Source organism: Astyanax mexicanus, chromosome 7 (genome assembly GCF_023375975.1).
Source record: "Astyanax mexicanus isolate ESR-SI-001 chromosome 7, AstMex3_surface, whole genome shotgun sequence".
NCBI classification, from domain to species: Eukaryota; Metazoa; Chordata; class Actinopteri; order Characiformes; family Acestrorhamphidae; genus Astyanax; species Astyanax mexicanus.
This window is the reverse complement of record NC_064414.1, coordinates 39,914,118-39,983,364: the sequence shown is the minus strand read 5'-3', so window position 1 is coordinate 39,983,364 and position 69,247 is coordinate 39,914,118. Positions and strand designations below refer to the sequence as shown.

Genomic DNA, 69,247 nt, shown 5'->3' with positions numbered 1-69,247 from the left:
CAGAGTGTTGAGTGCCTGAGTGGGTTCTTATAAGATATTGGCGCTTGTACTAATGCCCTTGCCTCAAACACTGTTTCAGTTTTCAGTAGAGCCACGGCCCCTAAGGCTAGCAGTTCTATCTTCTTCATCCTCCAGAGGAACCCAGCCAGGCCCCATGCTCTCAAATGGAAATTAAACCTACTTTATCTTGCTCTTGGCCTCGTTGCCATTTCAATTTAGCTTTTGTTAAAAAACATTTTACCATTCTGATATCCTGATATATTAGAAAATGTAGTCCTGAAAATGTTTAAAAAACAGCTATGGTTGGTTACTAGAGACTTTGTAAAGCATAATAATAGTCTCTGAAAATATCATAGTATCACGATATTTCATAATTACCCTAAAGCATTACCAGAATAATAATAAGCAGAATTATAAATTGGATGGATCACAGACTAGCACACATGAAGAGTCTTGCTGTTTTATATGAGATGTTTTATAGGTTATTCTGAAACCATGTTATGAAGTCTAGAATAACAGGTTAGCCACAATGATAACTGCTGGGCTTAGTCAGCTTTAGCATTGTTAGCTGCTATGCTAACAGCCAACTCAGCAGGCTTGGAAAATATTATTTGCGAGGGTAACTGTTTTTAGGAGCTGGATTGCTAACTGATAGTTGTTGACAATGTCAATAAACCTTGCAGGGGGTATCCTAGGTTCTCCCACACTGCTGTTAAATTTATTTGGGGATTAAAGGTAACATCTGTTTTAGACAGTCTCTGCTTGTGTAACAAGTGCAATAAGCAATCAAACACAGTATGACGGGGGGGCGATAGAGAGCGGCGCCATTTGTGGACGCGTTTTTGCTGGGCTCCCCACTGGAACTGTCATTTTACATTTAATGTAGCTACTTAAGCTTTCAAGCTTTTTAAAATACTCGCACATAAAGTGAAGTGCTTGTGCCAAGTCGGATATTTTGAGTGAAACAAGCGTGGGACACACGGAAAAGCCTGGAAAATGCCGGATACGCGTGCTAACTCCAAAGCTAACCCGGAGGCTAATGCTACAGCTGACCGGAGGATTGAACAGGACGCCATCCTCAAAGCCATAGCCGAGCTGAGGACTGAACTACTTTCTTCAGCAGAAGCGCAAACTGCCGAATTCCGGAACCAGGTGGAACAGCTAAAGGCAGAGATTAAATTGGCCAACGATAATGCAAACGCAAAAAACGCCGCGCTGGAGAAACGAGTGGTTACCCTAGAGTCCTCGGCAACCGACCATTCTGACCGGGTGGTGGCTCTGGAACGCGATATGGCTAACGTGCAGAGGGAGCTCGCAGTGCTGAAAACACGGAATGAGGACCTGGAGGCACGGTCGCGTCGCTGCAATCTCCGGATTATCGGGATAAAGGAGAGACGGGAAGAAGGCAAGCGCACGACTGAGTTTGTTTCACTATGCTTGAAGGAAACACTCGGTCTGGAGCGGCTCCCTTTGCTTGACCGTGCACACCGGACTCTGCGCGAGAGGCCAGCCGACGACCGCCCACCGAGAGCCTTCGTCATCAGATGCCACTATTTCCATGAGAGAGAAGAAATTCTAAGGAAAGCTGGCCAGATGAAACAGTTGACTACCAGAGAAGGTGATAGAATCCGCATTCAACCGGACTATACCCAATCAGTCGCTAAACTGAGGGCAGGCTTCGGTGAGGTGAGGAACATGCTACGAGGCTGTGAGGGAGTACGGTATGGGCTGTGGTACCCTGCGGAGCTGAGGATAACGCTGGGGAATGGCGAGTGTTCACGTTTCAAGGATCCGAAACTGGCTAAGGACTTCATTCAGAATAACCTGAAACTCAAACCTTGACTAGGCGTGCGCGTCATTAGGGTCTAACTTACATCTGAATCACAGCGATATGTTGGATTAGTTTTACACCCGTGACAGCGTTTAAACTGGAGTCAACGTTTCAGGTACCTGACTTCTGTACAATTTTAGTTTTTTTTCAGCTTTCATTCAATAAGGGTGGATTTACCAAAGATGACTGTTCTACTCCTCCATTATTAAGATGGGCGAATCCAGGAGTGGCACTAAATATAATCCATGTTATCACGCAAAGAATGTCCGAGTCACCGACTGGAAAGAGCAGTTTCTGGACTGTACAATCATATAGACCTAGTCAAGTGTGATATACAAGTTGAGTTTAGCTGCGTTATCTTCACCCTGTTATTTACATAGTTCCAGTGTGGGTCAGTTTCACAGGGTAAGCTTTGAAGGTTACGAGTATGTGTTGGGGGGTATACGCAGCCTCTTATTTGGGGAGAGGCCAGCGGGGTGGGTTTTTGAATTATGTGTGTGTGTATATCTGTGTTTTTTTTGGGGTTTTTTGGTGTGTTCTTTTCGCAACCCGACAGAGATCTGTCAACGTCCAATATATACTACAGTTATGATATTAACGAATTGGAACGTTAAAGGACTTAATCACCCAGTTAAAAGGAACAAGGTGTTCTCACAATTATCAAAACTGCAAACTGACATAGCATTTCTGACCGAAACTCACTTGCTCAATAAAGACCACAGTAGACTCAAGAGAGGGGGCTTTCTCCAAATTTTTCATTCTGGACTAAACGCTAAATTTCGGGGCACAGCCATCCTTATTCGTAGAGAGATACAGTTTGTGCAATCTAAGGCCATCTCTGATAAAGATGGTCGTTATATTATTGTTCAAGGACGTCTTCTTAATTTGCCAGTGGTACTTGCGTGTGTTTATGGTCCTAATTGGGATAATTCCAGTTTTTTTACACCCACCCCTCATCCGGGCTACAACTCCCCTACGTGTTCGTTTGATAGAGAGAGTCGCAGACAGGTGGAGTGAAGTTGAAAGCAAACCCAGTATTTATTACAAAGTACTGAAATTCAGGAGAACCATACACACAAGGCGGTTAACAGCCGTCCCAGTATAAGTTCTGACCCCCTCTGATCTGACTCCATGTTTATACCCCAAATGACGTGAAACCTCCTGATGAGGCGTTGCTAAAATCATCTCATGTTAGTATGCATAATTTCACGTGTTAGTAATCCGTTTCACGTGTCTGACCAGACCACTAGTGTTTGGCCTTGACTGTGTTCTTCCAGAATTGAGCATTGTGGCATTATCTGTGTGTGTGCGCGTCACCCCCCGCTTTGAAGCAGCTGCAGGTTTCAGGGAAGCACCCACACACAGAGAAGGCCGCTTTGTCTAAGAGCCTTCTCTGTAGCAATTTAATTCATACAGAGTGTACCAGCCGATGATTGATGGTCGTTAGTTAGGGTCATGCAGCGACCGAGATGCCTTAAGCGTGAGCTACACCAGTCACACAATAGATTTCATATGTTATATGCTACAACCCCTGGCAAAAAGTATGGAATCACCAGTCTTGGATGAGCACTCCTTCAGACATTTCATTCTATAAAACAAACTCTGATCAAAAACATGATACAATAATAAGGTCATTCAAAAGTGCAACTTGTTGGCTTTCAGGAACACTCAAAGAAATGAAGAAAAAACATTGTGGAAGTCAGTGAATGTTACTTTTATTGACCAACCACAGGGAAAAAAATATGGAATCACTCAATTCTGAGGAAAAAAGTATGGAATCATGAAAAACAGATAAACAAAAGATGATTCAAAATACATCACTAGTATTTAGTTGCACCACCTTTGGCTTTTATAACGGCTTTCAGTCTCTGAGGCATGGACTTGATGAGTGACAAACAGTATTCTGCATCAATTTGGTGCCAACTCTCTTTGATAGCAGTTGCCAGATCAGCTTTGCAGGTCGGAGCCTTCTTGTGGACCATTTTTTTCAATTTCCACCACAGGTTTTCAATTGGGTTGAGATCTGGACTATTTGCAGGCCATGACATCGACTGAATGTGTCTTTCTCCAAGGAATGCCTTCACTGTTTTTGCCCTATGGCATGATGCATTGTCATCTTGGAAAATTATTTCATTATCTCCAAACATCTGTTCAATTGAAGGGATGAGAAAACTGTCCAAAATGTCAATGTAAACTTGTGCATTGATAGAAGAATTAACCACAGTCATCTCCCCAGTGCCTTTGCCTGACATGCAGCCCCATATCATCAAGGACTATGGAAATTTGGTTGTTTTCTTCAGGCAGGCCTCTTCATAAATCTCACTGGAACGGCACCAAACAAAAGTTCCAGCATCATCACCTTGTCCAATGCAGATTCTTGACTCATCACTGAAGATAACTTTCATCCAGTCATCCACAGTCCATGATTGCCTCTCCTTAGCCCACTGCAGTCAATGATGGTTTTCTTTTAGCTTTCCTGTATTGAAATCCCATTTCCTTTAGGCGATTTCTTACGGTTCGTCACATACATTGGCTCCAGCTTCTTCCCATTTATGCTTCATCTGTTTAGTTGTACTTTTTCGGTTTTCAAGACAAATGGCCTTAAGTTGCTTGTCTTGACTCTTTGATGTCTTTCTCGGTCTACCAGTACGCTTGGCTTTAACAACCATTCCATGCTGTTTGTATTTGGTCCATATCTTGGATACAGCTGACTGTGAACAGCCCACATCTTTAGCAACCATGCGTGAAGAGTTACCTTCTTCAAGAAGTTTCACAATCCTCTCTTTTGTTTCAAGAGACATTTCTCTTGTTGGAGCCATGGTTCTTGCCACTCTAATTCGTCCAGCAGCCAATTTATGTCTGAGAAAAACATGTACATGGTTGTTACGGAAGGGAATAAAATCACAAAGGACCCCCCATTAAAGACGGGCACGCTGTTAGCACCAGGCGTGACGCATGTTTATAAACTAAATATTATCTGTGTTTTTCTGTCTACAGTTGTAGAGAGTTTCGCCTCTATAGCTGAAAAGGATATTTCTGCATTTGATCTGAGCAGCCTCTTGACTGATGACAGTGTACTTGTGCCTGTACTCACCCTGCTTGGGCAAATACAACCCGTGGTCGATCAGCTAGAGGACATTCTCTCTCATACAAAGCATGAGGTTAGTGCTCTTAACCCACCCACTGATTTAACAGGAAATTATCAGAAAAAAGCTCAAATGTTCCAATAATGTTGTGATGCAAACCAATGTTAGGACACATGTTTTCAAAACATTCAAAACATTAGAGGTTAACCTTCCTGGAACCTTTTCAAAATGTACGTAATGTACTCTTTGGGGCTAATCATTACACATTTTGCTGGGTCTGTATCAGCTAATTTAATTGAAATCCAGTTCAGAGTCTTTGAATTAACCACAGTATCCAGAGAGCTATCTGGTGTCCTCAAGGAGCCATTAATGGTCATGATTGCCGTTTAGGAATAAATCTACACTGATGGGCGTGGTGGTCTGGGAGTGAGGTGTGTTCAGATTTCTGGCGTGTTGCTATTTTGGCAGCGGAAAACACAGATGCACCACTGACTGAACAAAAGTCAATCTTCAGAGTCCATTCCTATCTCAGCTACCCAGATGCTCCATGCGTGCTTTTTATAACCAGAAAAAAAAACAAAATAACATTGCTGTTCCCTTAAATTTACTTCCGGCACTCCTTTACGGCGTGAACACGCAGGACATTTTTCTCTGCTGAGATGCGCAAAAGCGTTGCACTGTTAAGATATCAACGCACCAAAGTCAGAGCACACCTGGCTTTTTTTTTTTTACATAATGCACAAAACACACCCATGATTAAGATAAGTAGTGCATGCCTTTTGCATGTTTTAAGCTGTGCAAGGTGTATTTTTTATTTATTTATTTATTTTTGCCATTACGATTCCAAAGACAGACTGACAATTCACATCTTGCCTAAAGATTGCTAAAACAGGGCCTGTAGCCTTGATGTTAACTAGCTTTATAGTAGAGTTTTTTGTTGGCTCTATTTTGTAGGTGACAAAAGTTTAAAGACCTTCCAGCTCTTAACAGCAATTGTGTCAAAATGGAGGACAAAAAATACATTTGAAATGAAATTTTCTTCAATAAAGAGGACGGGCTTACTGACCTTCTAGTCCATTTATAGCAGATGTCCTTCATGGAATCTGCTAGGTAAAGTGTAGGGAGTCCTAATGGTCCTTGTCCAAAGGTCTGGGCTGTTTAAAATCAGCCTCTCCAAGGTCTTCATGATGCATGAATTGAGTGCAAAGGGGTCTATGGTACTTTAGGGGGGTGGGGTGTTTTGCTAGGACTATGCAGCGATGTTTTTTTTTTTTTTAAAGGCGAAGCACTTTCATAGTGTCAGGGGGAGAGATAGGACATTTTTTAGCAGCCCACAGTCCCAGCTAACAGAGAATGTTATAAAAAAAAATAGTGATATAGTAAAAAGTTCCAGGAGGGTCAGCCTGTAACTTTAGAGCAATAGTATCCCAGGATTGTTCTGAATATGTGTAAAGTAATAAGGGTTTACATCACATTCCTAGCTATAGTACAACTAACATTATGAAAACATTTAAAGTAACATTCCCAAAACTAATAATAAATACACTGACAGAAGTGCCGTTGCAGCGATGTTATGAGATGTATACCAAAAATGTATACCTTGAAAACATTTGAACTCTTGATTAAACTTACTTATAGCATTGTAGCGTTTAGAAAGCAGTCTACTAACCCAAATTTTGTGTGAAAACTTGCATGTGTACAGTAATTCAATATGAGTTTATTGACTCTTTTCATATCAATGATATTTTTACTGTCTGGACCAGCACAATTTACAGTCTTTCCTAAACATCATGAGGGTTTATATGCTATTTGTCCAAAAGTTTGTGGACACCTCTCCTCTGCATTCATTGCTGACACAGATGTGCAAATGCACACGCACAGTTTTTTTATTCTGTCAGATAAACATAAATTTATTGGCACAATAAATAATGCCAGTCGTTGGTTAGAATTTGCTTACTCCATCAAAAATTGGACAATCTCTTTTTAATACCCTCGATTTCAGAAGTATTGCTTTTTCTTAAATCATAAAAAAGAGACTATTTAACAGAGATTGCACATTAGATTTTTCTAATTAGCATACTTTTAAAAATATCAACAGGAAAAGAAGGATGGCAAACAGGATCTCAAATCTAAGTCAAAGAGACCCCGCTCAAAAAAGCGTCATAGAAAAGTTCAGACTTCAGAAACCAGGTAAGGTTTTCAGTTTTGAGTAATTGCAAAACTTGCAAACTTTGTTTGGTGGTGAAACATGAAACTTGTTAATGATAAATCATACATATACCTCCTGTGTCAAGCCACCTATCCCATCTAAATCTGTTCAGGATTACTTAATTCTATCACTGTTCAATTTTTTTATACCTGGTCTGTTATAGGCCCAGTGCAAGTTCAAGCATGCCCAGTGTGGATCAAGTGGCTAGGCCTATCTTAAAGGGTAAGATTTTTTACATAGGTTCTTTCTTTCTTTCTATGTTTTGTTTGGTATGGCAGTGTTTCTGGGCCCTATGTTTAGCTAAACTTACTAATGCTGTACCCTTCTATGTAACAGTCTGATTGTGGAAGATATATGTGGGTACAACCATGTGTTTAAATATTTGTCTCCCCCTCCACTCTAGAATGGTTTGTCCTTCCTCAGTTAACCACTAGAGGAGGCCTATAAAATAAATTAGTCTTGCATTCAGGGGTGAATAGTTCTTCATGGTTATCTACTGGATCCTACAGTTATCCTTAAAGCCCCAGTAAATGCTCCTGCACTGAAGGTATTATGTTCTCTGACCATATTATTTGTGTAAAGTGTAGAGTTAAAGTAGATCTATTTAAAAGAGGCCCATGACCTTGTGACGGACTCTACTACCCCATCATCCCTACAGTAAAACATGGTGGTCGTTTGATGGTCTGGGACAGTTTTGTGACCTCAAGCTGAAACAAACCTGGGTTTGGCAGCAGAACAATTCCACCTTTGAATGGCTGAAGAAAATCAAAGTAAAGATATGGTGTCCTAGTCAAAGTCCTTATCTGAATACTATTCAGATGCTGTGGCATGACCCTAAAATGCAGTTAATGCTGGAAAACCCTCTTATGTGGCAGAATTACAACAGTTCTGCAAGGATGAGTGGAGCCAAAATTATTTCACAGGAATTTTGTGGAAGACTCACTGCAGTTTAGGGTAAACACTGTTTCACACAGAGCCATGAAGGTTTGGACTCTCCCCCAGTTATAAAAACCTTCATTTAAAACTGCAATTTGTGTTTACTTGTTTTTGACTAATATTTAAATTTGTTTGATCTGAAACATTTAAGAGTGATAAAAACAAAAATCACAATGGGGGCAAACACTTTTTCACTCCACTGTATGTATTTTAATAATGCAGATAATGATTTGACGTTTCGTTTTTTTAAGTGGAAACCATCTCTGTTCTCTTTCTGGTATCTTATGATTTTGTATTATGTGTATTTATGTGCTATACTAAGCATATAGCTAGAAGTCTTTCTTTTCTCAGATGTGCTTAGCTTTGTTCTTCTAAAAAGCTTGTAAATTTTGCTACTATTGTTTGCTGGTAAATGTTTAATAATAAACAAGAAAGATATTGCTATGGACATATTGTGTTCCTCTCTGTGTCTCTCTTGGAGCAATGTGAGAGAACCTTGGCTCAACAAACTTCCACTGAGACTTCTGTTCTATTCTTTCTTTTGTACTCTCGTTTGTAGGTCCTTGCCTGGGAGTAAGGAGGGATATAGTGAGGAGGAACTCAAGCCACCGTCTAGAAAAGAGCTCCAGAAGGCACTGCCCATAGGAAAGAAAAATTAAAAAGGAGATTTCCTTAATGTCTCTGTTGTTTCTCCTAGACAGATATGAGATTAGAAGGAAACCAAAGAGAGATTTTACTTTAAATCTCCTGCTGCTCAGATGTTTCTCCTGAGACAAAGACTTCCATAATCTCACATGCATCTCCTCCTGAGTTTTACTACAGATCTCAATACAGTCTTACATTGTGCTCAGATTTGATTAAAAAATAACAGTAATAGTTTACTAAATACAGAAAAGCTTAAATAAAAGTAGACCATGAAAAAAATCTTTCCAAGAAGAAGCTTCCGAAATGACCTAAACAACGCAGAACATTGCCTAGTGTTAACTAATGAGGTCCTGCCACCAGCGGCCCTTTCTGCCAGTGTGCTATTCCAGCAGGACAATATTCGTCTACTTACTAATCTCATAAGCTTGCATTTAATACACAGATATGGCCAAGTGCCCTGCCAGACCCTTTCCTGATTAAAAATTTGGTGGATGATTTTGGAATATTTCTGTATGTGGAGTTTAATATGTTCAAGAGTTGCTCATATCTTTCTAAATCTTTACTCATTTATTTCTTTTTCTGGTAACCTTTATCTCCTTTTCAAATAGCATTTACTTCTGGGTGCAACCATTTTTTAAACAATTTCTTTGGCAGCGAGTGTATACTAATTCATATACTATGACAGATCAGGTCCTGATGTAGTATGCAGGCAAGGTTTTCCCCATATAATTATGTATGTGTGTGTGTGTTTTCACTATTTGCATTAGTTTATAGGAGAAGGGAGCTTGTTGTGTGTGAGCAGTGTGATGCATGTATCTCTGCTTCAGTGGGTTTATTTAGGAAGCACCACCGAGACCACATATCAGTTGTTTGTACATATACATTTTTAATCTCTTACCCACTTGACTTACATCGATGGCCTTGAGAGGTTATTCACAGTGGCATGTATCAGCTCATAATCACCATCCCATACTTGCGAAGAAGCCATTTATCAGCGGAATCGGTCATCCTAGAATAGGAGGGGGAAGAATTACACAGTACACAGTGCTGGGGCCCTCCACGACTGGTGTTTAGCCTACTTACAATGAGCCACTTCATACATCTTGGGCTGATCAGGCTGCTATCTGATCGGATTGCTATCTGCTCATCACCTCTACTTCAGGAAGTAATTTAGATGCAGGTTGGGCAAGTGTTATTTCTCTTTCATCATGGTCCTCACAAATCGAAGTGTGTCATTAGTATAAATGAATTACAGACTTCTAAAGAAAACAACAAGCAGACAACAGACCCTGCTTCCTTTTCTGTGTAAAGAACTAGAACTGTGTTAAACAAGTTTCTGAAGTATGAGCCTCTACTGAAATTCTGGAAGACAATAGCCTGTATTTACATAAAAAGCATTGAATAAATCTGTGAAATATTTTTGATTAGTTTTTTTTACCAGAATAGCAAAAATAAAATAAGAATATTAGTTAGATTTCGTAAATTCAAGAATTAAGTTCAATATACATATATCAAAACAACAACAATATAAAGTTCCCTTTTTCTTTTGTTTCACAGGTGGGAGTTGGAGTTTGAAGTGTTCGTATGTGCAAAGAGTCCAGTCTATGGCATGGTGAGAATTTCTCCTACCGCTCTGAAGATGAATAAAGGTTCAGCAATAAGGGAAAAAAGGGGTTTCACAGATCAGAGTTGTCCACAGCACTTGCAAACAGCTTTCAGGGTCGCAGTCCAGGGAAGCTCGCCATCAAACGTATGAACGAGGGAATCCAATTCGAACTCTATTCAAAAAACCTGACCTATATCAGATATCAGCTCTAAACACAATAATTCACACTTAACTACACATATTCACAATATAACTGAACATATTTACCACATTTTAGGATTTATGTACAGAGAAATAATTTTAAATGCACCGCTTGTCACACAAGGGGTTAAATTTCTGCAGCGCGGGTCTGTACTGTGAATTTGTGGCGCGCACTTCCCTCGGCCACACACGGCCCAGCCTGTGGCTACACAGGCTGAAAAATACCAGAAAAGTGTAACTCTCAACCTCTACAGATCCCACTCTTTGCTTAGTTTCAGTTATAAGAGTAAAAGATAATTTTAAACAGTTATATTGACTCGTTTAAGCGCTGGCATCGCTAGAATTCCATAGAAAATACATTGTTAGCTTAGCATAGTCGTTAGCTTAGCATAGTCGGCTAGCGCCGTAAGTATTAAAGTAACTCATCGATGCAAAAAAAAACTCTATGTATCAGCCTAATACGCTCCTCATTCACAACAAACTGCGTCTTGGCTCCACCAGCTCCGCGTTTTAGAGTAGATGAGAGTTATTACTGATAATAATAAGGTTTATATCAGCTAAGTTTGGCTTCTATCTGGCTTTCTGTCAACTTTCTTCCAGCATTCACCTGCTCCTGACGGCTGCTTGACCCTAAAGGAAGCGGTGGGTCAGGGTCAGCGGTATTTCCCACGCATGTCCGCGTAATACGATCACCCTATTGGCTGCAATAGGTGACATGCTACTAAAACAACAAAATATTCCCAAAAATACGAAAAATAATTATTTATGGATTAAATAAAGTTTATTTTCCTCTAATATTTGTGTCTGTATTTATTTACATTATTTTCCCAGCTTCTTATTTAATTTCAACTTGTAGTTTCAGTACAGCTCATAAATTGACTTATTTTATTTATTGTGTTTTTATTAAGAATTAGCTATTCTTAATTGAAACAGTCCTTCGTTTACATCCAACCTCTTTTCTTTAAACATTAATGACAGCATTTGTTTTGTTTTGTGCACATTTTATCTGCAGTACACAACTAGATCCTCTGAATTATAAAAAAAAAATGTATTGATACATGTAAGCTAATGCTGAAACAGCTGTTATTATGAACTAATATATCTACCACAGGATATAAGAAACATTTTTAGTTCATTTTCACTAGTAACAATTAAGGCTAGAACCAGAGTGCAAAATATGGACGTAACAAAATGATAAAATGGCACTGACTACAAAACAGCTTCCACAATCTATTTAGGGTCACATACGGCTTAAAACCAGTTAGACTAACTGTCAGTCTCAGAATTTGCAGGACAAAATCCTTTTAAACTTGTTTTAAAGCCAATTACAGCTTTTAGATGGGTAACCAACTATCTGATGGGTAAACCTTTTTTATCGTGATGAGCATCACTGTAATGCACACTTTACTGGCATTTGGAGGTCATGGTCATGAGAACATGTCTCTACCAGGAATAAACATTAAGTTCTCTTTTTACTTAGTGAAGCCTCATTTCTGACTTGAAAGTGTTCCCATTTTTTTTAAGCTTTATGCTGAAATTATAGTGTCTGTGATAGTAATTTTTAAATAACTAAGTGTTATTTCCAATTCATTCAGAAATAATGAGGACGTATTTCTGTTGTAGCTGTTGTTCAGGTTGTAATTTGCTTTGCATGTAGACTGACATCCTCACTGCAGACAATGATAACAGCCTTGATAAAAATGTCACTTCTGAAGGTATAATGACTCTCGTCAAAAGCTTTTTTTTTTTTCGCAGAAAGAGAATAGTCTAGCATTACAGCGGACAGGAGATAAAGACCATTCTCATCACCTGTTAATGGTGTGAGAAATTGTTTCAAGCTCTCAGTCCACAAAATAGTTTTTAACAGCTAATGGATTTGTTTGTCATTTTCTTTGTTCGTCATTGTTTTTAACCCTCTGTACTTCTTGTTTTTGTTTTAAATGCATCTCGAACTAAAACATATTTTTTAAAAAGCTTCTTCACGCCCCTCTTTTCACCCTCTTTGTCCCTCCGTCCTGCCATAGAAATCTTTTGCTTTCATCTCCTTGTGCAATTTGCAGTTATTAGATTTGAGCTGCTTTCCAAACCCTAGGCTGCAACTGAATATCTAAACTGGTATGACAGAGGAACTTGTTACATAGTAAAATATCCTTTGTATATTGAAATGCAGAGAAATGTACAGTGGGATTTAAAGGACGCAACCTGATACAATTCTGACAGCTCAGATTTTTTCTAAAAAATGTTATTTTCATCTTAACTATGACAGACAACACATATTATTGCCATCAAACTGCATGAGTTAGATTATTGTAAAATACTATCAGGAAGCACAATGAATGTGGCATTTTGCCTTACACACTACTTCTGTATGTGTAGCTTAATACATATAACCAAGTGTTGCCTGTGTCTGTCTACATTTTAATCATTTCTTGGTTTTGGTAACATTTATCTTCTTTTCCAATACCATTGCAATCTGACACACTTCTGGTTGCAACTAATTTTTGATGAGTATATCAGAATTTCTTGGGGTGCACTTGGGGTACATATTTATTAATTATGAGATTCTATCGAAAAAATCCATCCCTTCACTGTAGTGGTGGGTACTCAGCACTCATCAAGCGTGTATTGTGAGCTTCTCTCACAGAAGTGACCAAAATATACTGTGGCACCTTCTGTGGTAGCCAAGTTATAGCCAAGATAACAAAGTGAATTATAAAATGAATGTGAATACTCAAACATGCCTCTCTAATGGCTTTATTATTGGATTTTTTAGAAAGACAGAATGGAAATCAGTTGGTCTGCTTTGACGTTCAGTCCTTGGCTCTGTGTAACCTGAGCTGCTATGATTTATGACTGCATGCCAAGTGTAAGATCATAGTGATCAGTTCTACTGCTGATGTTTGTGTACTGTTAAGCCACAACTCTGGCTTTTACAATGTGTGTTATGGTTATTGCAATCTATCATAGTGCATTATTCACAAGCTTCCATCTCTGAGCTGCTCATTGTTTGTGTAATTAGGATTAATGTCCAGGCAAGGGACAAATGGCTTGCCGCTCTTACAGTCCTGACAGTGTTGGAGTTTCCTAAAAATCACCTGGAAGGTTTGAGATTATTCATTCTGGTCGTAATAATGACAGAACTGTATTATATTTGTTGGGAGAATATATATAGTATGCCTGTACAGTTTTTTTAAGATCTGGACGGCACAGAGTACAGAGAAGGAGGATTGTAAATATGCTGAGTGGTCTTTTCACAAGTGATTAATACTTTCTGACCATATTTTACATTAAGATATTGTTGTTGTAAGTATGCATAAACCTGTATTTTAATTTCAATATAGTTAGAGATTAGGTTTGGGGTTACATCTTTTTGGCAGTGTTCCTGAAAGTAGGCCCATAAGCATACATCTAAGGTGTTTTTTTCTAATAAAGTCTTTGTATTTTGCATATAGACCATACAAAATCTCACTAATTAAAATAATGTGCTACCCCATTTCAAAAAATGTTTGCAAAATATGAATAAATATAAATAAAAACAGAATGCATTTATTTGCAATATGACATCCTACACCCATGTTTTAACAATAAAACACAGAACACTTATTAGATGTTAAAAGAGTAACATTTTACAATAACATGAACTTATTTACAAATTGATTACAGCATCACAACAAAAAGCTCACAACAAAAGGCTGGAAAAGTAAGTGCTTCTAATAAACAGCTGCAATAGGAGCAATTTGCAGCTGACTCACATGACAGGGAATAAAAATAGCAATTTAGAGATTAAGAGTCTTCAGAAGCAAAAACAGTTTTTCACCAATCCAAAAAAAAGAGTTTCACCAATCTGCTAAAAACGTTTCTTAACGTACAAATTGTGATGACTTTGGATCTACAGTACAGTATATAATATCATCAAAAGATATAGAAATCCCTGTGCTAAACACAAGGCCAATGATCAATATTGGATGCTGGTGATCTTGAGGCCCTCAGGTGGCACTGTATTAAAACAGGCATGTTCCTGTGCTGGAAATCACTGCATAGGCTTAGGAATGTATTCAGAAAGTATTGTCTGTTATTCCAGTTCACTATGAAATCCACAAGTACAAGTTAAATCTGTATTACACAAAAAATGGCTGTATAGTTGTCAACACAATCCAGAAACACAGCTTTTTTTTTCTGTAAAAATGCTTATTTAAAATGAACTGAGGCAAAATGTAAAGGTTTTGAGATATAAAATTTTGATGAGCTTTGGCCAAAGCCATGGCCCAGAGATTACAGTTACATTAAATGTCTAAATGTCATACTAAATGTCAAAATTCTAAAAGTGATTCTAATACAGCCAGTCAGAACTGTGGAAACAGGACAGTGATCGAATACATACCTGAACATTCATCATGGACTATTTTACGAAGCAATGCAAGCTGACGTTTTTCTTAACTTTTTTATTTCTGTTTTGTTTTCTCTTCCTACTGTTTGGGACTGTGGACCTGCCTAGTAGCTCTTTCAAATTCAACAGATTTCATCGAAATACTGTCAAATAGTATTTGCTCACTCAATGCATGCTCACTCAATGCATGATCAATCACGGAGTTGGTTTACTGGCAGGAGCTTGATGTAACTTTGTTGAGAGTAAAAAAGATGTTTGATTTAGGATTCACTGTGCAGAGGGGAGCAGGTAACAGCATGCACACAATTCTTCTCAGCTTTCAGATGCTCCAAGGACAGTTTAAGGCAGTGTTTCTCAAGTCTGGTACTGAAGGTACCCTGCCCTGCATATTTTAGTGGATTGCCTGTTTTAGTACAATCACTACTGCTCCGAAGGAACTTGTTAATGAGCTGATTAATTGAATCAGGTGTTCTAGACACAGGGTTGAAAAACACTTGTTTAAGGTAACATAAACTGGCAAGACTTGGGTCTAGGTTACTTTGTCATTTTAATATGGTAAATGTCCAGTGGAATTTTAGCTCTTAAGTCTGCCAGTTGGTAGCGTGAGATTGACTTTGAATATATTGGAATTAAGACTTTAATCACTACTTATTAGTGTGTATGTGTGTGTTTACTGCACAGATGGGCCTTGTCTTGACCTGGGCATGAACTGAAAAGTGTTTAACTGTTTATCTTGGCAGAAAAAAACTGTTTAAATGGCTTAAACACATTCATGTTCCTTGCAGGTTATCATTTTACTAGTCTTGACCAGCGTGTTCAGGTTCATTTATTTCTTCCGAACTTTAAAACTTCACTACATCCTGTTGTTACCCCCTACTTGGCCTGTGTTTTCCTAGAGTAACGCTTCTGATGCAGGATGCAAATGCAAGTTGGTTTTATTTTCCATTAAAAGCTGAGAACAAAAACTGAGACAATGAAACAAAAACTAACTAAAAAACAAAGGCTATTAAACAAAGGACTATCTAGGTCTAACAAATGAAGAAGCAAAAATGTAATATTAATAAACATTAATGCAGGGTACTACAACAGGACTAGACAAAAAGTACAACAAAAGACACATTGTGTATTTATACACAGGCACAGACGAGGAACATCTGAGGAGGTAATGAGGGGGCAGGGTTAAAAATTAGTCTGAATCATCTAAAAAACATCTTACACAGCACAGACAAACAGACCATGGTTTAATTGATTCAAACCTGGACCAACGCTTTTGGACAGATCGAATTTTGGTCCTTTGGTTCCATAAAACTGACGAAAAGGTGAAACTGAAGCACATTTAATGGAATGAAGTAAACAATATCTTGCTCTCACTTCCTCTCTTCTGCTATGGTTTGTTAGTCCCCCTCAGCTGACCCCTCTTGCGGAGTGTGGAGTGGTGGTGATGAACTGCTGCTGTCAGCGTTGTGACTAAATGTCTCTCTGTCATCACGCAAGATTTATGTGTCAGTCAATACAAAGCCTTACTCTGAATATATAAAAAAAACAGGACAGCATGAAAAAAATGCTGTCTCTCTTATTATTTTTTGCCACATTCCTATTCATAAAGTCCACTCGGCAGTGATGCACCCTGTTACTGATAACCTGCTCAGCGTCCACCCACCAGGAAAATCTGTCTGTCTGGCCAGATGCCTGTCTGTGGCATCGCTCATGTTGCACCAGTGTGCTGTCCACGTTTCTGCTGAGAGATTACTGCAGGTTGGAGAGATGACCCGATTATACACTGTAATAATTTTTACTGTGTTTTATTGCTATTCTGAAAGGATAAGCTCATGAAAATTATTAACACAATCACTGATGATGAGGAGCATGTTATTGTCTTGACATTTCTTGACATTCTTGTTTTACTGAAGAGGATCCTACATTTTAGGAATGGTTTGACCAGGCTCAGGCTCAATTATAAGATTTTACATATATTTGTAAGCATCCTGCATAATATGTATACTATATTTATATTTGACGGATTTAAAAGTATGCTGTAATTCAGCATGGTTGATTGTAGCTATCTTATTAAAATCATTAAAAAACTTGAAAACAAGAGAAAAAACTGCATGTGACAGAAAATGAAAAACTCTAAAAACATAAAAAAAAAAAACATCACTAGCTTTCACAGCATAGAGTTTCCCCAGCATTTTATGTAACAATGCAATTTATTCCTAATTTCTAGTACCAAAATTATAGTTACCTTTTACTGTTGCTCACTTTAACAAATTAGTGAAAAGACCTCTGATCTGAGGTATCAGAGGTCTCTGATCTCCTATGAACAGAGTCACAGTTAGTTAGTCAGTGATTCCAGTTTACTTCCAAACTTGAAATTTCATCCGTCCATTAACAACACCTTCATACAGACAAAGAGAATATAATAGTACAGCGTGTGGAGGCTGTAGGTGAAGTAAGGGGCTATGTCTCCAAAACTGTGCCTGTAGGCTCTCATTCTATAGCGCTGCATGTTGCTGATGTGACCAGAGAGTAGAGTTTGAGGAGACAGCAGGGTGTGATTTGGGACGGGGCCTGAAGGCTCTCACCCTATAGCGCTGCATGTTGCTGATGTGACCAGAGAGTAGAGTTTGAGGAGACAGCAGGGTGTGATTTGGGACGGAGCCGTAAACGCTACCGTGCACGGAGAGAAGAGCAGGGAGTGAGCAGCAGTGCTAGAGAAACTATGGGCGTTAAAACAAGCTAATGAAAACATTACAGAAGATTGGTGGCTTTACTATAAACATTATGTTCGGGGATGTGAGAAAGGGTAGATCCTGGCATGTTTTGACTTGTGCTTTTTTTGCTGCTGTTTGATACAAGCTTTCGATGACAAATTACTCTCTTTGACAAGTAACGTGCAACATCTCAACAAATCCAACTTGAATTTTGAAACATTTCAGTTGGTACACATTTTCCTAGGGAATAAATATGAACGAATATATATTTATGTTTGTTACGACCCTAACCGTTTGCGCTAGTGCGCCACCATTTTGCCCAAGCAGCACTGGTGACGTCACGAAGTTGGTTGAAGAGTCCAGGTACATAGCTAGCGGTCAGGGTTAAGGAAAAGAGCTCGTTGTTTGTCAAAGGCTGTTTGTCAAAGGCTTATGCGTTTGAGCCGGTGAGGAGACGAGACAGATTAACGATACAAACTCTGATTTATACAGAGGAGCAGCCAGTGGTTCCTGTACAGGTGGAGAGGGTCGGTAACACTACCTGGTGCAGATGCGGTGACTACAACGCCGTGGCGGCTGCAACCGGGTGGATTTGCTGTCAGGAGGCTAACGTGGACCATTTGTTCAGAGATCTTCCCTCCAGAACCCCGAGCAGAACTTTTCAGATGCTTTTGAGAGCGAGACGTTTTGGAGGTCTCTGCTCTCTCTACGTGATGTCCGTGCAGAAACCCTGGAGCAGCCCGTCAACAGCAGGTACTGTCACCCATTTAAATCGCTTGTTTATATACATTTAGCTATTTAGCAAGTCCAGAGTTCATTAAGACTGAATGAAATACCCAGGCGCTGTTTGGTTGATAAACCGTTCAGTTTGTAAGTTAGAAGGATTGCTGGGTAGCTTGCTTCATCTAACTTAGTTAGCGTTGGCTAGCTAACTTAACATGGCTTGTGTTAGCTATTTAGCTAACTAACTTAGCTAGCTAAAGTTAATTAAAGTAGCTTACGCTAGCTTTGTTAGGATAGCTAGCTAAAGACCTAATACTAGCTATGTTAAGATAGCTAGCTACGTAGCTAACGCTAGCTATGTTATCTTTTAACTGTTGGTACCTCTCGGTGCTCTGCTGGGTTTGGCTCTTTCCTTGCATCTCACAGCTGCTGCTTTCATAGTACCCCCAGTCAGACGGTCTGTAACTTACATGCTAGCTGGTCAAATGAAATAATAAAAACTGAGAAAAAAAGCCTCGGACTTAAGCTTATTTGTCCGGCGAACGACTAATTCTCCTGAATCAAAAACCCTCTCCTCCACATAGTCCTCGTCTAGAAAGTGCTCGCCACTAACCGGAGGATTCTCGCGTTTTAGCGCCGCTAGCCACCGCCGAAGAACAGCTGTCCGCTTAGAAGGCGATGTATGAAAGTGAAAGTTTTTTTTTTCTCATTCTTTACCCTATAAAATTTTACTACTATAAAAGTATTACTACACCCAGGGGCAATATAAAAGACCCCCTTCCCCCCCCTTTTGCAACGATTTTTGGTTTGGCTTGGCTTTTATTATCCATTGAGGATAATAACTACTGTAGGCTAATAGTTTGTTAGTTAGGCGTTGGAGAACCAACATCGTGACGTCACTTTCAGCGCTGGGACAAGATGGCGCTACATTTACTTTAAAAATGGCATTTAGATTGCTTATTATTTACATTTAGTTTATCTGACAGCTGTTTGCTAGAGTGAAAATACATCTTGTGAATTATACTAAATATTCGAAGTGGGTGGTAATGATCTGGCTTGAATTGCCCATTCTAACAGACAAATAACTGTCACCTTAATAAAAGTGTCTCTATAAGGACAGTTAATTGAAAGACAAATAGTTTAATTTATTTTTATGAGGCAAATTGTCCCGTCTTTGCTTCGCAGTTTATACTGGGTCACTAAACACACCAGTACTTTCTTTTAGTAGGGATTGGGGAGAGATTGGGGAGCACCACATCAGATGATGAATCTGAAAATTTACTGGGTAGGTCATTTGAGCCAATCTAATTCATCATCATCATCCAATGCAACCCCGTTGTCCCTAGGCATTTTGCCCCACTTTATTTATGGCAGTTTGGTGGAAGAGCCCCGGCAAGGTGTAAATGGGACATGGCAGGAGGGACTGGCGCAGTAATAGCAGCATAATGAACACAGAGGCAGTTTTAATGGGAGTTGGCCATGCTGCCGCTGCCCACTGTCCTTCAAATAATTCAGCTCAGCCACAGAGAGAGAGAGAGAGAGAAGGGATATCAACAGAGCATTTAAAATGTTCAAAGCAATTAGTAAGTACTGGAAAATAAACTTCAGATCAGATGCAGGTATTTGATGGTGAAAGCACAGCAGCAGATGCAGTATGTTGTACTCTGAATCCTGAATGAATCTTCAAGGATTGAGAGTCTTAGAGTGATATTGATTGCTTTTAGAAAGAAATGGACAATTTACTGAAATACAGACATGCTTGTATTGATGTTTTATGCAACCATAACCTCAAGACATGTGACAAGCCTTGAAAACAACTAAACCTATTTCAATTTCTGAGCCTGTGCAGTTTAATCACAGTCATGAGAATCGCTAAATTGACCTTTTTTTAAAAACCTGACCACATGTACAGTGGAAAGCAATACACTTTTTGGGGATTAATGAATACTAGATCACAATTAGTTCTGACTTCACAATGTGATTGGCTGAGAGCTGTTCTAGGAAAGCCAATATTGCATAATAATAGCACTGAAGCTCTTAAAGTATTACTTTACATCAACAATAAACAGAATACTACATAAAATAACAATGCTGTTCTCGTAAATGACCTGCTTGTGCACTTTTACAGACTAAACGAACAGGTCCGTTCAGAAGTGTTGTGCCGTTAAAATACCAATATGTCAAAGTCATTGTGCACCTGGCTCTTTATCTTGTAATTACAAGTGACACACTGTTTGGTTTATTTTACATTACACCCAAAAACTCTTTCATGATCAATTAAGATAATTAGTACATGCATTTTGTGTGTTTCAAGCCACGCAAGGCATATTTTTTGGGTCCTTACGAAACCAAAAATGCACTAACATTCCTTAAATCAAGCTGTGCAGTGCACGGTTGACGGCTCGCCTATAGACTACTAAAAGCGAGCCCCAGGGCTTGCAAGACAAAAAACACCAGTTTCAGAACAAATCTTTCAGATACAGAGGGGGCGAATACAAAAGTTAAGCTTTACGTAAAAGTATGTTTTTAATATTCTTTAGCTTTGACAGTGTGTGAACCATGTTTTAGCTGTGGCTTTTAACACTGACAATTCTGAATAGTCTGGTGATGTTTTAGCTGTGGAGTGTCTGATAGAATGGAATTATTATTATTATATATCTTATCATGAAAGTTAATGTAACCAAATGCACTTCTTAGATTCAATATTGTTCACTAACATGTGGACATACACCAGTCTAGCATAATATTTTGACCATTTCCTTGTTTCTACAGTCTTTATTTTTTTTTTCCACATGTGTATGTAAGATCATTTTGTGGGTGAGTGGACACCGTGTTTAAAAACCCTAGCAGTACTGCTGTGCCAGGAATGACCTAACACCCAAATAATACCTGCTCTGTGGTGGTCATGAGGGATTCTGACCATTAAATAACAGGGTGTCCTAGATGTTAAACCTACTAAGTTAGTTCTAGATCAGTTTAAACGTACTGCATGACAGTGCTTGTGTAGATTGCACAGTCACAGACACAAGACATGTTCCAAGGCTTCAGCTTTTCTTTATAAAACAACACAGAGATTGTAAGAGTTCGATTCAAAAATAGTTGAATCACATGCATAGTATATACATCTGACTTTTCTAAAGAGAATACAGAAGTGGTGTGGCTGATTCATGCTTTAGAGTGCTCAGTTTGTTGCCTTGACTAAAGCGCAGCTCTGCATTTGTATATACTGTAGGTTGTTCATATACGTTTGCACAGATATTACCACAAAAGAAAGTTTTGCTCCACAAGAGTTTTTTTCTCTTAAGTTCATGTGCATGTACTTCCTGTGCTCTCTCTTTCTCTCTCTCTCTCACTCTCTCTCTATTTTAACTGACTCGGCAAGTCCAGCTCAGACAGGACTGTGAAAGTTCCAGCCAGTCAGCAAGTCCCATCCAAACACAGATAAATAAACATGCACCTGTGAGAGGGAGAGAGAAGAAAAAGGGATAGACAGTTCTCTCAATTGTTCAAAGGGGAAGTGAGATAAAAGGGTTTTTGGTTTTTGCCCTCTGAAAAGTTGACCCTTCAACAACCACAGGTGGAATAGCTGAGTATTCGCTCGACTGTCAGCAGTGAATCTTCTTTTAACCATAGCTTTGGAGGGCACAGTAGGATCATCTTCATGTGATGCGAACTGAGTCCATGTTTTTTTTTTTTCAGTTTCCTGCAATTGTTTTTGTGCTTGTATAGGCCGGAGAGTGCTGAACACTGGAAAGGTAAACAGGTATACACATTCAAGAGTCGTACCTTAATTTAGCGTATCAAAAGCTTTGCTTATTAGTCACACTACAGACACTGGACTGGTTACATTCATTGCAACAGGACGTATGTATGTGTCTCATAAGCTAAAACAGGATTTTTTTATTCATCATGAACAAATCCAGTTTGTCATTGCACTGTGTAAAACATGTAAAGTCAGAACAACCTAATGTATAAAGTAGTTTATTACAAAACATCTGTGAGTTAACTTAATCTTTATGGGTCAAACATTCTTCTAATTCACATTTTGAATTAGTTCTGCATCTCAGTTTAGTTATACATATTAAGTTGAACCAATTTAAATTTAATTTGAACTGTATAGAACAGCAATAATGTTCCTTGGGTAACTGACCTGCTACAAGCCGAAAAATATTCTACCTTTGGTACATTTTTATTCATACACAATGTCTTTATTTCAATAATAATATAAATAATAATAATAAGAAGAAGCTAAATAACCAAAAAAGATGCAGGGCTTTCATACCTCAAATCACACAAAGAAAACAAGTTCATGTTTATAAAATTCAGAAATCAGTCTTGCACACTGCTTTTGGATGACTTTATGCCACTCCTGGTGCAAAACTTCAAGCAATACAGTTTGGTTTGATGGCTTGTGATCATCCATCTTCCTCCTGATTTATATTCCAGAAGTTTTCAAAAAAAAACTCGTATTTGTTCCAGAGCTGTATCTGTAGCACTTATGATATATTGTTGACCAAACTGAGATGCAGTACTGAACAAAAATTATTTAGGAGAACTTTTGACTAAACTAAGATGAGTTTATTAAAAAACACTCTTTATCATTTTAAGCTGGTCCGCTTTAAATATTTCATAGTGTGGTAATAGCAAAACTATACATTCTGAGTTATCAGCATTTGAAAGCATACATGCATTTCACTGCAACATTTACCTCTTTCAATAAAAGACTTCACATACAGAAAGCAGGTTTTATCATGTCAGTCAGCAGGGGACAGTTTTGCTTGGCCATTGCTTTGCATTTTGTGTTCTCTATCAGTTCTACGTGGCATTAGACTGAATTTTTTAATTCAGTTGAGTTACTTATGGCTATTGTTCTCTGATAATATGTATTGAAACACATTTATAAGGTACACAGTGTTATAAGTTATACACATATATTTGACCCTGTATGGTACACCACATTTAACAGCAACTCAAAGTAAAATGTCCCCACTTTGTCACCTTTTGACTCCGCGTTTCATTAAAGAAGATGTCTACTCAAATTTAAGCTGTAATCCATAACTCATATCACCACATCATTAAGTGTTTAATGATGTGATGTTTTATGAACTAGATAATTGATTTCTCTGGGTTATAGTAAGAACATATAAACCTAAACCTAGTCCCTCAATAGCTTTTGATTGAGTCCTGTTTCTTGAATTGCATGTAGGATTCTTAGTATTTCACATGCCATTCACTGATACAGGCTGGAAAAAATGATTTTGTTTTATTAATTTATGAGAATTCATACATTTTTAACATGATTTAGGAATGAGTGGACATCTCCTTTCATCTGTCTTAAATAATTTATAGTAGCAATTCATCACATTTTATCTGCCAGTCACCACGAGTTACAGCTGAGATTATGGAGACCAGTTAACATGCAGTTGACAAACCTGTGTACAGTGCAAAAACAACAATATGGGAAAATAATGATAACAAAAATACACTCATCACCAAAAGACTAGGTGCACTCAGAAGGAATCTAAATATAGAAATTCATCTTTTTATGGTACATTATGTAAATGAGGTCCTGCAACCAGTGTCCTTACATTTTATGAACAATATGCCTGGTGCACTATTCCAACAGGACAGTGCTCATCCTCATACCCATCCTTTCATCTAAGTAGCATTGCATTTAGACACTTCCCTCTGGGTGCAACTATTTTGGCATCTATTTAATTGATGATGAGTTTAATAATAATAATAACAGTAATTATTACAGTAGGTGTAATTTTATTTAAATATCTGGAGTGTGCTGGTCTTGCCTTCTGTAGTGCAAAAATAGAAATACAAAAAAATTAACAAGAAATAAATAAAACGAATTTCTTCCTGTCCTTTATTGATTGTGCACTTGATAATAAAAATGGAAAGTTTATGAGTGCATCGCTTTAATGAAATATCAACTTATTGCTTCATAAAGGATACTGAGATAATGGAGGACATGCTGAAAGCTACTGTTGTTAATACTGAATTAATATCAGAGTATGAAGAGTTTCAGAATGGGGTGGTATGCTCCTGTTACTGCAGTAAGGTACGGGAGTTCTGACTGTAAATGAGAACGGTGTGGAGTGTGGGGAGCGAGGGTCTTGCGCTGCTACATGGGGCAGACTTTGTTCTCGGGGATGGGCAGCTGGGCGTAAGCACTGCTATCACTCTGCTGCTCATCAGACTTTTGTAGAGCGCTCCTTGCGATGGGAATCCGGGCAGCTATAGCAGACATCTCTCCCGTGTTGCTCTCCCCGGTCATGCCTGCACGCTCTGTGGTCTGGTTCACCTCCACCGTGGTGCTTTCACTGCAGCTAAGCAGCACCATCAGGCACTTCCTGAACTGTATGTGAGAAAAGTAGGAGCACAAAAAAAAAGTATTAGCTTTTTTGGGCTTCATGATAAGAAAGTACTCTTACGACACAAAACTTTCAAAGTGTCAAAAAAAATCTGATTAATCACAACAAAATTCTGTGATTAACTGCGATTAATCGCATTTGTTTTTCTTCAGATGCTAATTTTTATAGTGAATAAAAGAATGAATGTAAAAAATGTAAAATGCAATTTTATGTATATTAGTGGTGTCAATTAAAATAATAGTATATACTTGTATGTTTATGGAAGACAAAATCTACGTAGAGTGCTGGAATAAAGAATGCATGATAAATTGGAATGTAAATGCCTCAGCTTGGTTATGAGGATTTCTGAATTCGAACTTAATTTAATGAGTATAAAAATCTCAGGGATGAGGAGCAGGGCAGGAAAGCGCACGCGTGCGTGTGTGAGTGAGGCAGAGAGAGACAGAGAAAGAAAAAAAAGAAAGAGAGAGAGAGACAAAGCTCTCTAACTGATTTGGAGCTGGAAGTCTGAACCGGAGTGTTGCTGCTAGACACAACACCGGCAGCTGATGGCAGAGCTACATGAACGGGATTCGAACCTGCGACCTCCCGTTCATAGTGGCAGCGGATTAGACCTGGACCACTCAGCGCCAACAAATAATATATTTAATTCTACATAATATTAGGAAATGTTGCTTTTGTAAAAAGGCATAAAGCAAAAATCAAATAATTTGGTTATTAATAAGGATATTAATTGGACCAAAGAGAAATAATGCTGTTAATGTATTTTCATTCAAAGCTGACCCCTATAAAAATAATATATTGTGCCCCGTAAGCGTGCCTTATAATAACAGCTATAAAATAATCTATTTTATAGTTACTGATTTTTTTTTTTTGGATCAACTTAAAGAATACTTGTTAGGAATATGAATTTCCAAACATTCTGTGCATAAAAACAATATCCTTTCACATTTAAAATAAACCTATAACAGGAGTAAATTTTGTGACAACTGCTGTAAAAGTTGCAGTGGTGCGCCCTGGATATAGAGCATAGTCCCTGAAGCAATATGTATCAAATCTGTGGAAACTAGAACTTTAGCCCCTAGTGTACGAAAAACATACTTTATTATTTATTTAGCCTATATTTAAGCATGCGCACACACACACACACACACACACACACACACACACACACACACACACATATATATATATATATATATATATATATATATATATATATATATATATATATATATATATATATATATATATATATATATATATATATATACAGGACAAAACTGTAGCACAGTAAAATATAAACCTAAATCCTACTATTCTTCTGTCCTTTCTGAATCTGAATTTACAAATCTGTTGTTTGTTTATTTTCTTCTGTAGAATTTAGACACATCAGTGAGTTTATCAGCACAGAGAGCAGGGACGAGGCGGGAGCAGTGTTAATTGTTATGTACTTAACTGCTGAGAAAAGATCCATACAGGAATACGTCAATCACAATGAGATAATTAAAGCAGCGTGATCATTAACTGTTTCCACATTACCAAACCTGTTGCACAGCTGACCTCACTCTGGTCTTCAGTTAACGTTAGCATTGCGTGCAGACCTAGTTACAGGTTTCTGTTACAGCTTTTAAATCAAACCACAAATCAAAGCCACTTTTAGTGCTTTAGCTTCAATGTTAAGCTGGAAAGAGTGTTTAGAGATAATGAATGGTACTGCTTTTAACAGGGATTCGTACTAAGCAGTGCTGCTGGTGTTTTTAAACACTGTTCTCAGTCTATCTGTGACACTGAGGTGTTTAAAAACTCCAGCAGCACTGTTGGGTCTGATCCACTCATTACCATCCAAATAATACCTGCTCTCCTGTCGTCTTGTGGGGTTTTGACTATTTAAAAACAGGATGAAAAGAGGATGAAGGAAGTTTGTAGAGAAACAGATGTACTACAGACATGTTAGAAGTACACTAAACCTTATCAAGTGTGGAGTAAACACTGTAAGGACTATAATGCAAGGTTTTTTATATTTATAACTCAATTCTTGACCTTCTAGACTAAAAAAAACTCTTCCAGGCTCATTAAGACCCGGCTTGTTACAAAGTCTGTTCATAAAAATGAATGAACACTTGTTAGGATACGCTAAGCTAAACTGTGATGAGCCAGGACAAAGCAGCAGCTCTAGCAGGTGATAATTATTCTGGCTTGGCTCTAACTTCAGCTCTGTGTCACAGTTCAGCACTACTGGGGTCTAACAGCAAAGGAGAACATACATCATCCATTATGATTGTATGCTAGATGAGGGGAACAGAAGGTAAATATGAATAAAAGATAATAAACAAAGTCAAAGTTAAAAGAGGACATGCAAAACATACAAGGATCATCAGTACAGGTAGGAGCTCAAGGCAAGCCGAGTGCTTCCCTCCAGTGGTGCCTACATTACTGCCAGTCTGTCTGTGTCCTGTCAGCTCCAGCACTGGTATCCTACCCGCAGTGTGGCTGAACTCAAGACTAATATTGCATACAAAGCATGAGAAGATATTGGTTATGCACAGAGATCAAACCAATAGCAGCTTCATGTAGAACCCCTGCTGGGACTGAATTTATAGTTCATTAGTACACCTACTGTGTAGTCTGCCCTAACTTACCATCAGTGCTGTTGGCCCACCTTGAAGCTAGACACCATAGCTCACTGTTTTCCTGCACAATTTCTGTTAGTCACCCTTTGGCCTTTCAGCAGTCGTCAGTTCTAGCCACAGGACCACTGCAGATATTTGGCTGATATTTTGGTTGGCAGATATTCTCAACCTAGCAGTGACATTGAGGCACATAAAAACTCTGGAAGTGCTGCTGTGTGCTCATACTAGCACAGCACACGCTAACATGCCATTATTCACAGAGTTAATCAGATCTGTAACTGGAATCCAGTTCCCAGGTATTGATTTTGTAATCACTGGAAGTTAAGGGAACAGTTGGTGTAATTATGTAACTGATTGGCCACATAAGACCTGATTTTAGCGATCTATAGACGAGCCATCAATAGTGCACCGTGCAGCTTAATTTAGGCTGTGTCAGTGTGTCTTTACACACATACTTTATGAGCAGATGCAGAAAGTAAAATATAAATATAGAATTTCCTTTACACAGAACAGTAGATACTCCAATCACAATGTCTGTCATGTCCAGTGTGTTATATCTTAAGATGTACAGTGCACTATAATGGGCTCTGAACTTTCAAGGACCCAGATTTAGAACTTATAGTCGGAGTTAACAGCCTCATAAAAGTCATAGCCTGAGTTAACAGCCATAGGATAGTGACCTTAATAGTCACTAAGTCATTTCTGTCAAACCAAAGAAATGGTTCAGTGATTCAAAACCTTTTATGCTCGAGGTTTGTTCTTCGAAAGCAGGGACTGGTTTGTACCAGTGGGAAAGAGCAGATCAAATATACATTCAAGACTTAGTGCATTACTACATTCATTAATCACAAGTACTAATAAAATTAAACATATATCTTCTGTACTGTATAACCCTCTTTAAGACAGTATAGTCTCAGAGAAGTGGGAATTTCCTCTGGCCCTGGCTAAAACTGCTTTTTACAAGGACCTTTCTGGATATTTTTATCCCTTGATGTGATCTCAGCGTTTATAAATACTTTAACCCATTTATCAGCGGGGACCCTTAACTGGGGCAATCTTAACCACACGAAGCCTTCCTGTTGCTGCCCAAGGTCTATTTGCAGTCATATGAATTGGAACCAGTGTTAAGATTTAAGTAATGTCTAAGTCTTAGGCAGGTTTGAGTTTTGATTTTGGGTTTTTACTTTATTAAACAAAACAAACAAATATGAAAACTTATTTTCTTCTTTTTCAATTTCTTTATGAAGTAGTGATAAACCTATTGCCATCATCTTCTTGAATTATAACCCTGAATCGGAAAAGGGGGACGGGGGTGTTCCTCATTTAATTTCTTAATATACATCCATTCCTGCATTACATAAAAAAAAAAGCTGGGATGGGGCAATTTAATGTCAGTAATGATTTCAGGATAGTAGGTGATTCTGATCATGATTTGGTATGCAGGGAAGGGAAAGATGGACAGAGGATCTCCAGTTTGTACTAAATACAGACAATTAATGTAATGTTTAAAAACAATGTTCAAAGATTGGAAAGGATTTACATATTTCCCCCTAAAGTCCATAAAATCATTAAAGAGCCACTTAAACCCTAAAACATACTTTTTCCATTAATAGCTGAAATGTGTTTCTTTAAAGTAATGAAACATACCAGTCCTGCTTATTATAAAACTTATATAAACATTTCCTAACACTTTAATTGTGGTCATTTCTGCCTTCCGCCTCATGTATTTACAAATACGACTTAAACTTAACTATGTTAACCATGTCTAGAAGTCGTGATGAATTTTTCAACAAGACAATGCAAAACCACATGCTGCCAGAATTACAAAATCCAGCCTGCGGAAGAAGAGCGTACAGATACTGGACTAACCTTTCTAAGGTCCTTAATTGTCCCCAACATAGAACGCTTCACGAATTAAAAAAAAAAAAAAGGAAAATGATGACCCATTTGCACACATTAATACTTGTTTGTAAAAAGAATGGAACAAAACAGCACCTAAAACACTTAATCAAATGTTATCCTCTGGGCCAAAATGTATTTTATTGATTTGGGATTGTATATGGTGTAAACATCACCGCAAGCAAATAACATCATCATCTCAAGATAGTTTTTCCTTATTGATTTTATTAGATGCTTATAAGTCAGTTTAGTATTGATTGGTTATGTTGGATAATGTAACAGTGCTATATAAATCTGTCTTAGTGCTTTAAATCACTGAGGAGCCTCTGTGTACTAGATATTTGTGTGATAGATCAAGAGAGAACAAATTGTGGCACACTGGAACTGCAGGGAGAGAAAAACATCTGTAGTGTTCATGTAGTGTTTTATTAACACTGGTCACCTCCATATATGTAATAATAGTATTTTATGTATAACGTGATTTGTGACCCAGTTATAATAACAGTAAACCTTTAGTACTGAAAATGTAATATATTTTCACAGTTAAAATAGCGTTGAAGTTCAGGAACAAATCTACTCTGATGGGTGTGGTGGTCTGGAAGTGAGGTGTGTTCAGGTAAACTTCTGGCGTGTTGCCATTTTGACGGCGGAAAACACAGGAAGTGCGCCACAGACTGAAATGAACCTAGACAACAGTCAACCAATAGAGTCCATTCCTAAACACATAGACCCAACTCATAACTCAACAGTAAACAGAATAAAGAATGAAATAAATTAATATCTTAAAAAAGCTGCTGCCGCAATTTCACAGCATGAACGTTCAGTATCCTCTGCTGAGACGTGCAAAAGCGCTGCACTGTTAAGATACGAACGTGCCAAAGTCAGAGTGCACCTGCTTCTTAAAAGCAATGGCAGGTGACACACTTACACCCATGTTACACCCAAAACACATCCATGATTAATTAAGAGAATTATTTTATGCCTTTTGTGCGTTTTGAGCCACGGAAAGCCTTATTTTTTTCACCCTAATGATACCATAGATAAACAGACATGCCCTAAATCCAGCTGCGCGATACCCAATTGACCAGTGCGCTAGAGATCAATAATTGCAATCTGAGGTATATTGTGATTGTTGCACCTTTCATGATGATGACAAACAAGCAGAAAAAATTATTTTGAAATTGTGGAATGTAAACTATTCTAAATCAATGCCACACTTTGGTAGAAGTGTTTAATTTTTTACTTTCTTTTTATTTTCTGGCACAATTTTCTCATTTCTGACTTCTGTTGATAGGGTAAATCTAATGCAGCTGGAGTTTAGTAAGTTTTAATGCAGTAATGCAGTTAGCTTAGCTATTATTATTTTTTATTATGTTATGTAATGTTCTTGTTATTCAAACTGTATAACAGGCAGTCTCTTTTGGCTCTTTCACAGCACACAGTCTTTTTACAGTGAAAGGTCTGTTATTAAACTCATATTGTCAAACTGCTGTAGACTACAAAGTGTACCTTTTTTGACATCTACCTCCAGATTGTGTAAATATGTGACTACATATTTGTTTTCACTTCTCCTGTAGTATTTATTGCACATGGTTCTTATAATAAAACATCAAAAGCAGTAAAGCCAGAATGAGAAAAAGAAAGCAAAATAAAAAGCATTTAGCCCTGCAGCAGCGATTAGGTCAGCTGTGGTCTTAAGTCCCAAATCCACATTGAATTATTCAAAGTCAGTCAACATGCAACTTGAGTGTGACTGGAGTTAATCACTAATGCAGCTTCCTCTTGGATTCATATAGAACAACAAATTGGCAGTAATTACTCAAGACTGCTAAAATAAATTCACACGAAGGATTTTGCTGTGTATGCAAATCATTATGGGGCAGTTTCTCAGACAGGCATAGCTTAGTAGTAGGCAATATTGACCTTTTAATAGAAAATATTTACTCAATATGCTAAGTTGCCCAAGACTAGGCTTAATCCCTGTCTTGGAAACTGTTTCAATGGGTTCCTAGAAAGGGATGAGGCCTTGTCCTGTCCTGCACAGCACTTTGAATAGAGATTCTTCATTGTAATAGATACAGTATTTGATTGGTTTCCTGGACAGGGATTAAGACTAGTATTAGGTTACATGTACAGCTTGTTTTACCAAATTGACAACCTCTGGAATATAATCAAGTTGAAGATGCATGATCACAAGCCTTCAAGTGATAATGAACTGCCTGAATTTTTGTACCAGGAGTGGCAAGTTTTGCAAAAGCAGTGTGTAAGACTGGTGGAGGAGAACATTACAAGATGCATTAAAACTGTGATTAAAAACCAAGGGTTATTCCACAAAATTTTGATTTATAAATTCTAAACTTTATGAATATGTCATTTGTCAATTTCTGCAAATAAATGCTCTAAATGACAATATTATCATTTGCAATTTGGGAGGAATATTGTTCGTAGTTTATAGATTAAAACAACAATGTTAATTTTACTCAAACATAAATCTATAAAAAGCAAAATCAGAAAAACTGATTCAGAAACTGAAGTGGTCTCTTATTTTTTTCCAGAGCTGTATATCTTAGTATATCTTATAGTTCAGAACTGTCCGGGAAACAAATTCATCCATTCTAGGACAAGGTTTAATCCCTGTCTAGAACACCAACCCTAGAAGTTTAGTGTGAGAGCACTCTGAAAGTTTAACATTTGTCTTACCTGTTTATTCATAAAGACGTAGATGATGGGATTGTAGACCGCGGCAGTTTTGGCAAAGAACGCAGGAGCAGCAGCCAGTCTGGGGTCTAGATAGATGTTTGGATGTGCAGTAACAATAACGGAGAAAACTGCGTATGGAGTCCAGGCCACCATGAAGGCCACAATCATCACCACCACCATACGAGACACCTGCCGCTCTGGCTTCCTTGCATTCCCCAACCTGCCATGGGTGTTGGACACCTACACAGAGATACTGCTATGTGTGTTCTGACTGCATCATTTATAAAAATCAGACTTTTATTCACAGCATTACAGAAGACAAACTGTTTTTGAACCTCCTAAGACTCGAACCCTTGCATGGCGTGCATTTTTTTTTTTTTTTGTCTCTTTGCTATTTGCTAATTGCCACTTGATTAGTGTAAAAATAAACAATTATATTTTTACATGATGTAGTTTCGGGGAAAAATTATGTCCACATATGAGGACTTTAGTTTTATATTTGGATAGAACATAATGAAGTTGCAGTAAATAATGATGTGACATTTATTCTGTGCCTGAACACAGCAGCAAAGCAGAGTTCAAAACAAAAGTAGAAGCAACAATTTTTCCCCTTTCAACGATATGGCTCATTTAAAGTGCTGCTTCAAAACAAAGACATAAAGTAAAAAACATAAACATTTACTGTTTATTTAAATTTCTAAACAAAATCAAAACTGTAATGTGTTCAATTCATCTGCCACCACTAGGGGACAGTATAATGGCCTCATGTCAGGACACCAGGTCCTTGTAGAGCAAAATTTATTGTTGTGGTCTAGACAACTCAAAATGTGATGTCCACACATGTGGACGCCAGGTCCTAGGAGGATAAAAGCCTGAATAAAGATACTGTATAAACTTCAGACATTATGATTTGTAAACAGTATTATCAGAAAAGTGTGAGTGTGTAAATGAATGTGTCTGTGTGTCTGTCTGTGTCTGTCTGCCCTGCGATGGATTGGTGGCCTGTCCAGGGTGTATCCTGCCTTCCGCCCGATGCCGGCTGGGATAGGCTCCAGCACCCCCTGCGACCCTTAATGGATGAAGCGGTTGATAATGACTTGACTTGACTTGATTATCAGAATAATGATAGAATATCACTGTAGAATAACTGTAGAATATCACTGTGGCATTAATGCTCCTCAGCCTGGGCTGAGATTTAGTGCAGTACATCACTGTCATATTATACGTTTTCATATTTTGTAGATACGTAGTATCATGTGTTGAGCTTACAGATTGTAGTCTGTCTACCTGACAGTGCAGGTTTCTTTAGCAGACAGCACATGTTAAAAAAACTCCCAACGCACCAGACCAACCTTCCTCAGCTTCCGCAGGAGCTTTCCGTAGCAGACAATGATGACACTCAGAGGCAGAATAAAACAGGTGGTGAAAAAAGTGATGATGAAGGTGTGGTCATGAGGGTCTCCGGAATACCTGTTAAAAGACCAAAAAAGTCTCAGTTAGAGGCAGGTAAAGTCTGGCCAACATTTTTTACATTTTTAAATGGATTTTTAAATCTTAACCAATGATAAAACAAGTCATAGATCCCACACATAATAACATTGTTCACCTGATGATCTGTCCTGTTTCATCGTTATTTCATGATGCCACCCTTTAAAACTTTAAAACCAGATTTTACAAGCAAAGTGACTCCCAACCGACAAACCCTAAACCTCAAACCCTTGCACAAAAAGAGCGAAGAGGAGGTAGAGAATGTAGACACCTCATATACAGCTCTATAAAAAATGAAGAGACCACTTCAGTTTCTGAATCAGTTTTTCTGATTTTGCTATTTATAAGTATATGTTTGAGTAAAATGAATATTGTTGTTTTATTCTATAAACTACGGACAAAATTCCTCCCAAATACCAAATAAAAATATTGTCATTTAGAGCATTTATTTGCAGAAAATGAGAAATGGCTGAAATAACAAAAAAGATGCAAAGCTTTCAGACCTCAAATAATGCAAATAAAGCAAGTTCATATTCATAAAGTATTAAGAGTTCAGAAATCAATATTTGGTGGAATAACCCTGGTTTTTAATCACAGTTTTCATGCATCTTGGCATGATCTCCTCCACCAGTCTTACACACTGCTTTTGGATAACTTTATGCCTTTACTCCTGGTGTAAAAATTCAAGCAGTTCAGCTTGGTTTTAGGCTTGGCTTGTGATCACCCTGAAATCGGAAAAGTGTTTTTACAATTGTCAGGAGAAAAACAGAGGTCTTATTTGAGTCAAATCCAGAAGCAGGTTTGCATCCCTAATAACTATTTAACGAATACCTCCTTAGCTTCTTAAACTCATGATTTTTTTTTTTATTTAACCGTTACATATATTATTTAGTAATTATATGGAAAGCTATTTAATCTGACTGATTTATGGCTGAGTTATAGAAGTTATAGAAGTACAGAATGCAAATCTGAGGGATGTACAGAGGCCTTCAGTGTGTGTAAATAACGTATTCAAAGTTTAAGGGCCTCCACATACTATATGAAGACCCCACCAATTAACTCGTTCCTACAGGAATGCCAGATGTAATCATACAATTAATAAATGTTTTAACACCTTCTGGACATTTTCCATCAGTTTGTTTTTTGAAAGAAGGGCCGGCAGCTGGTAACGATTCCTAATTTCTCTGCTCATAGTACACCTTGTTTCCATGGAATCATTCAGCACATTTTCAAGAGCCAATTAAAACATGACAGACAACTAATCACATCCTGACATCGAGAAAATAGGCTTTAGCTAGCATTTCACTTTAACACAGCTGACAGAGAAATTAATTTCTCTCACTTTATTTAAAAAGGGCTTGGTATCAGGTTTACTGCAGGGTAAATTTACTCAGACTGTCTTGTTAGCAATCCACCTTGTTCTCCCATGCACACTTTCACGAGTTTTTCTTTTTGTATTTTCTGCCTTTGTGTTGGAATTTCTGGTCATTTTGTAACAAATGGTTTATGACTGTATCTTATTTAAGGAGAATATAATATGATTTTTCACACCTTATGGAGGAGAAACTTTAAAGTCTATTAAGTAAGACATTAGAGTAAGAGCTAATATGAGAACCTCTCAAGCACCTCACACATCCACTTTCCAGGAGCTTTATTACAGAACCATTCCTCAGTGTAAGGATGTTCTGGTGTTGTATTCCCAAACTTCTTCACTTTTTTCAATTATTGTGAAACCTCTTTAAAGTGGCATATTATACTATAACTATATCACAGCTTTTATGTTTATTATTACAGTGGTTGGAATCTGTATTAACACATTCTAAGGTAAAGGAAACAAGGATGGCCTTCCCGCCCATTGCAAGTTTGTGTGTGTACTCAAATGTGTGTGCTATAAAAAGAATGATTAAAACCTGGGAACTGGAACTGTGTGAATAAATAGACTACTGTCCAGCAATTGTGAAATATAATTGCTCATATATACAGCTCTGGGGAAAAAAAAAGAGACCACTCGAAAATTATGATTTTACCAAATAAAATTACCAATTTTACCAAATTGAAAACCTCAGGAATATAATCAAAAAGGAGGTTGATGATTACAAGCCATCAAGCTGAACTGCTTGAGGTTTTGCACCAGGAGTGTAACGCATAAAGTTATCCAAAAGCAGTGTGTAAGACTGGTGGAGGAGAACATGCCAAGATGCATGAAAACTGTGATTAAAAACCAGGGTTATTCCACCAAATATTGATTTCTGAACTTTTAAAACTTTATGAATATGAACTTGTTTTCTTTGCATTATTTGAGGTCTGGAAGCTCTGCATCTTTTTTGTTATTTCAGCCATTTATACGTTTCTAGTATAAAACAACAACACTGTTCCTCAAGCAGTGTAACTTCACATGCTTTGTCAGTCTTACTCAGTACCAGGTGTTAATCCATAAACCAAAGGTTGTACTGCTTCAGGGTCTGTATCAGGGAGCTGAACATGATTTGATCAGAACTTACCACATCTCCTGTTACTGATAAACTCAGCATTATTCTGTGTTATTTAGGTAACTGCTTTAAACAGTGGGAGGTTTGGAATGCTCACACCTGTATACAATGTGAGGTGTTATCTTGTGCATGAGTTTGAACACTGGAAAATGTGCACATGGCAAAAGGTTTGGATAGGATATTACATTTGTGAAGTTGGGCAAACATTTCTCTGTACATAGTGTCACACGTGCTGGGAATATATCATAGAAGGAATCGCCAGCCACAGTGGACAGTGTAGTGGTTTGAAATGATCATGACTGGTGGCATCTGGCTAGAATAGTCCATATGGACAAACAAGTGACTCTAGCAGAAAAGACATTTGATGCAGGAGACCTCACACATATCCCACAGCTCAGGGCAATGTTCTTTAGCTTGCATGGGAAAGTGGACACAATATTTGTTCCTGCACTATGATGTGGCATGTGAGTATACAGTACTGTGCAAACGTTTTAGTCACCAAAGCAAATTACATTAATCAATTTATCTCAGCAATATGAGTGTTTTACCTGAAAAAAGCACCACATATAGTAAGTATGTTATATCCTGTGATCAAAGATGAAGAACAAAGTGATTTACCAATTTACCAAACCAGTTGTTGATATGATAAGAACTAGAAATAACTCTAATAAACTCAGATGAGGAGAGAATTGAAGATGTTTTAAGGAAACCAGTGCTGTAAAAACTCTGCTTTTTGAAGAAGTACTGTTTGTATTTATTGTAATGCTAAACTTTTACTGAGCAAATAAACACTTACTTCACAGATTTGATGCTTTTTCTTTATTAAAATTCCCACAGGTGCCTAAAGCTTTTGCACAATACTGTAAATCTTCAGAAACCTGGTAAGCTGTTTATTGAGATTGATTTAAAGGCGAAGTTGTAGCATAAGTCTGCACTTTTACGTTCTCACTAACAAAAGACATGCCTACTTATAACATTTTATTGTCGAAACCCCCCCCCCCCTCCCCCCGACTCGAGAAAAACAGTCCAGAACCAGACCTGTCTGGATACAATCTAGTCAACACATGTCTATTTATTCCACTGAGTAAAAATATGATTTTTCCATAGCAGCGATTGCAAAATCCCTTTTAATGATTTACCGAAGTATCCCTGTGCTTTCATTCATACTTTATGTATTCGGATATTGTTGACTTCATCCAGTTTCTGTAACTTTCACTTTTCATATTGAAAAGAGAGCTTCACCCCTGGACTTGGCATGGGCATGTTTTATTCCTAGCCTCCAGCAAGACTTTTGTAGAATTGTGATTGGGAGTTTTTTACCGAGCAAAAGAGAAGCTTTTCTCAACAAATAGAGGATGTTTCTCATTTTAAATAGGATGTCAGCCTTGGACTCAACCCAAATTTGAGGAGATCAGAGAGAGAGAGGGGAGAGAGAGAGGGAGAGGTGAGGCAATAGAGGGCTAAGGCTTCAGAGGAAAACAGGCTGTGTGCTGTGACCCAAAGCGGCATGAGTTGGAGGGAAATTCCACACGGACAGCTTGTTCAGTATGACCGTGGCATCTAGGACAGAGGCCTTCAAACAGATGTCAAAAATCCAGCTCCCTAAATCCTGACTACTGGATGTTATCCAGAGAGGGCTCGTCTGTTACCATCATATTGTGGAGGGAGTTATCTGTGAACCATTTGTCAGCATGGGCTCTCACATTAAAAAAGATATGTTGAGCTTGTTGGGGCCAGTAGCACCCAGCAAATCACCAAGTCCCGTCCATGTCCTGAAAATGCCTGACATTTAGATATAAATTCATTATTTTGTTGAATATAAAGTGGAATGACACACCTTTATCCCGTATCTCTAATATCTTATAACCCATACCATTAAATTAGCAGAAGAAGGAAATAACCTTAGTCCTACTTTTACTTTTCTGCGGCGAGGGAGGGCTTTTTCTTGAAGCAGAATTTGATTGCATAAATCAACAAAGTCTAATCCCAAAAGTTTTGGGTGAAGCACCACCAGTGCTGATCAGTGCTGAAGAGCTTCATACCCCTCTAGCTTACTCCTGGTATTAGTAAGCCTGGTGTAAATAGATTCATGTTTATCTGCTCTTTAGTGTCCTTTCTACAAGTACTAGACAAACTGTGTATGTGCATTTGCACATCTGTGTCAGCAGCTGAATACGTTCATTCGTTATGGGGGTGTCTAAAACAGAATGTATGACTCTACCTTTTTTATGTCGTTTTTTTCGTAAACTGAAGCAAATGTGTGATTTGCTTTATTGATGAAAAAAGACCTTTGTATAAAAAGGGCAGCTTTTTTCTTTTTTTTGTCATATTCATTCTTTTGAAGTCTGTGTTCAAGTGACTCTCATGTGAATCAGATCTTCTTGTTAAATGCTTTCGTCCAAACATCAAAAACATCATTCAGCTTGAGTACATCCCGTCATTACAACGAAAAAGGGACAAATGATCAAATACTCAAAATGTTCCTTTTGCTTAAATCATAGTAGAAAATGATACAAAAGTAATACATAAAAATAACTTAACTGACCACACTGTATCTAGTACTACCAATTAGAGCTATCATCATTCCTTCCTAAAAGTCATAAAAAAAACTATATTATAAAACAAAATTAATAGGATGTGACTAATCCACCGGTCTGCGCTGCTAAAATTATTGCAAATCCTTTTGACCTTCTTTCCTTTATACATGCAATATACACACTTTTTCTTAGTGATATTCCAGAATTAAAAGTTTTGGTTAATCTGAAAGTGTGTTCGAATTTGAATACTAAGCACCAAACCCTGTTTTTCGCTGATTTTGATTGATTTGCCACATTTTCAGCAGTGAATTAATTCAATAGCCTAAATACATTTAAATAAAAAAAATAAAAATGTAATGTTAGAGGTTATAAAAGTGTAAGGTTAGCGATTAAAGAGAGAAGAAGTGAAGTAAGTAATTACAGAAAACAAAAGAAGAGTTTGTGTATCTGTAAAAACAGATAGATGCTATTCTTTATCTATCTGTTTTTGCTAATTAATATGAATATAGGCAGGAGCTAGATCAATAGAGAAGACAGATATTCAAGATTACTCTCAGGCTGTGCAGACTGTGCTTGTGCTGTTTCTTTGTCTTGTTTGATACAAAGAAATGCAGCAGAACAGTTTCTTACCAGTTGGGTTCACAGGTGGTGCCGATCTTGCTGACTGTGTAGCTGCTCCAGCCCAGTACAGGTGGAATGGTCCAGATGAAAGAGAAGGTCCAGACAAACAGCAAGCCCAGTGCCGCGTGTTTTCCTCGTAGACGGATATTTCCCAGGGGCCGGCAAATCACAAAGAAGCGCTCGAACGCGAGGATGGCCAGAGACCACAGAGCCACAATACCTGTGTGAAAGAAAGTTCACAAGGTCTGACAACTAAGCATCATTTGTAATGAGGAAGATTTTTTCTATTCTCTTCCTTCTACACATGGTCCCTTACAATATGTCTTCCTTCAGCTTTGATGGACTTTGATTCCCTTTGGCTTGCTCACCTGGGGCTTGCGTCACTTTTACTAACACATATTGTGATTTGCTTCAGCTATATTTTTCTCCAAGCTCTAATTCACGAGTAATCATTATGCTATACAGCAGCACAGGGAGGCAAACTTAGAAGTAGTTTGGGCAGGAGATTAGTGCAGCTTCAAGGTGGGGGACGAAGTTGAGTAAATATATTTGAAGAAAGGAGGAGACTGGGTGGAGGTGTGATGATGTAGTTCAACATAAAGATGAGGTGGTAGTGGATGGTACATATAAGAAGGAGAAAGAAAAGTTAGGGCAACCCCACTAAGTAAAAAATGCTGACCTAAATAATATGCTTGATAAAATTTTAGATTGTATGATTACATTAGCTGAAAAATAAATGGTTGATGTCCAAAAAAGTACGCATAAATCCATTTTTGTTGATTTTTAGTTTACTTCATCATGTGAACAGAGCATTTGTTTTTTTTGTATTATATAAGAATTGCATAATAAATTGACCTATATATTATCAGGAATAGAACCTTTATACACTGAATTCCTCTAAAAAAGTTAAGACGTTTTTTCTTTCCACTGTTTTAGGGACAAAGACATTTTCAAAATATTCCTTTTCCAATATATTTGACTGTTTTCCTAATTGTTAGCCAGCTAAAAGTAGGCATGCATCTAGCTTTTAAAATCTGTAAACCTGAGTTTAACAATCTTTACTTTTTCCAAGAAATAAGACAAAATTAAAGAAAGTAACTTTTCTTTGTTGATCTAATCCCTTTTTTTAATGAAAGAGTTTTGCTTAAGCGCTGATAAGTGAATGAAATGACTATTTGAGCTAATTTTAAGTGGGGAAAGTGAGAAGTGCGATGCGCTTTTGATTATTTATGCATTACGGGGGATTTATTTTTAAATGTGCTGAATTCATTTTTAAGAAGCCTGTTTAACTTAAGTTTATCACTTATTCAAATTTGCATAGACTTGGCAGTAGGTTCACTTCTCCAGAATGACACTCCATATGCTAATAAGGACTAGAGTTTACTAAAAGCTTGTTTACAGTATGCTTGTTAATTAAACATAGTTACATTTAAGGCTGCTTATTAAATAGCCATAATTGAATATTCTTAATAGCTATACAAGGATAAACATGCTAGTGCATAAATGTTTGTTTAAACAATTAAAAAAAGAAACATCATAACAATACAATGTGCAAGCAAACATAGAGCATACTGTAAGTTTTGTACTTGAAAAGGGTGACCTCTATCTAAGTGAGCTAAATTTGGACACGGACGCCACTGCTGTTTCTGATAATTTGATCATTTTCAGTCCACATAGGTTCTCTCCTTGCAGGCATGTTAATGAGCTTCTTAATGATCACTGATCACGCCCTAAGAAGCAGTGACGGAAACTCAAGGAAAGTATTTATGAAAGGCTAGATCTGGAATATTTCCTTCCGAATTCCAGGAGATAAAAATAGCTTCTACAGCACAACTCAACTGAGTGCAATGTTTCAATTTCAGTTGTGTCTATTTACAACACAGAAGCAGCAACAAGATAAAAGTCAAAGACTTTTGTTATGAAATTGCTAGCGCTCACATTCCAGACAGACCTGTAAATATCAGCTTGAATTGATTCAGTGAAGTTCAGTGTTGTCATGTAACTGAATTTGAAGAACAGAAAGTTTGTGGTATTGATTTCAAGCTAGAAACATATTCTCTCCAGAGGTATCAATTGAAATATCAGCTCATGTTATGCTGTGGATGCCTTTTTCAACTTTTCACTCTGTACCTGCTGCACATTTTTCTCTTGCTTTGTTAGAAGACTGTCTCTCTTACCACACCAAACTCAGAACCATGCTTTTGTGTACAGCTCATCCCTATTGGGAACTACTGACTACCGGGAACTGATGACCATTGGGTCACTCTTTGTTTTAAATGGTAGCGCCACCAATAGCTGACGTAAGAAAGAGCTCCATTTCTCAGAGAAGCATTGATTACTCCAACTAATGAAATGTAATGGACAGACAGGACAACAGGACACAGTTTGATTAAAGGCTTATGTGATATTTGAGTCTGCACACCATCTTGAATATGCAGACATATAGGAAGTATGTACAACACATCAAACATAGTACTAGACTACAGACAAATATAATGAGAAGTAATGCAGGGGGAAAAACTCAAGGGCTTTTAATTTCCCAATTAAATGTAGAAGATATTATCTGCTGTTTTAATGTATACAACGTTAATAAAAATGTTTGGAAGAATGTTGGAGGAGTGTTTATATATTTTATAATATATAATATATTTTAGACATATTTTAGACTCCAGCAGGTAGAACCCCTTTTGTTGTGTAAAAGATATGTAAGTGATTCTGGTAAAAAGGCTAAGCTGTTTTAACAGGGTCAGCAGGCAAAAACTAGGTAAAGCCTGGGTTTAAGGAACAGACTGATGTAATCAACCTAGCCAGCCAGGGGACAACAAGTTTAAATAATGGACACTTGGAAAAGATGCCTGTTCACTGTCTACTCCAACTTTACCTATTCCAACTACAGATCAGATTGACAGGAGGAATTAACAACCCATTCTGCATGGTGAAAATAGTCCCTCTTCTGTTTTTAGTCAGTGATTCGATTTTTGTTGTTTAGTCATATGAATATCGCAGATTCATTTCAATATCCTGAAGTGCTTTCTGTTATATTTATTAAGGCTTTTCAGTAATATTATTCAATAAGTAGAAAACCTCAAGATTTGAGTGAGTCATTTCAGGCAGATAATGGAGGAAACAAGAGCTGGAATGTTGAGAGGCTAAGGGAAAGTTTTCTTGAAGGTTTAAACACTCAAACTCAGACAAAAATCTCAAAAGCTCTAAATAACAATATGAGAACAATGTTTGAGCTCCAGACAGCCATCTGAGCATCAGACATTCATTCAAACTGCCTTTAATAAATAGAGCTCTGGAAAAAATAAGAGACCACTTTTTTTAAGAGACCAATTTTTGCACCAGGAGTGGCATAAAGTAATCCAAAACCAGTGTGTAAGACTGGTGGAGGAGAACATACCAAGATGCATGAAAACTGTGATTAAAAACCAGGGTTATTCCACCAAATATTCAAATATTGATTTCTGAACTTTAGATGCTCTGCATCTTTTTCGTTATTTCTGCAAATAAATGCTCTAAATTACAATATTTTTATTTGGAATTTAGGAGAAATGTCTGTACTTCATAGAATAAAACAACAATGTTTTACTCAAACATATACCTATAAATAGCAAAATCTTAGAAACTGATTTAGACACTGAAGTGGTCTCTTAATTTTTCCCAGAGCTGTATATTGAAAAACACTCATCCTGGATTAGGATGCAAGTTTTAGAACCTCTCAACCAAACATTTCCCTTTGGATCAATCAATACCCCCTATGCTCTTCAATAACCTGTACTGCTAATGCACTCTGTGTGCTTCCATGTGCGTTATGCCACTCAAGGTGCATTCAAACTTTTTTTCACTCACCCAAAAAAGTGACCGCGAAGCCCTCCAGCACGCACGCCCACGTCCCCAGGAAGAAGTAACCGTGGTAATTGGTCATCACGCTTATAGACCCCCCGATCAGAGACACGAGAAAGTCTGCCAGAGACAAGTTCACAATGATGTAGTTCAGCGGCTGCCGGAGCTGCTTGAACTTGTAGGTGACCAGCATGACCATGAAGTTCTCGAAGAGCGAGACCGCCGTAACCAGGGACATCCAGGCGGCGAGCACTTTGTAGTTCCAGGGCGCGATGGTGCGCGAGGGTCCCTTAAAGGGGTCTTCTGTCTGGGACACATCGGCCACTTCTGTGTAGCTGACCCCGTTAACCGCCGCGCCAAATGTATCCATGCTCTAAACGAGGGTTGGGTGAACTTTAACGTAGAATTAGACTACACAGTTAATATGCTGTGCACGCGCCGTTCCGGTGAATCCAGATCATTTAGGCATTTAAGTTCCTCGCCCACAAAACCAGTTATTGCACTGCGCGCGCGACGAACTTCTTGTTGGTTCTTTGCGAGCACTGCATCTCCATAACGGCTCCAGTGGTTGTGCGCATGCAGCCGAAGCGAGCAGTCCTCGTGCAGTTTGAGTACTTGGACCTAAGGGACGCTGCAGAGTGCAAGCGAGGTGCGGACAGTAGCAGCTGCTCCCATTGACTTATGACTTGTTGAGTCTGCGCGCGCGCGTGTCTCCGAGGTCGCCAGCGTTTAGGATGACTGTTGCGCGTCTCCCACAGCTTTATATAGACTGTTAAGGGGTGACCACGCGACAGCGCCAGCATCACTCGTGCCCTCGAGGAACTGCGACGTACTCACCACCCTCTCCACTTGTGGTCGGGGCGCGCGCGGCGAGGAGAGCTTCGAGGAACGTCCGCGCCCACTCTGAATACTACTACTGACTGATAAGAGCAGAGACTGTCTGCGTGCGTAACGGGAGCTAAGCCTGGAGTGCAGGCAGAGCGAAAGAGCGCGCGCGCGGCATGCATGAAAGTGTGCAAGTACGCGTGCAGGGAGCGTATGCATGTGTTTACAGAATGCAGAATGCATGCAGATTAGATTAGAGTGGTTAGAGCGCGTGTAAAAAGTAACGTTGCGCAGTGCATGCAGTAACGCTATTCTTTCACCCATGGAAGAGAAAACTCAACAAGAGAAAGATCAGAAAGAGCGCGTGCGTATACTGTCAGAAACTTCAAGTAGAAACACCGTAAAACAATGCAAGGATGTTATGCAGGGAGTGCACGCGCAACAGAAACTTCTCGAGCTTCACGTAGTCGGACACGCATAGTGTTATATCCACTCTGTCACGGTACGCACACGCTGCAAGGCTTCGCTATAATCTATTAGGAATAAAGTACAAAGCACGGGAGTGGCTTTAAAAGTCTATTTAATTTATAGAACTGCAACATGCAGCAGCTGCTTTTACTCGTGCATGAGTTTTGTTGAGTTACGTGACAGAAAACACAAGAAAATCGATTCAAATGTGTGAGCCTATAAGATCAACTACAAACAAAATATTGATGAAAGGTAATAGAACACAGTCTTGATATGATTTTTATTCCCATACTTCAGAGCAGTCGTGCGTGATGAGATGAGGAAGTGTGTGTGTGTGTGTGTGTGTGTGTGTGTGTGTGTGTGTGTGTGTGTGTGTGTGTGTGTGTGTGTGTGTGTTTGTGTGCGTGTGTGTTTGTGTGTTTGTTGTCTTCATGGCAGGTCCGTTCAAGGGAGTCTGCAGGGTTTCCCCATAACGTCAAAACAAACACTCAGATATCAGGAGTTTTAGGTATCCTTTTTGAGCAAAAATTACTTTCAGTTGAGGTTTGATAACTGAAGTTTACTTCATGCAAAACATTTAATTTGGTGTAGTAAAATAATGAAGATAAATGACACAGACCATTCCTTTCACTCATAATCTAATCACCCACTCCATCAAGTATTTTAACAGAGGTCATCAGTGTTTCACTGATGGTTATGCCCGTTTGACACCTCCACCATCCCAGTCCCTCTCCCCTCCAAGCTCACAACAGACCTCTTATTTAACCAACTTCATTGGTGGCAATGGGTGTATCTAGCCCTTCTAGCACTGTTAATGCTTGTTCAGTTCTTGCATGCCCACCAGTTCCACATAGACTCTTCACACTTAACCAGAAACTGCACAACAAATTATACACTTCCACACTAAAGCAACATAACTCCACACTGGCATCCCTGGTGCTACCAGTTCCATGTCAATTTAACACACGACTTCAACAGTTCTATCAACATATGCCAAAAATAAAGTTAAATGTGCTTTATAAAGAAAAACATGCTATTAAATAAAGTAGGATTTACTTATTTATTTGTTATTTTTTCACCCATATTTGTTCTGTTCTTGGGTTGATTCTCTTTTCAACATGGGAACAGCTGAAGTATGAATGCTTAGGTGAATCTTTTATTTAAAAAACACACTATTCAGACAGAATTACATTTATATGGGCTTCCAGGGTACTTCTGCACTTTGCAGGGCTACCTCTATTTTATTCCTGTCCAGTTTGTTTTCTATGTCATCCTCTGAGAAAATGACTGTTTGAAAACCTACTGACTTTTAATGAACTTGCATCTCTTTGTTTCCTCAAGTCAGTAAAAAAGGGTTCTTAATCACTTTTGTGTCTGATACTTTCTGAATTGCAAAATAAACATTTCCTAAGACAAAAATGAAGTTAAACTGTACCTAGTTTCTCTTTGACTGGTGATAGATCGCGTGAATGTGATTATGTGACAACATGCATCAATCATAGGTCTGGATCTAAGACCTTTATCAATGAGGTGGTGTGTACATGTTTTTTTTTATTTTTTTTTTATTATTATTTTTTTTTTAACAGACATCTTACTGAGAACTTAACTCAATCCATAATATGCTTCTCAATTTTTATGTGTATTATCGCTGTGGGTGTAATCCATATCAACAGATTTATGTTATTTGATCTAAAGCAGTTTAGCCCTACCAATTCATATAAAATGCACTCCAAACAAAATTAACAATGTGTTGTAATTATTTTGCCAAGATGATCAGCGGTTGGCCAGTTTGCTGCTGTTGCACAATTAACCCTGATGGAATATTACTGCTTGCTTGCCATTCAATGTGGTACCACCACCTGCCATGTGTCATTCACCCTCCTGCTGTGATGGAAAGCCTCACGTGGAAGTCAGAGGGACTGTAATGAACTGTCCATTGTCATAACTGCTTTAGTAGGACCACCAATTTTATTTTTCTTACTTATAACTCGAATGCTAAGATGATCATGGCTTCTTTTGTAACTCGGTTTCTTTTACATGCTTGTGGATATTTTTTACTTATATTCCTATTCTATTATGGCTTGCTTGGGCAAAACTTGCTTTCTATTGATTTACATTGTAAAAAGTGCTATGCACATACACTTTCAGACGGTGCAGGTACATTTTTGTTCAGTAAAGGTACAACATGATCCCTCAGGTCTAACTGTGTCTCTTAAAAGAAGAGAAAGCCCCTGCAAAAAAATATAGTCCAAAGGTGTCCCATAACTAAAGATACTGGAAACATCCTTGAGGGTACCAGCCCAGTGACAATTTTTTGTACCATTTTTTTCTAAGAGTATGTATTTGGGTTGCTGTGAAGGTTTAACCCTCCTATTATGTTGATTTGTCAGGAACAGCAATGGTGTGCCTGGGTCAATTTGACCTTGTGCATGTTTAATTATCCAAAAAAAAATCCTAACAAACTGTTTTAATATCTTATTACTAACTCAATTGCTAATTATTATCAATATAGTAAATTTTTTAGTGCAGTGGTTTTCCTCACCCATAACATGAAATGGTTCATTTAGGATAATTCACTCATTTTTAATGAAAAAATTCATGTTCAAACGTTCAAAAAATGTTTCACGTCTTTATTACTTTTGAAAGACCAACATATAAAACACAACAGTTTTACATAACATTGAAACATAACATTGCGATTTTGTTTTAGATTTTGTTTTTGCAAATATGTGCGATGAACCATTTTCATATTATATGTTGATTACACTAATTAAGACAAGCAGAAGAAGTTTCATAATGAAAAAAATACTTTTAACTGTTTTCCCTAGATTTTAAATCTTTAAGACGGATCAATTTGACCCGTGACATAACAGGAGGGTTAAGTAGCTAAGGAGTGTTTCAACCTGGAATCAACCCAGTTAAATGAGCCAAAGTGCAATGTAGCCAATCATAACAGAGGTTAATTACATATCAGTCTCAAAGGCACAGTATCCCATTCTGATTAATTATACAGAAGCAATAGAGCTTAGAATTGCAAAAATGAATTAAGTGGGTTTATCTACCAAAATCGGTCTTAAACAAATTAATTGCATGTAAGGAATATATAATATCTATGAACACTTTGAAATTCCCCCCCCCCCGCTGAGGCTGATTGGGACTATGCTAATGGGTCACATCTCCTGACTTGACATTGTGGCACCCTTTCTTTAGCCGCTTATGGACCAGCTTGGCTCCAATATGTTCACCTCCCCTTGACCCTGTTCTTACATCACCAGAGGCACAATGGCCCACATGCGGATTTGGGTCACAAAACCAGAGTAACAGAAGTTCTACTTGAACAGAACATAAAACCTTCAACCCACTGTATCACACAGCAGCAGCAGTGACACAAGTGGCCTGCTACTGAACTGAATGAAGTGCTGAATCTGATCTATGAGTGAGTTCTCCTCTCCTCTGCTGTTTAGACCTCTAGTGGATCAAGTCTGCCACTGAAATCCCATTTGAACAGCGCACAGTTTTATACTGGGTTATTTATAGAACTGTGAGTTAATATTCGCACTGAAATTCAAAAGCATCACTCTTTGACTCAGACGGGCAGTGTAGTCTACTATAAATGCTGATATTTTAGAAACAAAAATAACTTCAGAAACGCTGGGATACATGAAATGCAGTTAAACCGTGACCTACCAACTACTGCATGGTATTTAAAGACATTTAAAGGGTGGAGGTGGAAGTGTATAGTTCAAATGGTCTGCAGATTTCTATCTTTCTTATATTTGATCCATATTGTAATTTTGGCCTAATTATTTGTACAATTCATACATTTATGAAAAATAAATACACAATTTTTATCCTTAGCATACATGATTAAAGGACCAATATGCGTTATATTTTCTATTCTAACTCAGGATGTGTCATTAGACATTAAGGACACACCTAAAGGAGAACCAAAAGCCAATTTTAGTCTGTAGTTCTCCTTTAAGTTTAAGCACTGGCACCTATTGGCAACAGGCAGTAGGATAATATTTGAATTGTCCATTATGGAGCTATTTGAGTTTAGCCTCTGATCCCCCCCCCCCCCCCCCCTTTGCCCATTCCCCAGTCCTGTTTCCACACCATAGGAACAAATACTTTGTTTCCTTACTTATGTAGAAATGTTTCTGTGGGTAATCTTTACTTTACTGAATAATACTTTTTCAGGTGACTTTTTTTACATCTACTTCTTGCATTTTCATTTAATTATCTGTACATTCTACTCCATAGATTTTAAAAATAGCCTCATTACACGATTTCATTTCAGGTTGTTTTTATTTCAGCTTCTCATTGTTCAGAAAATATATACAGTATCCAATGTTGTTTGAATAGAGTGAATTTTAATGGGTTGGATGTGAATTAAAAACATAATTATTTATTCTTCAGTATATTTGTATTGTATTAAAATGCATTTAGTCTCAGTGGACACATACGCAGCTGTAACAGGGAGCCTAGTGTATCCCAATTTTTACATTTACATTTTAATTTAGCATTATAGTTATTGTAGCTTTTAGAGAAATGTCTTTTGGGGACAAGGGTAGTGCACTATAGGATCCTGTGGCTCAGCCTAAGCTTTTGTCTCTAATGGCATTTTTCCCCTTTCATTACCGGTACTTTTACTTTTATATTTTAGGTAGTTTTAAACCAGTACTTTTACTATTTTAAGTTAAAAGCTTGAGTAGATACTTCAACTTGTACAGAAGTATTTTAAACCGTTTTTTTTTTTATTCATGCAGACAAAGAAAATAAGGAGCCCTAAGCTAAACTGAATCTCGCTATGCTGATTTAAAAATTTGACTATCACACTTTGATTAACAAAGACCTAATGATTGTTGCTGCATTCAAGATATTATTCCTGAACATTGATCCAACATTATTAGAGAGACGTGTCTATGTAACTCAAGCTTTGTTAATTGTGGTGGGTAAACAGTTTGAGTTTTACTGATTGACGTAATTATGTATTATTGTAATTATAATTTTAATTTTTGTTTGTTTATTATATGCGTACATACGTACAATAAATGTAATACTGAGGGTAACTTCCCCACACATGGCATACATTCTATTCTACATAATTATGCCAGTGGTGAATCATACAGACCCCTTTTAAAGCTCTGAGTCATCGTTTTTACCCTCAGCATAAATTAAGAGTTCCACCAGTTTCTTTGTTCTTTTTTTTCTTTTTACAGTTTTACCAGTTCAGTGTATAATAGGAAGCTATAGAATAGAGCAGCCTGTCAGTGGAGCCCAGCGTCCCCAATCTGTCAGGATACATGCAGAGGGGTCTTAGCCTTACTTTCACCTGTGGATAATTTATCTTATGTAGCTCAGAGGAAATTCAGACACAGGTTTTGATTATAAAGCAGTGTGGCCCACTGATTCAGCAGCATTAAACCGTGGGATATAACAGCTATAGGGAGCCTCCAGAAAAATGAAGAGTCATGCACCTCAGAGATCATGATGAATAAGCGCACTATACATATAACAAAAGCAGATTTGTTTAAATTAAAATATAATACACAAACCTTTAAAATGCCTTTAGGATCAGTCTAAGGCCCCGTCCACATGAAGCCGGATATTTTTAAAAACGGAGGTTTTTGTCTCCGTATATCTTCGTCCACACGAGCAGCGTTTCAGAAATATCCCCGTCCACACGGAAATGCCATACCACTCAAAAATGCTGAAATGAACAGCGATTCTCTAGACATTTCAAAGTCAAAGTCAAAGTGTTTTTTATTGTCATTTCAGCTATATACAGAGTACACAGTGAAACGAAACAACGTTCCTCCAGGGACCATGGTGCACATAAACACAGTGTAGACAGAACAATAGTGCAACAGTACAAAAGTGCAGACAGACAATACAACACAATACAGACAAAGAATAATAAATAACAAGCCAGTGTGCAAAAAGTGTGCAAAAAAGACCAGTGAGGTAGTAATTACCTCTATTACACAGTGTGCAATAGAGTCCAGTGAGGTAGTAGGGTTTTTAGTGCTTTCCATTTTCTGGGGTAAGTGGGGTAAGAGTGTGTGTGCATGTACAGAAAAACCATCAGTTCAGTCTCTGCAGTTGAGGATTCTGATGGCTTGGGGGTAGAAACTGTTGCAGAATCTGGTCGTGCTGGACCGGATGCTGCGGTACCTTCTTCCCGAAGGCAGGAGGGAGAACAGTTTGTGTGAGGGATGGGTGGGGTCATTCACAATGCTGGTTGCTTTGCGGATGCTGCGGGTGGTGTAGATGTCCGTGATGGAGGGGAGAGAGACGCCAATGATCCTCTCAGCTGTCCTCACAATACGCTGGAGGGTCTTTGGACGTTTTCTCGTCATTCCTCAGCAAAAACTAATTTTTTTTAATTGTCCCACCATTTTTTCCCCTCCCGATCGAAAATGAAAAGCAGACATGCGCAGACTCGCTGTGTGAAGTCAGCGTTTTCAAAAACCTGCGTTTTCCCCCGTCCACACGGCTCCGCTGGAGCGGAGTTTTCAAAAATCTCCACCTTGGGAGGTGTTTTCAAAAACCTTTGTTTTCAGTGACCAAAAACGCCGTTTTCGTGTGGACAGAAGGCAAAAACAAAAAGACTGAGACAAAAACCTCAGTTTTCAAAAATACTCGGGTTCGTGTGGACGGGGCCTAAAATTTGCTGAATTACACTGATGTGCCACAAGTCATGGGATAGAAGTACATAAATTGGTCATTGTTATCTTGTGGGTGAGGTTGAATACTGTTCAACATGCTGATGACAATGCAATGGGTATTTAATTTACATTTTCCTCTGTCCACAGTGTTGTGTGTAATGGGAATACGTCATAGAAGACATTACCACCCCAAGTGGACAGTGCAGCAATGTCTGGCTTGAATTTGGCCATTTGAAAATACATATGACCCTGGCAAAAAATCACATTCACATCCAGTGCAGGAGGTCCTACATGCATATCCTGCAGGTTAGTGCAGCATCAGTGCAGAATTTTTTAGCTTCCAAGGGACATGGCAATATTAATCCCATGTCACATGACAATTGGCAGGTGAGTGTAAGTCAAATAAACTTATATGACAAGAAAAGAAATAAATCTATATTTTACATAAAAATAGTAAAATGTTTTGTGAAAACAGAACTAAACATGACATTTTGCATATTTAAACTCTCTATACATGTATTTTACCCAGAGTGACCATAATAGTTATAAGAAGATACAAATGAAATTTTTATGAAGGGCAAATCTTTATGAAGGGTTCTAATTCCTGCCGTCACTGAAGGTGAGAAGAACAAACCGCGCTGAAACTTTTCCTGCCTTCATCCCTTTGTGGATGCCTGCTTTGCCCCTTTTTGATCCTAACTCCCCGTCACAGCTCAGTACCGTTGGAAGAAAATGAAGATTTATTGCCTCTGATGGCTCGATGGTCCATGCTGGCTTCTTTGCAGATGTTCAGTGTAACCTTTAGAAAGTTAACAGCTCGGAGGTATTTGTCCATTATGTAATGTTCATAAAGTACAGTTCATTGCAACTTTTAATATGTTAACTCTTTCTCAGTTTCTCAGTGTTAAACATAATCCTCATCTCCCTGCAAAACCTGGAACAGTTTGAAATAGAGAACCAATTCAAAATGTAGATGCACCTACCTATAGAACAGTGTTTCACAATCTTGGTTTTGGTGCAGCATTCCTTGCATATTTATTGTTTTCACTTCTTTCAACACATCTGATTCAACTAATCAATTCAATCAATTCACCAATCAGTCCTTTCAGAATTGCATTGGATGTGTTTAAGTAGGAAAACAACTAAAATGTGCAGGGTGGGATGCCCCCTGGACCAGAGTTGAGAAATATTGCTATAGAAGAGCCTTTCTTAGGCTAATATTACATTATTCACATTTTAGAATTATTATAAAGATATCACAGGTTTATCCATCCGACTCAATCAACTGTGATGTGTATTTTCTCCAAGTTTCAATACTATAAGAGGTCTCTCAGGTTATGCTGAATAATGCTGAGGAGTTCCTTATTTTTATTATTCTGTCCATTTTACCCTTACATTTATGGCATTTAGCTGACACCTTTATCCAAAGTGACTTGCAAGGTTATGTTATGTTAGGAGTCTTGCCCAAGGACTCCTATTGATGTAGCGCACCGTAGCCACCCAGACCAGATAATGTAGTAGTTATCCACTGCGCCACACCAACCACTTTTTCAATGCACCAGTCCCAACTGAGAACAAAGCCACCCCAGAGAATGATGCTACCACCATCATGCTTAAGAGCTGCTATAGTGTTATTTTTGCCAAACCTAAATGTAGATAAAGAGTTGATGTGTCTTCTTTTTGACCTGGCCAAGGTGGATTCATATCTCAATACATCTGTTTGTGTAGAGAAGAATTAAGGATCTTGGAGCTTCTTTGAATTTCCCATTGCCCCTTTTATGTGGATGCAGTAAAGCTACCAGCTTTAGAATGATAGATTGATTCATGGCCAATAGTATGAGGTTAAAATGCCTTGACTATGGCAAGTTAAAAGATAATTTTGACATTTCTGCACTGAACTAAATTATTCATTCCTATTTGATTGGTGGTGTATATTGAACTGAATGATAATTCCAAAATGCAAATATCACATTCAGCCCTTTAAAAGGCTGAACCCCCCAAAGGGACTTTTGCTCCTGTTCAATATTTTGACATTGATTCATTCTTTCTAACCATGTGAAAATATGCTCAATTCAAAATGTAGATGCACCTACCTATAGAACAGTGTTTCACAATCTTGGTTTTGGTGCAGCATTCCTTGCATATTTATTGTTTTCACTTCTTTCAACACATCTGATTCAACTAATCAATTCAATCAATTCACCAATTTTACTAAATTATTCATTCCTATTTGATTGGTGGTGTATATTGAACTGAATGATTATTCCAAAATGCAAATATCACATTCAGCCCTTTAAAAGGCTTAACCCCCCAAAGGGACTTTTGCTCCTGTTCAATATTTTGACATTGATTCATTCTTTCTAACCATGTGAAAATATGCTTGCATTTTGTATGAATTATTGAAGTATTATAGGTTTGAATTTGAACATAATGAAAGACATCAACAATACAATATTGCTGTTGCTCAATGAGGCAACATGCATGGGCAGTCATATGAGTACACTCACTCGCATTCTCATAATTAATAGTATGCTCTCACATTAGCCATAACTTTTATTATCTTACTCTTCCTGTGCAGTTTTTTTGTTCTGCTATTTGTTGTTCATTTCGGTGTCATTCAGAGGAGGATGGGGTCTTTGTATGTCTCTTTCTTCCTCTTGATGTAAGATGAGTATTTTTTCCTTCCTGTTGCTGCGGTATTTATTATAAAAGGGTTGGCCTTGGATCTCTGTAAAGCTGCATTAGATGCAGTAAGTGTTTTTGTAAGACTTTCAAATTGATTTGTGTTGTCAGATCTCTTTTTAAATAAATGTAATGCAGTTTAGATTTAGAAACTGAACTTAAATTTCTGAACTAAATTTAAGAATATTTCATGGTATTTTGACTGTTGCGACACTGTAAAAAGGTAATCAATGTAAAATTTAGAATTTACTTCAAAAGCACTGGTAAACTCCTTAATATGAGTTAACCCAGAGCTATAGAAATTTTAAATATATATATAAAAATGAACCAACAACATTTATCATTTTGGCATTAAAACATAACAGCCAAATAAGCATACACTTTTTCATGTAATACTATAAAGATTTTTTTTTTATATTCAAGCCTTACCATATAATGTTTGTGTATAAAAAACAATTACATACTACTACAAGAAAGCATGATCTCAGACACCAGTACAATAAAATATATATAGTATTGTAGTTAAAAATATATACAAAAATAATAAAAAAGTAGCCAGCAGCATGTTGCCATGTCTGGTGTCATATTATAATTCATGTTACGCAACACCGGGATGCCACTTATTTTCTCACCTCTTCAATGTCAGATGTGCTTTTGTCTCGTTTTTATGACATCCACCACTGTTTTTAGCGATTCTTGATATTTTTTATTAAAAAAGCCCAGAGGAACAGTGGGTCACTTTCTTATTGCACAGTTTGTTTTCTCACTTCAAGCGGACCACACTTCAGTTCCATCCATCTGTCCATATTTCCATTCCTCCACCCTTCATTTTATATGAATCCACCCACTGATGTGACCCCTGAAGAGGGCACTAATGAACTTTAATTTTCATTTGCATTACATTATCTCATAACAGAAATGTCACATGTCCTCTATCTCCTGGTCAAGGCCAGGGAGCTCTTGGCCTCTGTATCTGAAAGTGCCTACTCATATAAATGGCTTTATTCTTACTCTCCATCTATACCCACTCTCAGCTGCTCTTATTGTGAGTATGAATGTATGTATTGAAACAGACACTCGACTAGGCTGCTACAGAGAGGCAGTAGAGTCGAGAGCCACAGAGTAGCTGAGGGTTGGGAATCAGGAGCAGAGGCAGTGACCTGTGGAATTGGCTGATCCAGGTCTTTCTCTAAGTCCTCAGGATTGGAAGGGAATGTGTCAGTTTCTGGGTTACAGGGAACATGGGAAAAATGTCAAGATGATGGTGAGAGCTTGTTTATCCTCTGATAGTAATCTCAGACTCTAAAACATCACCTCTAAAACAAGCCCCCTGCCTGTCTGACAGAGACAAGCTGTATTCCTCAGCCTCATGTCAGCAAGTAAAGGTTATGAAAGAAAAAACAACTCTCCAGGCTAGAAGTGCTGACCATAAAGTTCGGGAATGTTCAGTTGCAGGGAGGAAAAAAGTTTTTTTGTAAAGGTTTTTCCAACAGATTTTAAATATTACTATAATAATTTCTTATTTTATTTATTTATTATTATTATTATTATTATTATTATTATTATTATTATTATTATTATTATTATTATTATTATTATTGGTATTATTATTATTCAGCTGGCACTCATTTGTATATCCTCTCCATTACTAGTGATGCCAAAACACAAGGAGGATAAAGACTAGTACATGCCTCCTCAGACAAATGTGAAGTCAGGCACCGCATCTTTTTCGAACCGCAGCTGATGTAGTATTGCTGAGTAGCATCACAGCGCACTTGGTTCTAATATATATATCAGCTCACAGACGCCTCGTGCTGATCGACATCGTTTTAGGAGTGATGAGAAGAATAAGGGTGCCATCTACCCACTCAGAGAGAGCAAGGCCAATTGTGCTCTCTCTCGGGGCTCCAGCAGCTGATGGCAAGCTGCATGACTGGGATTTCAACCAGCTATCTCCTGATCATAGTGGAAGCACTTTAGACCACTGTACCACTCCGTCAAAATCGTACAACCACCTTCTTTATACTACACTCTTAGTACATTAATTCAGCTGCACTGTGCATATTGGAACATTTTGTAGTTCTATCATTAGAGACTGTAGTCCTGTATCTGTTTCTCTGCATTCTTTATTATCCTCCTTTCACCCTGTTCATCAACAGGGTAGACCATCTCAGAGCAGGTTTATTTCGTTGGAGGGTCATACCTGAATGGTAATGGTGTGTTAGTGTGTGTTGCACTGGTATGAGTGGATAAAACACAGCAGTGCTGCTGGAGTTTTTAAACACCTTTGTGCTACTGCTGGACTGAGAACAGTTAATTAGCAACATCCTGTGAGCAGTGTCTGGTGCAACAGCAGCACTGCTGTGTCTGATCCACTAGTACCAGTGCAACACATACTGACACAATCCAATCACGGCACTGCTTAAATATATTAATTTAATTATATAAGTATAAAGTAATGTTTTCCCTCATATTTCCACTAACAAATATTAGGTGTTAGAAACATGGTTAATATTTTTGTAGAAATAAATTGTGCTCTCCTGGTAGTATTACTGTCAGTAGGTGAACATCTTAAATCATGTATAATTTACAGAAAAAAACAAGCAAGCATGAAAATGACTTAAGGCAAAAAAAGTTTTGACACATCTTTGATACATCTGAATCATCATTCACAGGGACTGCACACTCACAGCTACGCTTTTTACGACATACAGTCTGAAGCTGAGATTGCAGCTGAGGAGAGGAACAGAGACTGTGGAGGGTTTGCCTGACTGATTTAGGTATTGACTTCATCCTCAATAGTGTAATCAATATCTAATAAAGTTCTAGACTCTTTCTGTCTATCAAAAGCTGATGTCAAAAGGGAATACCCAGTGGAATTCACCAAGAGCTGTGTAGCAATAATACACTGGCATGCACATCTGACTTCATGTCATTCACAGGAGAAGGCAGTGCTTGAGGGTAAATCTGTTTGACTTTCTGGCGAGAGCAGCTCAGTAGGGTGAACCTGAAACATCACGCTTGAATAAGTTTGTGTTGGGCTAAAATCCTCCCGAGACCATCGGTTACCTTCAGCTTAGACCTGGCAAATGTATCAGCTGTGAAAAGATACCTTTGCCCAGTGTCTATTCAGAGAAAGAACTGTCTGTAAAGAATAAGTGTATGAAGTTTATATCATGAATATGATTACAGAACGTCTATGAGATTCCTCTGCTCTGTGATGGTCTATCCTGTGGGTTCTTGACCATTAAACAACAGGGTGAAAGGAGGATAATATTGTATGCAGAGAAACAAAAGGCCTACAGTCTCTAATAGATGTTCCCTGATGTGACAATTTCTTCAAAGTGCCAGTAAAGGAACAATTGGTAAAGCAACAATTGTGTGACATTATCTGGCAAAAGTGTGCAGTCCTTTGGTAATGCAAGAGTGATCACTAGAGTAATGAGACAGTTTTAAGCACCCATAGTAGTACAGTGTGTGGTAAATCTAATATTATATGTGGTATACTATTCATTTGGAACATGCAACTTGCAAAACGAGACAGTAATGTCAGTTTTTTTTGTCAAACTGCCTCAAAGAAAAAAACAGAGCATTTATCTTTACCAATACAATTTAGCTCAGCTTCCATAGTCACAAGCTGGAGAATATATTGATCGTGATTTAAGTAGCTGGACACATGAGGCAGGTGTGTGCGTGTATGTGTGCGTGTGTGTGTGTGTCAACAAGCAAACAAGAAAAAAGTTAACTCATGGTAAACATTAGCTTGTGTATAAAGGGACAAAGTAGTAAATCTTAGGGCGTTTTCACACCAGCACTATTTGGTCTGGTTAAAATGGACTCTGGTTAGTTTGTACCTTTAGTGCAGATTGATATGAGCAGGTGTGAAACAGTAACGCATGCAGATCAAAACAACTGGACTGAGATCAGCTAGAGCAGGACAAATATCAAATATAGTCATTTTATTTGAGTTAAACTGCTGATAAGGTGCAGTTTAATCTGATATATTAGCCAGGTAAGGCTAGTTACCACAGCTATGATCAAATGCTGTGTCTGCTTCATGCTGTTTACACGCGTGATCTGTGCTGCGTTACTACTCGAGTCACAGCCGAGAGACTCTGTTTACTATGTGTACATCTGCGCTGCACATCCAAACACTGTGTTTAAAAAAGCGCTGCATTTCAGCGTTTAATGTTAAAGCAGCTTTAAAACTGCACAGATATATGTGTTGGAACACTTCTTGCTATATTAATTGTCTTGCTCATGCGCCAGACAGCTCTGACTAATCAATGCCGACAATGTGCTCACGTGGTTTATTGGTGCGCATTTTGGTAATACAAAAAAAAAGAAACTCCAGAAAAAAGATAAAAGGTCTAAGGGTGCTTTCATACCGGCCTTGTTTGGTCCGGACTTTCAGACTGGTCCGAACCGAAGTAGCGGGTGTGAAAGGTCCTGTGGTCCATAGTCCAGATCAAAGGACCTAGTTTTAGTTTGATCAAATTGGGTGATCTTGGTCCAGATCAACTGAAACTTGGTTCAACTTGTTTGGAGTGTGAACGTATTTTTCAACAGTGTTTTTTAGTTTTCTATCAATTACAGGAACTTTAAACAGGCTATCATGAACCAACAACAGAAAAGGAAAAAGAACTGCTGTCATGGCAAAAATCTGACTCCCTTAAACATGCATGTGCATTACACAGCAGTATGAGTGCAAACGTTTACCCTTGAGACCTCTGTATCTACTGTAACTGTAGATTAATCTTTATTCATAAACAGAAATAAAAGGAATCTGAGAGGAGTCTGTTATGCTCATTCTGCTGTGCGGATCCCATGCATGTGAAGGACGCTGTATTTGGAACAGCACTTGGAAAATTCAAATATAAACAATGTAAGAAGCTTGGTTCAGACTTTGGTCCTGACTAGGGATGCACCAATACCACCTTTTCTTTTCTTTAATAACTATACCAGTGCCAGAAACCTATAGCATTCCTTTTAGGTAAAGGCATCCCAATAAGATACAATATGCTTGAAAGAACAGCATTTACTGGTTCGGCATCAGTTTTTGCACTCTTGTCTCTGTTGTTTCTCTTTAATTCCTCCAAGTAACACTGCGAGGTTACATTACTGTTAGTTTGTTTTATAAAGGTAGTATTTTAATTTCTTTTTCTGGTGCGCACCATCTGTATTAGCTTTTCTCGCTTTATTCTCCCACTTCTCACCGCCTGTATACCAAACTGCAATTACAGTTATACTTCTCTAGTGCAGAACATAATGCTGGCAAACTGAGGCATCTCTCCCACCTCAAACAGTGTAAATTATGAGATCTTTTCTGAGACTGTGTTCTCCAGTTTAAGGTAACTGATGATATGCTTTTAATTGGAGTCTCTCTCTTGTGGCCATAATAATTCAAATGTCTCATTATATAGAAAAGGGAAATCTTGTGACATTTTGTGGTATTCCCTTGGCTAACATTTAGGAAAGGTTAATCCAAGATGTATGCCATAGGTGTGTGTGTTTTAGATGAAAAGCTTGTGCTACAATACTGGTAATAAAAACGAACAGTTCCGCAACTACACTTCATTTTGTCGTCATCATAAAGGTTACAGCGCTATGAATGTAATCATCGTATCACAGCATGCACAGAGCTATAAGGACAATTAGGCTAAAGTCATTATTCTGGGTATGTGCTGCCTACGTCTCAGCAATGTAGATAACCAGCATTCAAATGCCACCATTAGAAAATGTATCTATCTTGTGTTACATTACAATATGTTACCTTTCAGTAGAATTCAAAATTTCACAGAATGATCAATTATAGTATGGCCAGGTGTCATGAATTGTGAATAATAACTGTAATACAATAGCAGTAAAATGTTTTTTAGAAAGGTCTCCATTTCTGTGCCTTTAATATTTTACTGTGTGTTTTATTAATTTTGCGAGGTGTAAATGAGAGTCTGCTAGCACCCTCTTGAAGGTGCTGGGTAAAATCAGTGTGTTTATGTTTGTGTGTGAGGACAGTGAGGTGGGAAGGTGTCTGACTGTCTCATGTAGCTCACCAAAGATGCAAATAACCAGCAGTAGCATCTGCTGTACAGGTAGGGGGGAAACGCTTAATACCAACCTGAGACTCCAATAATTAAAGAGGCCAATCTAGATGAAGGACATCAGTGCACACACACACATGCAAACATGCTCTGAGACAGAGACACACACATGCAGACATGCTCTCAGACAGAGACACACACATGCAGACATGCTCTCAGACAGAGACACACACATGCAAACATGCTCTCAGACGCACACAAGCCTTTTAAGGTTACATGCTTGTTTACATATGTAGAGTATTGTTGTTTGTGAATGCATGCTTTGCTAGAAGAAAATCATTTGTAAAAGTAACTAAAGATTGATGACCTTAGCAGTAAGATACTGGGGCCCTGAGGGCAACTTAAATAACCTTTTTCACTATTTAAGTAGACAGAACATGTCTGAAAAACAGGAGACATGCCAAAAAAAAATACTTTTCAAATTGACACTTTTTTTTTTAAATCAGAGAATACATTTATTTTACCTTTTATTTTACATTTATTTTTATTTATTTATTTTTTTATCTAAAGATATTAGAAAACATGTACTTCATGTATTCCTTTTTTATATATATATTTTTTTAAATTCATCATTTTAATCACAGCCTAATTTTTAGCTCATTATTGAACTTATTTTCAAAACAGGTGCATTCCAAAATCAAAGTACAGCACAGTGCATTTAATGACTTCATGAAATGTATTCATATTTTTAATAAGTAGTTTTGACCAGAAGAGTATTGTCAAGGGTTGAATTTTACTTTGCAGCTAGTTAACAGTCAGTTCTTGAGGATGATTGTTGGAAGCAGGAGAAATGGGTAAAAATAAGAATCTAAGACACTCTAATATCCAAATTATGATGGCTAAACAACTGGGTCCAAAACATCAGTCAAGTCTTGCAGAGTGTTAAAAATTACATAATTCTATATAATGTACTGGTATGATTACATAATCATTAATATGTTTAGTAGAAGTAAGAGTAACAGTAATGCTGATTCACTATGATGGCGTCACCGTAGAGTGAAATCACATTAACTAAGCTTTTCTTCAGAACAGAAAAGAGGATGAAAGACTAGCAGTCTTCAAATGACAGCCCACTGGTGGAAACCCTTATTCACCCTCTAACCCAACACCAAGAGGGTGAATAATGCTGGAGGAGGCACCACACCTAAATCCCATTAAACTAAATATACAAATAAAACATAATAGCACCCTATAAATACACACATAAATATGATATAAACTCCCATAAATAACCCTAACAAAAATAAATAGATGGCCTGCTGAGAACTCTTCATTATATATACATTAGAATGACACAGAGATGTAATTTGAGGGAGTAAAGAATTGCAGGTGCTTTGAATGGAGGACAGAAAATGTTCAATTGAGCATCAGCCATTAATCTCTTTGGGTTTCTCAGGGTTTACCACAACCAATATAGATTCAACCTGGAATTTCCTCATTAATCAGTTGAGCATCTATTAGCTTCCAGACTGCAATATACACACAAGCCCTGCAGAGGCCCATAGAGAACAAAGAACAATATACAGCAGTAGTGTACACATAAGGCTTAATCATGTCTTACACTAATACATAACTGATATTAAAATAATTATTCCACAACAAAAACGAATGTGTCAATAGAGCATCAGTCACACGCTGAGTGGTAGTTCTACATTCATCAGGCATCAGCAATGAACAGATACTTAGAACGCCTTATTTACTAGTGTTTAAATATGTAAAACCTGTCCACAATCTTCTCCTCTATAGCCCTGTCTGGACGGGGGTCTCAGGGGGTGCTGGGGTAGTTTTCTCTTTTATGGGGTTCCTTTGTGATTTTATTCCCGTCCGGACCGATCATGTATGTGTTTTTTGAAGACATCTGAGAAAAACACAAGCTGAAAAATCTACTGTTTTTAGCAGAACTCTGTGGTACTCCTGTAATTTTAGTTTTTAGGTAATAGAGTTTTGTCATGCATTTAATTCAATAGCTATTTGTCCACTGCTGTGCACCGTAATTACACTTTGGGTGCATGTTTCCACGGAGATCCACATAAACACAACAGTGAGTGAAAATGGAGGAGCCACTAAACGTGATGTCGTGTTTTTTCTTTCTTTTTTTTAAGCAGTCCAGATGCAAAAGTTTTGAAGTGTGAAATATTTTTCGCATACGTCTCCTTGAGAAGCGAATCCCGTCTGGATAGGGCTTATTAACATGTGTATGATGTCTATTCAGCAGTCTATATGCTAATAGTGCATAAAACTGTCCAGTATGTCTTTTTATGAAACCTGTGTAAGGCAGAGGCCCATAGAGAACAAAGAGCAATATACAATATACATGCCAACTGTAACCTACAAAGCTGTATGACGGCTAAGCTAATAAAGCCTAGCGAAGGGAATTGCATGTAAGAGCTGTAATAGATTTCATTATTAACTCACATAGAGACAAGACAAGTCTTTATAAAGATCATCCAGCCCTCCTTCCTTCCCTCTTGAGTCTTTAAGAAAATCAATATGAAGGCTTGCCTGTGTTTTCACTCTGGCTTTCTTTCTGTTGTGCTGTATAAGTCTCTGCAGTGGAGTGGTCTTACCATTCAGTTGAAAGTCACCGTCCATACAGGAAGGACTGATGTTTACAGTAATAAAATGGATTATTGCAGAGTCATTTAATGTTCTTTTACCATTCTCTACCTTATGTTTTAAAAACAACCTTGTGACAGTGACTGATCAGGAAAAATCTAATTATGAAGAAAATGGAATGCAGCATTGTTGAAAACTGATTCTGTGTGCTGGATAAATACCCTTTGTGCTACACGTAAATGAGCAAAATTATGCCAAGTATTTGGATCAGTTATTTCTTAAGCGAAGTCATGTGCTGCAGTCTGTTTACTTCAGATGTCAGAGCTAGGACTTACATCACATCATAACTGATAATATTCCAGATGATGATAAACATTCACGTGTGTTTCAAAACTAGGTTTTGAAAAAAAAAAAAAAAGACTAAAGACTTTGAAGTTTACCATAACTGGATTGTTTTATACTAGTGTTTCATGGCAAATCCAGTCAAAATATCTTTAAGTTTTATAAACACTTAATAGTTATATGACTCTAATAATAGATATATTACCATTCAAGTGGTCATATAATCAGCAAGCTCTGATTTGTGAGATCAGATTAATGCCTAGAAAAAAATTATCATTTACAAATCCGATAAAGGCAGCAGAACAGATCCTTGTATAAAAATGCTAATTTGCATCTTTGCAGCAATGCAGAAACCATAAAAACAAGGATCCATATTTGCCAGTATTGCCTGACTCAAAAATTCTGATTTCTAAACACATTATTGACAAAGCCTGATTTTCTGCAGTTATGAAAACACTCAGTAAAATGTTTCCAGTGCCACTTGCTACAACACAACTTCAAAGAATTATTAGTACATCACATACTCATGCTTCATGGATGAAAAATTAATCTCCTCCTTAAACTCTGCACCTATTTTGTTTTCAAATGTAGGTTTACTCAATGCAGCCATAAACTTGTATTGTAGTTTCAGCATTTAACAGTTATGCCTTTTCAGGATCAGTTCATCCTCTACTCACTAAACTGTTCAGAGTATCTATTAAGGGTCTTCATACACATTTGACCTAACAGATCCAAAATACCCACTAACAGTTTTTAGTTAGTAGAATGTTTTCTGAACATTACAGTTAATGTTCTTAGAACATTTTATCTGTCAAGTTTTCTTTTTTTTATTTAACATTTTTAGATGTTCTGCAATGTCACTTATATTTTTTTTACTCATGATTTAGTTTTAAGGTTTAGGAGTTCACTTTTAACTTTTTTTATGATGTTAGTATTAATCTGTGTGACATTATGTGAGAAACATTCTAATAACATTGTAATGCAAACCATTATTATGTCACCGTTTTCAGAACGTTCCTGGAAATATATTTCTGGAACATTGCGTGGTAACGTTCTTGTAACGTTCTCTGTTAGATGGGATTCTTTCAGCCACATTCAAGGGCAGTCATAAAAACCAACAGGCTGTATCCAAATCATGTTATTTTTTAGGTTAGTCAGGAAAAACTCAAAACACAAACAGCAAATTAGGTTGGAAAAAGTAAATTGAGAAGTGATTTAAATGGAAAATGCGAAAACATTTAAGGTAATGCAAATGTCTTATTTCTTTACTTTGAGTATGTCCAGGCCTACATTTATTAGGCCATTACATAAAAATAACTCTCAACTTGTGGCAAAAAAGTGATTTTAATGGCTGCCTTAACAGCTTCTAACTACTTTGAAATGGTTGTTTTGTGCCAGACACTCTGCTAACACAAGGCAGAGAAATGTGCACATTAATCAGCCATAACATTAAAACTACCTGCCTACTTTGAGAAGGGCCTCATCATGACATAAAACAGCTCTGACCCATCATGGCACGGACTCCATGTGGCAAAGCTTGCAGTAACGATTTCCATTTCGTTCCTCTCTAACCTTTTTCTGGTCCAGTTATCTAACCATTACAATTTGCCATTTGCAAAGTCACTGAGACCTTTCTGACGTTTTATTTTGTACAATAAAATATAATTTTTTTTAACTTTCTGAGATTAGAACTCATATAGATTTGATTTATTGATTAACCTTAAATGTGTGTGAGGATCAGTTGTGTCCATAGAAAAGTAATCAACTAATAATTTTAGATCTACAAGCAGGTTTTTTTTTTATATAATTTTATTTCAATTTTTTCCCAGTTTCTCCCCAAATTTGCACGGCCAATGACCCAACCCACTCATTAGAAGCATCTAGAAGCAGGTTTGGGATTTTACAAGATAAAAAAATACAGAATGTGTTTGTATGTGGTATGGTTTGAATGTGGTATGTGAGAGAAAGAGAGACAGAAAGAGTATTATCCTGAATATTTGACAAGAACGCATACATTTCTCTCCAGCAACTCTTCTCACCAACCAGACCACCTGTCAATCAAGATACGAGACAGTGCTTTATCACGTACCCTATTACTGGTTAGTGTGTGTGACAGCGCTGACAGTGCAGGACGTACAGCAGGAGCAGTGCAGCACACGCCGGATGCAGAAACAGTGAGAATCAGTGAGAATCAGGAAACTTCATGGCAGATAAAAAAGAAGAAGAGCAGAGACTCATTTCCTTTTCAAAGGACAAAGCCTGGAGAGTTTAGTGAGACGGTTTGACACTTGAAAGCTGACTTGAAACAGTGCCTTCATTTGTGTCTTTAGAAGTTTAAAAATAACTTCCATAGTTCTTAATGGCACTGCTGGATCACGATACCTGTTCAGCAGAATTAATATAGCTGATATGCTGTTATCTATATTCTCTATAACCTCATATCCCCACAGCCAAACCCCTTAACTGTCAATAAGAAGTCGATGTAAGGGACTTCCGGATTGGGACATGTAGGAGCAAGACGCGAGAACGAGGGTCTCCTGGGATTTTGACTAAAATCACCTAAAAACACCTATATACACGACTTTACACCGAAGTAATAGTATTCATTATTCATTAAAACGGCTAGTTCTAGGTTACTAAACATGTCTAAGAAAGATTCTGAGAAGAAGTGCAGCCGAACGCTAAGTAGTAAAGTGGCTAACATGGCGGCAGCTGCTAATGCCGAAGACTTCGGTATGATATTGGCGGCAGAGATGGAAAAACAACGCAAACATTTGAAACTGGACATGACGTCTCTAATTAATACATCGCTGGCACCTATCCAGGCATCTATAGCGAGTTTCCAAGAGACGGCGGATAAACTGGAAAAGAGGGTCGCCGCGGTGGAGTCCACAGCAGGTGACAACTTTGATGCGCTGTTCAAGGCTGAGCAAGATATTACGGAACTGAAAAAGCTAAACGCTACACTGATGGATCGTATTGATGACCTGGAGAACCGGTCTAGGAGGGTGAATCTTCGCATCATTAACGTGCCTGAAGGTAGCGAAAAGAAAGCAGACAACATGGTCACGTTCGTCTCAACTCTCTTGAAGAATTACATGGGAGACACCCTCCCTTCACTACCCAGATTGGAACGAGCCCACCGGATTTCGCTACGGAGACCTAAAAAAGGCAAGCCGAGTCCGAGACCCATAGTCGTTTTCCACAGCTTTCAAGACCGCGAGCGAGTTCTGAAATGGGCAAGGCAGAACGAAATTATCTATGAGGAACACACCCTGAGATTTTACCCCGATCTCAGCACTCATCTCTCAAGGAAGCGCGCAGCCTTCAAGAACGTCAAAGCGGCCCTTTACAAGAAAGGAATTCAGTTTAACCTACTCTACCCTGCCTGCCTCCGTGTTAATTACGGCAAGGAAACACTACTGTTCGAGACTCCTGCGGAGATTGAGACATTCTACTCTCAAAGGGTTGAGGGAAACCCAGATATCCGGGCTGAGTCGGAGGAACAGGAGTAATTACGCAACATATCCAGCAATGGGTAAAGTAACCTAAGCGCATTTGATGTTGGGGGAGAAAAAAAAAAAAACAGCTGTGTACTGTTAAATCAGGCTTCGGTGACTGTTCTTGGTTCGCTATCTGTAAGCCTGAGTTTTCACTCTTTCATTCAACTGTGAACAAATACTTCAGGTTATAGGTTGATTCCCCCTTATTTTATTTTTATTTTTTTAAATTTCTTTATGTCTTAATTCAGGAGTTCTCTCAAGAGTGAGGTTATTGAACGAAAGTTTTTGGAAGTATCAGAAGAGGGAAGAATCCTGCGTGCTGCTATTTTAGCAGAGTTAGGAGGGATAGCACTTTTTGGGGATGAATCGGTAAACTGGACCCTTTATACTTGTATTCTTGTGGACGGTAAGCTTTTTGTTTCTTACTGTGTACCACTAGCTTCAATGGTGTTAGGTATGACTGACGTTTTGCACGTTAAGGGATACAGGATATTATTATTTGCAATGTGTTCAATGTGTGGATATGGCTAATAATAATGCAATTTACGCTGGCTCAGCCGTGAGGTTTACATCCTGGAACGTTAAAGGCCTCAATGGCCCTGTAAAGAGAGGTAGGATACTCTCTCATATTAAAAATCTGAAAACAGATATTGCTTTTCTTCAGGAAACGCATTTAAGCAATTCAGACCAACTGCGCTTAAAGAAACACTGGGTGGGCCAAGTGTTCCACTCTAGTTTTAACAGTAAATCAAGGGGTACAGCAATAATAATGCATAAAAAAAATCCTGTTTATTACTTCCAGCTTCATCTCTGACCCACAAGGCCGGTATGTCATAGTATCAGGGACTCTGTATCAGACCCCTGTATTAATGGTAAATATCTATGCCCCCAATTGGGACGATGTGGGATTTGTGCAAAGAGTGGTTTCTCAGCTGCCAGACCTTGACACAAACCTGTTGATTTTGGGGGGAGATTTTTAATTGCGCAATGGATCCTAATTTAGACCGGTCTAACCCCAAAGCGCTAACCCTCTCCAAAATGGCTGCTGGGTTTTCAGAATTTTTCAGTCATGCTGCATGTGTGGATCCATGGCGACATTTAAACCCACATACTAAGACGTTCTCTTTCTTTTCAAATGTGCATCACACTTATTCTAGGATCGATTATTTTTTTATTGACTGAAGACTCTTCAATTCAGTAGAGACAGTAGAATATTTAGCCATTGTAGAATCAGACCACGCTCCCATAGTAATGAATCTCATTTTTCGCCAAAACTACAGCTATCGTCCTCAGTGGCGTTTTAATACCACACTACTGTCAGATAACACATTCTGCACTTCGATTGAAGTAGCCATCAATAGATTTCTGGAAACTAATAGAGCTGATGATGTGTCCCCATCACTGTTATGGGAAACCCTTAAGGCTTACGTTAGAGGAGAAATAATAGCATATTCTTCTTATATTAATAAGGAAAGAAAGAAACAAAAACAACAGTTGACTGAAGCCATATTTGAATTAGATAAGAAAAACTCCACATCCCCAAGCGCATCACTTCATAAGGAAAGAATATCCTTGCAAACACAATACAACTTAATATCTACATTTGAAACAGAACGACTTATTATGAGATCGCAAGGGTTATACTATGAGCAGGGAGAAAAATCAGGACGTCTCTTGCCACATCAACTTAAGTCTAAGTCGGCTGCACAGATTATATTAGAAATTGAAGATGAAATGGGAAGGACCACAACAGACCCCTTAATAATAAATAATATTTTTAAAGATTTTTACTCTGATTTGTATAGTTCAGAATCTTTAAAGGACACAACATTGTTTCATAATTTTTTCAAAAACTTGGAAGTCCCTACCTTGTCTTCTAATCATAGAGAATGTCTGGATGAACCAATTTAACTGGGGGAAGTCAGCTTTGCCATCTCGGCCATGCAAAACGGCAAGTCTCCAGGGCCGGATGGCTTCCCGATCGATTTTTATAAAAAATTCTCTAAACAACTAGCCCCGCTGCTGTTAGACATGTTTGTTCACGCACTGTCAGAGGGCAAATTACCCGACTCTCTTAATGAAGCAACCATAACTCTTCTGTTAAAGCCAGGCAAGGATGCATCTAAGTGTGGGTCATACCGACCAATATCTCTTTTAAACACAGATATTAAAATCCTCTCCAAATTACTAGCTACACGTTTGGAAAAATCACTGCCACATATCGTTTCACCTGACCAAACAGGTTTTATTAAAAATAGACATTTATTTTCAAACATAAGACGTCTCTTGAATGTGCTATATGGCCCCTCATCAACCAATGTTCCAGAAATTGTGGTGTCTTTAGATGCCTTAAAAGCATTTGACCGTGTGGAAATGGACTTCCTCTTTTATGTCCTAAAGAAATTCGGTTTTGGTGAGACGTTTGTCAAGTGGATCCAACTACTTTATTCTTCCCCCCAAGCTTCAGTTATTACGAATAATATCCGCTCCCAAAATTTTCCTCTGTATAGAGGCACCAGACAGGGCTGCCCATTGAGCCCTTTACTATTCACACTGGTTATAGAACCACTAGCCTTGGCTCTTAAATCAACACCCTCAATAAGAGGTATCAGAAGATGGGGATTGGAATCAAAGTTGTCATTGTATGCAGATGATTTATTGCTTTACATATCAGATCCATTGAACTCCATTTATACAATTATTTCAGTGTTGCATAATTTTGGTCAGATCTCAGGGTATAAACTTAATCTAACAAAAAGTGAATGCTTACCCATAAACAAACTAGCTATGCAAATTCCAGACCATGCTCTACCATTTCATATTTCTAGGTCAGGATTTAAGTATTTGGGTATCTACATAACACCTTCATTTAATAATCTCTTTGATGCAAATCTAACACCACTCATGTCTAAGTTGGACTCAGATTTGCCAAGATGGGATGTTCTACATTTAACCGTGGCAGGCAGAGTAAACTGCATTAAAATGAATGTTTTACCGAAATTTTTATTTTTATTTCAGAGCCTTCCTATTTTCTTGACAAAGTCTTTTTTCAGTAAACTTGACAAACTCATATCTAGATTCATATGGAAAGGTCAAAACCCTAGGATTAAGAAGGAGTTCTTACAACAATCAAAGGTGGAAGGAGGGCTGGCTCTGCCAAACTTCAGA

General features: G+C 38.0%; 1 protein-coding gene across 1 annotated transcript; it reads right to left on the bottom strand.

Annotated features, from left to right (window-relative positions):
• Positions 1-23,579: 23,579 nt before the first annotated feature.
• Positions 23,580-43,817, bottom strand: valopa (vertebrate ancient long opsin a). Its single transcript, XM_022664397.2, has 5 exons — positions 42,938-43,817; positions 39,095-39,305; positions 33,303-33,420; positions 31,951-32,190; positions 23,580-24,702 (listed from the first exon to the last, which is right to left on the bottom strand). Exons 1-5 carry the CDS (start codon positions 43,299-43,301, stop codon positions 24,469-24,471), a joined length of 1,167 nt encoding a protein of 388 aa, XP_022520118.2. The 5' UTR covers positions 43,302-43,817; the 3' UTR covers positions 23,580-24,468.
• Between the last annotated feature and the right edge of the window lie 25,430 nt (positions 43,818-69,247).

Excerpts from the sequence above, each read along its gene's own strand:
- valopa (XM_022664397.2), bottom strand. The coding sequence starts at position 43,301 with ATGGATACATTTGGCGCGGCGGTTAACGGGGTCAGCTACACAGAAGTG. Across the intron at positions 39,306-42,937 it reads CTTCGCGGTCACTTTTTTGG|GTATTGTGGCTCTGTGGTCT; the intron begins GTGAGTGAAAAA and ends TCTTTCACACAG. Across the intron at positions 24,703-31,950 it reads ACGTCTTTATGAATAAACAG|TTCAGGAAGTGCCTGATGGT; the intron begins GTAAGACAAATG and ends TCTCACATACAG.